At 38.8% G+C, this 60,948-nt stretch overlaps 5 protein-coding genes across 5 annotated transcripts in view; all 5 read right to left on the bottom strand.

The window, feature by feature from the left end:
• Positions 1-4,313: 4,313 nt before the first annotated feature.
• LOC149815941 (cyclin-dependent kinase B2-2-like) lies at positions 4,314-7,141 on the bottom strand. Its single transcript, XM_089988480.1, has 8 exons — positions 6,927-7,141; positions 6,367-6,508; positions 5,790-5,851; positions 5,564-5,675; positions 5,141-5,234; positions 4,946-5,015; positions 4,709-4,847; positions 4,314-4,622 (listed from the first exon to the last, which is right to left on the bottom strand). Exons 1-8 carry the CDS (start codon positions 7,121-7,123, stop codon positions 4,530-4,532), a joined length of 909 nt encoding a protein of 302 aa, XP_089844606.1. The 5' UTR covers positions 7,124-7,141; the 3' UTR covers positions 4,314-4,529.
• A 7,024-nt stretch (positions 7,142-14,165) lies between these two features.
• LOC149815940 (cytochrome b-c1 complex subunit 7-2, mitochondrial-like) lies at positions 14,166-31,191 on the bottom strand. Its single transcript, XM_089989659.1, has 4 exons — positions 30,968-31,191; positions 30,735-30,892; positions 14,670-14,717; positions 14,166-14,421 (listed from the first exon to the last, which is right to left on the bottom strand). The coding sequence occupies exons 1-4, from the start codon at positions 31,062-31,064 to the stop codon at positions 14,353-14,355; spliced, it is 372 nt and encodes a 123-aa protein (XP_089845785.1). The 5' UTR covers positions 31,065-31,191; the 3' UTR covers positions 14,166-14,352.
• A 10,444-nt stretch (positions 31,192-41,635) lies between these two features.
• LOC149815939 (protein NDL1-like) lies at positions 41,636-47,858 on the bottom strand. The gene is made up of 11 exons (XM_089989042.1): positions 47,742-47,858; positions 47,514-47,613; positions 46,702-46,799; positions 46,484-46,572; positions 45,849-45,909; positions 45,663-45,749; positions 45,300-45,377; positions 45,166-45,222; positions 44,776-44,831; positions 42,811-42,946; positions 41,636-42,294 (listed from the first exon to the last, which is right to left on the bottom strand). Exons 1-11 carry the CDS (start codon positions 47,799-47,801, stop codon positions 42,061-42,063), a joined length of 1,056 nt encoding a protein of 351 aa, XP_089845168.1. The 5' UTR covers positions 47,802-47,858; the 3' UTR covers positions 41,636-42,060.
• Positions 47,859-56,824: 8,966 nt separating this feature from the next.
• On the bottom strand, positions 56,825-60,122 carry LOC149815938 (transcription factor VIP1-like). The gene is made up of 3 exons (XM_089989397.1): positions 59,462-60,122; positions 58,648-58,780; positions 56,825-57,186 (listed from the first exon to the last, which is right to left on the bottom strand). The coding sequence occupies exons 1-3, from the start codon at positions 59,515-59,517 to the stop codon at positions 57,100-57,102; spliced, it is 276 nt and encodes a 91-aa protein (XP_089845523.1). The 5' UTR covers positions 59,518-60,122; the 3' UTR covers positions 56,825-57,099.
• The window catches only part of LOC149815937 (pyrophosphate--fructose 6-phosphate 1-phosphotransferase subunit alpha-like), a 17,439-nt gene continuing 16,266 nt past the window's right edge, over positions 59,776-60,948 (bottom strand). The window contains exon 20 of the mRNA XM_089990655.1: positions 59,776-59,913. Coding sequence (XP_089846781.1) covers positions 59,776-59,913 — 138 coding nt within the window. The remainder of the gene's footprint in view (positions 59,914-60,948) is intronic.

Raw genomic sequence — 60,948 nt, 5'->3', positions numbered from 1 at the left:
TTGATGCGGGCAGCTACACTTGATCCAGAGTGTGTTGGATTGCGGGTGGCAACCAAAGAAGATCGTAGGGTATGGGGTGGTGGCGGCAATGGGGTTATGAAGGATGTCCCGTAAAGCCTAATAATTGAGATTCATGCTCAATTTGCCCTGCCTAGTCTCTCACGTACCTCTACTGACCCTCTTATTTGCAAAGGTTTGAATTATCATTTATCTTAACCTATATTTCACATATACCTACATGGATCAATAGACCAATTTATCTAACAAGGATATCTAGAACCAATTACCCACTTTATTCAGGTCAAGCTGCTATCAATCCCACCCTTTTTAAATCAATCTTGTCCTCAAGATTGAAACTCTGAAAATCACTCCAGAAGTTGATCCTCGAACTCCCAAGCGTCTTTTGTGGGTTCGGACTCAATCCATTGAACCAAGACCTCGATAGTGATCCTCTTATTGATATGTCGATGTCCTTTCTCCAGCATTTATGTGAGAATTGGCTGAATCAAATTCTCCATATCTAGTAGGCCAATTGTCTTTTTTAGAGGATTTTCCTCATATGGTTAGAGGCAAGAAATGTGAAACACTGGATGCACTTGTGACTCGGGTGTAAGTTGGAGTTTGTAAGCAACCTTCCCTATTTATTCCAGAATCGAATAGGGCTCATAAAACCTTAGGGTGAGTTTATGATCCCTTGCTTTCTTTAGAGAGATCTGTCTATGGGGAGGTGGTTTAAGCAAAACCTAATCTCCTACTTGGAACTCCCTATCCCGTCTTCTTTTGTCATGTTGTTTCTTGCAGTGTTGAGCAACTTATAATTGTAGGGATAATATTTTTAGGAGTTGGTCTTGTTTGAGGAGGAAGCAGTTGATCGACTCTGTTTGAACAAAACCATATGCACACTGGACTATGGATGGGGGTTGACATCCATACAAGGCTTCAAAAGGAGTTATTTGAATCGAGGAATGTAGGCCCATATTGTAGGACCATTCTACTCAGGGTAGAAGTCGAACCCATTGTTTGGGTTTGTCACCCACGAAGGCCCACACATACTTTTCAAGCATCTATTAAGGGCCTCTATTTAGCCATCTATCTGGGGATGGTAGGAGGCACTCACTTCATCCATAAGGTACTTAGAAATACTAAGTCTCGATCGCTTACAATGGTTTGGGGCATCCCATGGAGCTTGAATACATGTTTCATGAAGGCTTTTACCACAGTTTGGGTCGTGTGTGGATGAGTCAAGACAATGAAGTGATCATACCTAGTGAGTCTGTCCACTACTACAAGGATCGTAGAATGCCCATTGGCTAGTGGAAATCCCTCAATAAAGCCATAATTGCATACATTATCTCTATTCACCCATTCATCTATATGCCACTATTTCACATGTACATCATGAATGCCACCATCCACTCATTCATCTGCATGCGATACATATTCTGAAATAAGCAATATTGCATTCATACCTAGAAAAACATTCATTTACATATGCATTAAACATACATCATAATCATAAACATGCATGCACATTCCATAATAGTAAAAATACACCATTCATTCATGCTTTTCACAAATTTTTTGCCTTAAAGTTCATAACAGGTTCGTTTAAGGAGTCTTGACTTGTCCCTATCCCAAGGACACTACTTTCGACAATGACTCATTTACCACTCATCCTTGATGAGTCAGATTCCAAATAGGACAAATTATGTCCCTTTGAAACTTGTTTCTCATAAAAAATTTATTTTATATTTTTGAAAGATTTAAAACAACGAATAAACTGATTTTGTAAAAAATTCTAAATTTTTTAAAGAATATGCAAACACATCACATATCATGCTTAAAATTCACTGAACCTAATTAAACACCTAGCATGCTCAAGTTGACTTTATAACTCCACTTACCTATATGAAGAACCCCTTTTTGGGTTTTAAATTTTTATCAAAATTAGGGCAGGGCTTGCCCTATCTCTGTCTATAGATATCTACTTGCATAACCTTATGTAATTAGAACCCTGGCAAGGGTATGGGGAACCGTACCTCGATTCTTGCATCCTAAGATTGGGTACATTTGAATCTTTGCCGCACGAACCGTGCTTCCACTGACTTCGGTACGCCCAAAAGTTATGCATGAGTAGCACAAACGTACATTCCTTTATTCATTCATTTGTCAATGTACTTATAAGTAATGCATTGTTTCAATAATTACGAGTTCACCTCCTGATACACAAGAGAACTTAACTTCGGCGTCAAACAAAGTCGTCTGAGTGTTTATTATGTTATGTATTTTGTGTGCCCAAAAGCCTAAGTGACCATGTTCGTAGCGGGATGATAGATATTTGTTGGGATAAACCCCGCTAGGCCTGATTTGGATGCATCCTACTACTGCAGTAGCGGGGTACCCTTAAGTCTTAAGGATAACTCAACCTCCTACCCTTTGATTGACTTGGAGACCACTCGACTCTTTGGTTCATCAGATAAAGTATATCACTCGAGGTGGTATTATCATCGTTTGCTTCAATAAGCGTAAGTTATAAAGGGGTTCAATGACATAATCTTTATTATTAGAATGCCGAATACTGCCACATAGGCAATCCAGTGCATTCTGCACAAAGAGAATATGAACCTAACCCCAATCAAATTTTTGAGGCACGGGTTGGTTCTCGTGTGGACAGTGACTATCATTATGTTTTATTTATATGCATGCAAACATCACTCTTGACATCTATGGCCTTCACAAGTGCTTCACCCGTGCAAGTGGATAACCAACTCTGGCACAACGATGCTTACTAGTATTGTTCTTGTACAATAGTTTATCGAAGCATGCATAATCATGAATCACTTTTGATCAATTGCTCGAGCGTATTTAGCTGCAACGAGCACTAACCTAACAACGAGCAAAAGCTACTATGATGCCGTGGCCCTTACAAGTAAGATGCTCTCTTAAAGGCAAAAATGGAACGAGCCTTGCAGAGTTCCAACAATGAAATTTCTCTCGATAAAATTATGGTAGCTTTGAAAGGACAAGAGTCTTGTTTTTATTGGCACATGATACGATCCCATCATGTCACATATATGGGGAAGGAGGATCCATTCTCCATCTTCCCATCTTTGTTTAGGATAAGCACTGCATCCCCTTTTAAGGTAGTGGTGAGACAATAGTTTCTAAAATCCTCACAAGCTAGTGTTCTTAAGAACATCGCTTCAGAAGCACAAAATTACATGGGTAATTCACTAAATTCACTAATAGCGAGTTCAGTGAAAACTTTCGGGCAGCACTCTGTCCTAGTTGGTACAAATGGACAGGTCATAGGCTAAACATTATGCTCAAACAACAACAACAATAACAACAACATCAACAAGGCTTAGGTCACCCCTAGAAACCTAGGTCTTGTAAAGTTTTTTTCTTCTGTTTTTTTTTTTTTAATCGTTAATTTGAAAAGTACATAATTGACTCATGTGATAATGTGAGTTTTTTTATCAGTCAAGTTAGAGATTCAAATCCAAGAACTATATTGCTCATTTATTCATAACAAAAAATAACCTTACCAGCTTAGTTTTCTGGTTTCAAACAACATAACAAGCGAGTAAAGTAGCTTGGATAAAATACTGAACGTGCATTGTAGTGATACCTTTGATTTAGAAACAAGGAAACTTTTTAGCCTCAATTGCCTATGCAAATGGGCTTGTTTGTTTCATTCTCGTGAAAGAGAGAAGGGCCTTTCATGGGAAAGGGCAGGTTCTCATGTGAATCCATTTTTCATGCAAATGGGCTTGTTTGTTTCGTTCTCTTGAAAGTGAGAAGGGCCTTTGGTGGGAAAGGGCATAGATTTTTAAAAAATCCTCACCTTCCATGAGAATGCTTTGACATGGGAGAGGTATGGAACGACAAATAAGAAAATTATTAATTTGAATACCAAAAACATAGGAAGTGAGGGAGAAGTTGAAGTGACAAGAAGTGAGGGAAACATTAAGGAAGCAAAAAGAAATCAATTAGGGAAATAAAGAGGAGGCGAGCTTTCTGTTAAAGGGAATCAAGTTTTTCATATTTCCAAAGCCGTTTTTCTCAAAGCTTTCCCTTTCTTTTGAAGAGGCCAGCTTGTAGCAAGAAGCCTCCGGTAACTATGATTTGATGTTTGTTTCACTCATTGTGGGAGGGAAGGAAAAGGATACCAAAACCCAAAAGCTCAGCAATTTCTTGTAAAATCTGCATGAAATAAACCGTTCTTTTGGAAGCTATAATATGCATGACCAGTCAAAACCCAGTTCATATGAACTACAGATTTTAAGGGTTATGCTGCTTTCAGTGTGCACTGTACTAATTTTTTGTCAAAAATTTTGAACTAGAAAAGAGAACCCACAAACATGTCAATTACAGAACTGCATCCAACATGATCCGTTTGCTGTTCACAATGTTAAACATCATCCTGACTTCCCAAAATGTTAAAAAAATTGCTTGAGAAAAGCAAATGAACAAATGATCTCACTTAAGAGGGAGAGATCGCACACTGCCAATGAGAAAACCATTTCTCAAAGGTGAATTTTGACCAAATCATCAAAGTAAGTGTGCTCCATTGCCTTCTTTGCAGAGATTCTTTTTGAGGGATCATATTGCAACATGTTCTGTAGATGTTAGAGCACATATGTAAGTCGAGGGAGTTAACATGAACTTGTTGATGTAAAACAAAAAATGGAATAGGGCATAATACCCAGAGAAGATCCAGGCCAGCAGGGTCAAGATCAGGAACTCCCGTTGATAAACTCTTTGGCTTCCATTGTGGGTACTCATGCCAGTTTTTGAGTGCACTTACACCAGGCCACACCTCTTCATTTGGAGTTCCCAGCAACCTACAGCCAAAGGCAATAATTTCTAGCTGACCATTCGAAGAAATGCAGTAGTTCATATAGAAGGGAAAAACTAAGAGTTTATGGTGAGCTAGTAGAACCTGAATATGTGCAATAGCTGTTGAAGTTCAGAGTCTCCTGGAAAGAGTGCTTGATTTGTAACAAGCTCAGCTGCAACATAATTTCAATCTTTATGTTGTTGAAATAATAATAAACTTCTAATTTGAAGAATTCATGTTAATGAAAACTCAGAATAACGATGCCGTTTGTAAGTTATAATTGTTCTTGAACATTACCAAAGATGCAACCGACAGACCATATGTCTACTGGAGTTGAGTAGTGAGTAGCACCCAGAAGGACCTCAGGAGCTCGATACCAGAGTGTCAAGATCTGTAAGTTTGGGACAAGAATTATATTCGCACACTGTAATCTAAGAACCGTACAAGCAACTCCAAACAATCAAATCGCATAAAAACATGTCCATCATGCCACAGTGAGGGTCAGCAATGTGAAATTAAAAATTTCTTCTCTTCCATCGTGCTAAGAAAAACACCTTGAAACCAAGAAAATATGCTTTAAAAGGAGGCTTCTCAAATTTCTTCTTACTTAGAACCACACTTGTTTTCCTAAAATACTTTCAAAGAAAAACGGAGTTCTCAATCACCATGACAAGAAATTAAACAAACTAAAAGCATTGTGTTGTCAATGTAATGATATACCTCATGAGTGTACTTCTTGATTGGGATGGTAAATGCCCTACTGAGCCCAAGGTCTGCTATCTTGAGAAGCCCAGATTTCTTATCCATAAGAAGGTTGTGAGGCTTGAGATCCCTGTGGTAATGATGTAGAAGGTCAGAAACATTATTGAAATAGTGATGTATTTGTCTTGAAGAGTTGAAAAGGGAAATGCTGAGGTATGAGGATGTAAGGTTTCAAATAGAGTACCTGTGCAATACTCCATGGCCATGACAGAACGCAACACCTTTACACAGCTGGTACATTAAACTCTATAATAACAATGAACCAATGTCAGCTTAAAACAGAATATGGTCATGTTGTAGAGCTTAACGTTTTTCCTAAGCACAGTTTCAATCTTATGGAGAAATAATTCACAGTTTCAATCTTTTGGTACTGTCACACCTCTTTCATATTACAACATTTTGAAGCTCATATCATTAGTTTTCATGGACTTCATGAGCAGAGGGAAATGTACTTTTGACATGACCTACAAGGAGAATTTGAACCTTGCATGATTGCCACCCCCGTTGACAGACACTCAGATAATATGATGTGGCTACAGCAACAGAACTAGTTGGAGTGATGGGGGTGAAATGCAAGTTTCTATGTAATGACCACTGATCTTATTAAAAGTAATTCACACATCCTAATGCTAATAGTGAAGACTGAGTCATTTATTTCTTTTCCCAAAAATGAAGAGTTATTTCCGGACAAAGAAAAGCATGAACTGAAATCGGAAAAACACTTCATTTGATGGGGATAAAAGGTTTTGGGAGAAGTATACCTTAACGGTTCTCGCCGGCATTTTTTCTCCAGCCGATCGAAAACTCCGAATGAATTTCTTCAGATCCGTGTCCATGTACTCAAATACCAGATAAAGAACAGTCTTCCCTTCTTTGTTTTGTCCTTGTTTAAGATCCAACAACCTAACCAGGAAAACAAACAAAAAAAGAAAACCAATCAACATCCCAAGAAATGCAGAGAGAATATATCAATACCAATAAATCACAAGATTCCGTATTTGAGTGAACCACCAATTTTCTTTTCTAAATCTAACACTAATTTCCTTTTCTGAATCTAACACACCATGAACACAGGGAAAACATACTCATGAAATTGACGCTTCCCATCGAAAATATGATTTGTTGGTATCACTCTAAACTCAATAATCCAACAAGGAACAGTCGATTATCTCTGAGAAAAGATGGATTTCTACGAAAGAAATGGAAAACCAAATGAAAAATAGAGACAAGAAAGGGGAGAAACAGGGCAGGGGGCGGAAGAGAGAGAGAGAGAGAGAGAGAGAGAGAGAGAGAGAGAGAGAGAGAGAGAGACTCCTATTACCGGACGATATGGGGATCGATGGAGAGCATCTTGAGGAGGGAGATCTCGCGTAGGGCGGTGGGTGGGACGCCCTCTTCGTCGTCGCGGAGGCGCGTCTTCTTGAGGGCAACGATGGCGCCGGTTCGACGGTCTCTGGCTCGGTAGACCTTGCCGTAACTGCCCTCCCCAACCTTCTCCAGCTTCTCGTACACCTCCATCACGCTGGGCGCCCCTTCCTTCACATTCATCGCGTTAGACATTGAGATTTGACCGTTGCAAGCAATTGAAAACTCAAGAAGAAAATTGCACAGAAAGTCTGTCTGGGGTTCCCTATTTATATTTATATATATACAGCCCCTGCTTTCTGGACGGCTCCCCTCTTCCTCTAACGGCCTGATTTTTTTTGAAATTCAAACCACTTGAGACAGGAGACAGCGTTCTATGCCCTAACAACCTCGGGGGTCGCCCGTGTGGCCAGCCGAGTGATCAAACCTCACTGGCGCGTGGGCGTACGGGCCACATAAGGCAGGGTGATCGTGGGTCCCACCCGGGATTTTTCTCCTTGTTAAAAAAACAAAAAGAACAGACCCTAGAGGAGTGAGTATCAACAGGTCGGATCTGGTTCAAACCCAGGTGGGACCGGTACGTTTCGGGTTTGTACTCGGGTCCTATCAGATCCTTCATAAGAGAAACCATACCAAGGTCCTATAAAGATTACATGAACCATACACCAAAAAATAATATATATTTTTAATCTTTTTTACATTGAAAATTTGTGGATCTTAATCAGAGCTCATATCAGGCCCGGGCCAGAATGTGTCTAATTTTTTTTAATACATGATAATCCGGCCATTTCTCAGCAATGGCCAGTGATACAGGTCTGATTCCGATACTGACAACATTGGTTTTGGCCCAAACACTTAATCTGCTCACCCACTCTGGCCTCTCGGCAGTACTCGTAGCTTCAGCCTTGCATCAACATAGACAACACCTCAGGTATCAAACTCTCAACCTCGTTCTTGGACACTTCTAAACCAACCAACCCAAGTAGGTGTGCAAAACCTTTGGAGTGGTCCAACGGTTCTTTTATAGCACTTTTAAGCCCACCGACTAGGTTTGCAAACGGGTCTGATTTAGGAAGGGGAATTTGCAAAATTTGGCTTATCATGGATCTGATCCGATTCCCCAATGCATTTTGGGATCCAGAATCTGAACCATTTGCATCCTTAATTACCACCGACCTAGCCAAATTAGCATGTGTATGGGAACTTTGAAGTGTTCCAACTAGGATTACAAATGGGTCAAATCTAGGAAGAGAAATTGCAAAAATTTAGCTGTCCTGAATCGGACCGACCTGACTCCGCAATGTATTTTGGGATCCAAAACCCAAACCGATTGCATATATCCCTAGTTTCTAACTTAGTTATTATTATATCTAAACAAATAAAAACATGTCAAATCCCTAGTTTCTCGAGGCTGGTTCAAGAAAAGGTTGCAACTCACAACAATAATCGTTTCATATGGCTCATAGTTGCAGTAAGTTTTTGAAAAATCTAGAAGCTTGTTTATCAAGAAGCTCTTCCCTAGAGCATGAAAGTATGCAAGCTTACGAAAAGCTCACATGCACATGTTGAAATGGTTGCTTTTCCTAATATAAAATGAACTTATTAGAAATACACTTTTTTAGTTTAGAAGACTTTTTATATTTACTTTTTAAAAATTATATTTTTATTATAAAACATTCATGAAATGAATATTTATAAGTAAAAGACCTAAAAGAATGCATTCAAACAAAGTGCAGGTCTTGTCTATTTTTCTTGTGTTCTCCTCATGTTTCCCAAGCACTACAAGCTTCTTACGTTAAAACATTTCTTTTTTTTTTTATAGGAATGATAGGATAGAGCCCCCTATCTTTATTGAATAGGAAAAATGTAAAATCATAAACGACTACGTACAATGAGGTCATTTTTTAGGCAGTGGAGTTGCATGACGGACATCACACCCATCTCCAAGAATGTTAACATGGGTGGCTGTCAAGTAGAGATGGCAGTGGACCGGGGAAGATGGGTCCCGCTCCGCCTCGCCCTGTTTGAACCGGGGATAGAGCTTAAAATCAAAACCCGTGCGGGGATGGACTTGCACTTTTCCCGTCCCACCCCATCCCTGTCTCCAATCCCTGCTTTGTCCCACCCCGCCCTGTCCCGGATCCTTCTTTAGGGATGGCAGTGGACTGAGGGGAAACGGTGCCCCACCCCGCCTCGCTTTGTTGGGGATGGAGGACATGAAAGGAGGATGGAGGTTAAAATCAAAACCCGTGCGGGGATGGAAGGCAGGATTTTGAGACGGGGCGAGGGCGGATCCACTGCCATCTCTACCGTCAAGCAGGTTGCTGACAAATAAATCAAAATAAAAGAACTTTACAAAACAATATTTTTATGACAAGAAACTCCGGTCACCCCCCTACTATGTAAAACCCAGGGTGGTGTCACGACACCCAAGCCCTTAGGGAGCCCCACCAGTTAAAGGCACCCGCAAAGCAATATTGCATTCAGATGCAATGTCCCACGGCATAAGTTTTTGCCCTGTGGTCTGGTGGCCAAGGAAACTTTAAAAATTTGTCTCTGTATACTGCCTCTTATTTCTCCATACAAGCCGGCCAGGTTGGGAGTTGAGATATATGTTCCCTAACTGGAACCCTGATGGCAACCTCTGTGACAGATATTTATGCAAATATAGTCAATATATCATGAGAAATTGCCTGAAAGTTTAAAACGGTAATTTCTCGCCAGATTTTCAAACCATAGCAAATATCATGATATTTATATTTTTAAAAGATATTTATCATGAAAACCCTTGAGATTTTTATTTTTAAATGTGTTTTATTTATATTTTTTATAAAAAAATATTTTTTAATTTATTTTTTATTCCTAAGATTTTGCCAAAAATGTGAGATTTATGAAAATTTTCATAATCTCTCTAGTTTTTTGCCTACCAAAATTTTGTCATTTTTAACGTTTGGATTTACAAATCTGCTTAGTACCTATGTTACACGGACTCTTCTAACAGGGCACTGCACCCGCGTCGCACCCGCACCCAGGCGGGTGCAATACTTGGACACAACTTCCTTTGTGTTAGGTGAAGTCAACCACACTGAGGTCCATTTCTATCCAAAAGTAGATTCAGTTAACCCTAATCAAGTTCATTTTTATCTATATATATATATATATAAATGCACATAAATACACGTAGTGTTAACTTAAAACTGTTAAAAATTATATATATATCTTCCCCGCACCCCGCACCCAAGTTTTTTTAAAGTGCCGCATCACCGCACCTGCACCTATGTGACATAACTTATCACATTACTTCTTACTTGTAAAATTTTGGTTTGATCCATAGATGCCATGAGGGCCTCTGATCCTGCAATTGCCTTTCAACAGTCAGTAGGTATTCTACCACACTCTTTGTAACATTCAGGAAAGTCATAGACAAGGACTCCCACCTTAGTAATAAATTGATTGACCTAAGAGTGCATCTATCCATAGGATTTATGAGAAAAATAGAGAGGCAAGAATGACAACCCGGGAAAGAAGATAAACTTCAATGGTTGTCTATGAAAGACTACTAAATGAAAAGTTTCTAAGATCTTGTAAGAGAGAAGAGTCCACAAGATAAAATATTCAAGAATGTATAGAACACCAAAGCACCTCCAAGAGCTACAATTAATTTAAGATTCTCGATGGGAGGAATTAAAGTTGCTTACTCAGAGCTGCTTACAAAAGTTGGGTTTTCAAATGCCAAGGAGGTGTCAACTTTGCAAAAGCAAGAAAGAAACAGAGAATCACTTGTTCCTAAGGTATACTTGGGCAACTCACATATGAAAATCAGTATCCAACTTGTTTAGAAGGTTTTGAAAACCAGATGTCAATGTCAAAGACGACTTGGTTAGGTGGACATTTATGAAATTCAAGAAAAAAGAAATTAAAGCAAGTTGAGATATAGCCTATCATGTAGTGATATGGATGATATAGAGAAAAAGAAATGAGATAATTTTTTAAGGAATTGCCAAGACTTTACATGTAACGATGGATATCGTTATGGAGTGTGAGAGCATGTGATGTGCATTCTCAAGCATTCAAAGCACCTAGTGGCAGCGCACGCGAGAGTGTTATATACTGGAAGCAGTGATGAAAAGTTGGACGAAAAAGGGAATTGTCTACATGGTTAAAAATATTAAAGAATACGACAGTTTAAAGGGAAAGTAATCATAGAACTAGACATCTATTATCAGGGTATTACAAGTTTCAGAAGGGAGTTGCCTATACAGCTATTAAATACCTTGTACAGACTTGATAGGATTAACATTAGCACAATTACTGTAAATATCACTTTTTGGTTAAAAACCTTGCACATCTTGCAAGAAGGGGAAGGAATGACCAATACTTGGAAAGATCACCCATTGATAGAAGGGTAAAATTTTTTGTATGCAAACTACATCAATTACTTGTTCAATGAACTGGTAGGGGTCTGACTAACCCCAACTTGCCTATCAAAAAAAAATGATGATCTAGCGTCTCTTTTAGCATCCACATTAAGCATTGAACTAGGCAAGTAGATCAATGGCTAAAAGAGAATCGAAACGAGAAGAAATTTGGATCTGCTAGCCAATTCAAATCCTGTCATATGTGGTGACCAAAATTGGACATGTGAAGATGACACCACAGTTCAATCTCAATAGCTATGAAGAACCAACACACCAAGAAATTATGGACCTGCTAGGGGTCTCTGATGCAACTTTTTTAATAAAGTATTTTTAAAAGATAATTTGCAATAAAATCATTCGTGTAACAGGGAATGGAGCAGGGATAAAAGTTAAAATCAAAACCCGTACGGGGATGGACATACTCTTGCACCTGTCCCGCCTCGCCCCACTTCATCCCCGATCCCCATTAAGAAAATTACTATTATATCTTTATATTATAAAACTCTCTCTCTCTCTCTCTCTCTCTCTCTCTCTCTCTATATATATATATATATATATATATATATATATATATATATATATATATATATATATATATATATATATATATATATATAACCCTAACATAAAACCCTTTCTCGAATCTCTCTTCTCTTCTTCCTCTAACGGTGGAAGGCGACAGTAGCAGAAAGACCGGAAAAATGGGGGCCTCGCCTCACCCCGTTTGGACCGGGGATGGATAACATGAAATAGAGAATGGAGGTTAAAATCAAAACCCGTGCATGGATGGAGGGGAGGATGAAAGGCAAAATTTTGAGACGAGAGTGAAGACCTTGTCCCCAACACCCACCTCAGTCCACTGCCATCCCTAATTGCCATCTTTCAGACCAACTAACACAACATGAACACCAAAAAACTATCAGAGTATACACTCCTTTTCCATCAAACACAATACAGTGAGTCTGTTTTTGTGTTGAACTAGGACATGACTAATTCTTCATAGCCAATTGACATCAGCGTGGTTTGAAGAAAATGCATGGGGTCCACCGTTCTAAGTAATGGGACTCATTCTTAAATCTTATTGATTATCATACGGTGGGATTTCAAGTGGGCTCCTACTATTTTTACCAATTTCATACCATAAGAAAAAATAAATGTAGAATGAAGCACTCATAATGGACCAGATTTGGTGAAACTTCTAAATTCAGATTCGACACGTTAATCTAGGACATGGCTCCCAAAATGAGTGCACATCAGGTTAGAAGTACTCTTGACGGTTTAAAAATGAACCAAGTCATGGTGGTTGGCATTAGATGAACGACATCCAAGGAACCCCTGATGGCATACCACAAGGGTAACCCTGACCTTATCCACACTCTCAAACAAGGCCAGAATACATATTTTCATGGATTCGAAATTATGTGATCAGACTTTGTGGTTTTGGATTTCAGTTAGAACTAGAGAACCTATTATAGAATCCAAATCGAGACTAATCCATTTGAGCTTTTTACATGTAAAACTCTTGTTTTCAACCTTATTTAGCAAATCCAGTATTATCATTGAATACTTGAATTAAAATTCTACATTGAATCTTATACAAATATGGAATCGGTGGCCAAACTTTCCACCCGTAGAGACCATTTTCTGATTGCACTTCAACTGTCAACGATATTTGAACAGCTAGTTGATGATAACATCATTGTTCCCATCTCTATTTCGGAACTATACATGAAATGCCAACTTCATATGTCCATTACTAATCCTTCGTGCACCTTAGAGTTAAGCTTGATTCGGACTTTCTATCGACTTTCTATCTGTTCAAATTTGGATCTGGACATATAATTGTCCAGCCCATCTCAGACCTGTTTGCAGGACGATGAGATTAAAAACTATTGGCTGATGTCTTTGAACTAGTACAGGCTACAGAGGCACCAAAATCAAAAGACCCACTCCTAGTGAAATGCTCACAGTTTGACTCCAGGTCAGACATTGGTTAGATCAAGCTAGTCTAGGCAAGATGAAGCAAGTCATGCTCCTTCATTCGCGCTTGGCTCATCTGACCTTTATGAGCTACTCATGCCTTTGCTCGCCAAATTTGCAAGCCCGAATCAGCACTTAATGGACTGAGACGAGCTGTTCACATCATTTGCCAGACCTAGTCTTGACTAGGAGACCTGAAATGGACCACATAGTAAAACCAAGAGCTCATCAGGTTAGATCCAAAGCCTACCCAGGCTGGACATAGTGCAAGTATTTTCAACCAGATGCATGTTTGACTCAAGCTTAGAGATGGGCTCACCACCTTATCTGAACCAGATATAGACCACCAGACCAGTACTACACAAGGTTCACTATATGCTGGGTCAGGATGTAGACCCTAAATGGACCAACAGTGAAAAGCACAAATTTGATTTTACTTCACTTCTTGGACTCCAGCTGGTTTGAATAGAACTTTGTTGGCCCTTGAAGACCAAGACCAACCGGCAGATGCAGGCACCACAAGGAGCTCTATTTGTTTCAGATAAACCCAGTAAAGTGAAAACAACTATTCAACCACCAAACAAAAGCATGCATCAACATACTAGAAATAGGACTTCCGGCTTGAGCTCCACTCCTCCCCCAATCAAATCGACCATTAAGCCCATGGGCTAATAAAACCAGTCGTCATCATCATCATCATCATTAATTAATTGTTCTCTAGCAGGAAGAGTGAAAACAACGCTATGATTACATGCTTTGAAGAGGAAGATCAGCATCACAGGTAATAAAATCAATACAGGTAACTATCAATGGTTTGAAATATATTATTGAAGGGAACAGCTAGAGCCAAGAAACAAGAATATCAAAAGGAATGTTTCGTGTCTAAAACTGATCCATTTAACAGTAGAAATTTCAACAGAGATTTGTTTTATGCATCTTTCCTCTACTTACAGATCAGCTTAACTCAGAAAACCTAGTTGACAATCAAGGAATAGTGCGTTGGTACAGGGGAAGTGCCCCCAATGCTTCACGCTCTGCTCTCTCCTTCTTGACCTTCAAATGGAAAACAGTGCCAATATTTGGCTGGTTACAACCTGAACTACAAAGTCATTGCTGAAAGTTCCAAGCAACTCAAAACTGGTAGTTTGGAAAACAAGATTTTTTTTTGTGTAAAGTGAACCACGAAAGCAGGTATAAACAGTCAAATTCACAATTGAGATTACAACAGATTCACAAAGAAAATACAATGTTTGTTGCAACTAGCCAACATATCAAGAACAAAAAATTGAACAAGTACTTACAAGAGCCAGCATTTCCTGTAGATAGCTTCTAAAGGGTGTTTGTAGGGCCTGCACAAAAGAAGAAAATTGAGGCTTCATTACAACAGATAAGACTTGAAACACCCTTCATGATGACAGCTTAACTGGGTTCGCCAATGTGAAAAATGGAAGATAAATTAATATGTGATTTAGCAATATTTGGGATGAACAACGTAAAACATATTATTGAAAATAGATGCAAAAGTAACAGCATAAATTATCAAAAAAAATTGTACATTAATCATGACTAATAATATCACCCCTATGCTTTTTATTTTGTGTATGTACTAGTCCTCTAGCCCTCATCTACTAATTCATAACTCTGACCCTGGATTGATATATATATATATATATACACACCATACCTTAACAACGGTATGACCTTTAGCCCTCATTCAAATCCACTCATTTATTGATTTTATTTTAAGTGCTACAAGGGTGTGATCCCATCTGGCAGGGAGCACGAAATGTGTGCCTGACTCACTAAAGCATGAATTGAAACCTGAAACACAAGTTATTAGAACAATCCAGTGGTTAAAATCAACTTCCTAATCAAGATCTTTTGCTCCATACACAACCACATTCTTCTCAATCAAATTTCTTTTCCTAAAATCAGCATTGGTTAACCCATGTCTAATAACATTATGTAGAATAAGGTCAACTTTCCTATGTTAAACATGGTTGAAATAACAGAGTTTCACCTTGAAGACACCATCCAAATTCTTGAGAAAGAAATTACTGATGAAGGACAAGAGCGTGGCTGCTACACACAATACAACACCTGACAAATGTAGACAAAAACCAGGGGCCAACAACCTGGATTAACCTTATACTAACAGATTTTACAGCACAATTATTAGCTAAACCGTAACAACTGATATCTGAAAAAGGTTTATAGAATTTGTATGAACAGTCATAAGCAAGTCTTATGCACCTTTGACAAGAAATTTTAGACAAATGTCAATAACATTTACAAGTCACGCTTTGCCTGAAGACTTAGACAGAGGTAAGGTTGTAGCATTTCTTCAAATCCCTGACATAGTGCATGTGAATTGTGTATTCTCTTGCATCAAGAATCCTGGTTTCCTAGTAAGAGTAGATATCTGGCAACAAAAACTATCCATGAAAATTTTAATCTCCAACATCCATAATAGAGCTTGCATAAGAAGAACAAAGAGGAAGAAATTGTGCATAAGGTCACTGTCTCTTCTAAGAATGCCTTTGCATACTAATGAGGATTCCTAGGCAATCAGAAAGAAAAAGGACAAACATGATTACCCTAGATAGGTGGTAATCAGTATCACCTTAAAAAGGTCATCTCACCTGTGTTTTCGAAAAAGCAAGGGAATGACTTCACTAGATTTCCTTTTCCAATTTCACCCAAACAAGGGAATTGTAAGCCCAGTGGAATGTTCATGAACAAGAATTCTAGCAAGTAATACCTGTTACCACCTATTAGGTGGCAATGAAAATTCTTATCTGTCCTTTAGAAGTATCCTCATCACAGGTATTTCCATTTTTATTTTATAGAATCCTCATCAATAAGGATTTTTATCTATCCTTTAATTTCACCAATTAGCCCTTATCCAAACATGCCCTGAAGATCCATTTCAATGAACGAGAAAAAGTTCTCAGATATTATTTCCTCTGGGTTTTTTCCTTGCATGTGGGCCTACCATTTTGAAATATCTTTATCTGGGTAAAAAAATGTTATGCTCCCTAGGGGTGTAACTATTTTACCTATAAAAAATGCCTTTTCTTTAAACAAATTTTCATGAGTAAAATCTATCCATATTGCAACAAAAATGGAAAAGATGTCAGTGCCCATGGTTTTGGGGTAACCCTTTGTAACCAAGTTAACTCTAATAAAGATTATCAAAGAAAAAGTTCATTCTAATAATATCAATTTCTATAAATAACAAAATGATTACATGTCCAAATAGGCGATAACAATATAACTTTGAAATTATTATAACACATGAAAATAATGGATGGTGCAATTTATTCAATTATGGCATGGTTGATGAGATCTGATCAACTAGATAAAAAGTGCATGTTAACTCAGTTTGCACCTCAACTAATTATATGTATCCAAATGTGGAGTGATTGTGTCCTTATCTATTGTGGATGTAGCATTTCTCAACTACATGCAGTGGCGGAAGCAGCATTTGTCAAGTACATGTGGTGGTGCACCCTAGAAGGTTGTACACCTACACGCCTGATTGCACCTGCGAAAAATAGATTTCTCGCAATTTTCACCAAGCATGAAACTCCCAATAGATTGTGACAAATTGAATTTATCTCCTGTTTCCACAATATTAGGATTTCAATGTGTTCTTTTACATGTTTACTTCTTTAGTACTGTCTTTCATACTTATATATTTTTTTATGATTTTTTATATTCTAAATATAAACTATAGGTTTCATTGTACACAGAGTAGTTGTGGCCATTCTAGCATTTGCATAGTTGTCTTGTCAAGTCGACATGGGAAACACGTGCACAATAAGGGAAACGTCTGCATGCATAGACTCTGAAAATAACTAATGATGCAATCTTCCCATAATTGGCACATGATTAGCTGCAGTTGCTTCATTTAGGCTCTGCTTGGGAGCCGGAGATGGGAGGAGAGATGGGGATTTAGTGAATCCCACCTACCCTACCTATCCCCATTGGTGTTTGGGACCCAAGATTTGGGAGATGGGAATGATGATGAGAGTGGAGAAGGGAGTGGAAATAGGTCCCTTTTCAACTACATCCTCACAAGGATGTAGTTGAAAACTCCAGTCTCATTACCCATTCTCTTCACTCCTATCACCCCTCTCATCTCCAACACCGGCTTTCAAATAGTGCATTAGGAGCAATGGAACATTCAACCTAGGTTGGAAATGCAACAAGGTAATTCTAGACCAGGAATGAGGTCATTCTATGTACAAACCATAATTGTAGATCTCAGTATCAGGATTTCTTCTTGACAAATTTAAGTTTTTTATATATCAAGAAATTATTAACCCTAACTTCATTGATGTTATGATCTTGATCATTTATTTTGTAGTTACTTGTGTTCTTTCAACTTGAATTTATGTTTATAATGCTTAGATATGTTTAAGTAGGTTTAGTTATTATGACAGTAGCTTATTTTTTATTAGGGTTTTGGCTGAAAAAAAGGACTACAACGTTCTTTTGTAAAATGGCATTAAGTTGAATTATCAAACAAAATTAGTTATGCTCTTTTTTGTCAATTCAAGGAGCATATTTACCATGCGGATTCAAGAAAACTTTTTCTCTTTATCCTTTGTAGATTCAAAGACCGCTTTCTCTTGCTTACTTTGTAGGCCCAAGACACTTCAAGAACATATCAATTTTCTTTATGAAAAGAAGTCGTCTTTCATATTTTGGGTCTGGATTTGGGATCCAAATCCAATCCGTGTTCATTATTCACAGGAATGCCGCATATTCATTAATGGCTAAATCGTAATTTAGATCTGTTATAAAAAGGGTATTTCGGTACCCTAATCCCTGTATTAAGCAAATATATAATGTGAAGTCTGGTGTGCCGATTCCTGTGTGAGGAATATTGGTTCTCTACAACAACATATTTTCTCCCTCTAGTTCTATCTCTCTTCGTGTGATTGAATATCATATTCTATGAATTCTAACATGGTATCAGAGGAGCAGATCCAGTCTTGGAGATCGTGACTTCTTTATGATCATCAAAATCGAGATTCTTGTCTCTTCCTAAGGTAATTCATTTTCATTTGTTTCCATCCCTACTTCCGCTTATAGTCTTTGTCAAATCTTTCTTTCATTCTTCTTTTGATGCCAAACCAGATCTCGGTAAGGCTATTTCTAAATCCCGGATTTGTTCACGTTATTTTCTTGAAATCGTGACTTTACTTCTTTCCTATTTTTCGTTATTTCTTTGGGTTATTTTATATCATTTAACCCTAATCTTGTTTGTCATTTTTGTTATTCTGAAATAGTTTCTCTTTCCTCTTCTTCTTTCTTGCCAAAATCTTTTCTCAACATCCTTCTTTCTTTCTTTCTTTCTTGTCTTTTCCTGATCCAGGCGTGAATTCATAACAAAAAATAAAATAAAATTACATCAGATCAGATCCTGATCCAGGCGTGATTCCAAAACAAAAAGAGGGTCATGTCAAACCTGTTTTTTCCTTAAATTTCTTTTTCTTTATCTTCCTGATCAGCTTCTTCTTTGCTGATTGCTTTGTTGGATTTTTTTCATCCCATGGTGATTCAAAAAAGTGCAACGTCTTATCTAAGTGATGTGCTCAATATTGATTGAACATTGTTCACATCAGATTTTACAGCAAGGTCTGGTTTACTGCCTCTGGTTTATAGATCGTCAACAAAAAAAAAAGGGCAGCAGATTTTATTTGAAATTAAATTTCTGTTCTGAATCCAACAGATTTATTTACGACTAAAATTTTGTTCTGAATTCATTCTTTTTTTGTTTTCATTCATTCTTGAATTTCGATTTTATCCCTCTTTAGAATATGGATTTGTTTTCTTCCCAATCTAGCCTTTTCTCAAGTTTTCTTAATCAACTCGTGTCTGAGAAGCTGAACAACTCTAATTTCTTAACTTGGAAGAGGCACATCATCCCGTTCATAAGTCAGGATCTTTCTGGACATCTGGATGACTCTATTCCAGTTCCTCCAGAGTTCATATCACAAGAAGACAAGAACGGTAAGGGAGAATCTTCTGTTATATATGTTAGAAATCCAGAGTATGCAACCTGGATGAAACGAGATCAAGCGTTGGTTGCTTATATTACTTATACACTGTCACAAGAGGTGCTTTTGGCAATTCCAGATGACTATTCAACTATGCAGTTATGGGACAGACTGGTTCAGACATATTCACAAGTTTCTCAGGCCAGGGTAATGTTTTTAAAGGAGGAATTTCAAATGTTGAAAAAGGACTCCATGACTATCATAGAATACTTGAACAAAATAAATACTATTACAGATCAACTAACCATTGTGGGTTGTGCAGTAAGTGACAAAGATATGGTGCAACAAACTTTGAGCGGGCTGGGGCTCGATTATCACATGATTATTACTTCCTTATTGTGTCTACCAGATTTACCTACATTTGAAGATCTAGGTGCCAAGCTTTTTCAATATGAGATGACCTTAAAGGGATTTTTTGAAGAGACTCATGTTCATGTTAGAACACAAGATGTGCTTGGCACAGGGGTTGCTTATATGCGAGGACGTGAAAGTTATGATTTTCGAGGAAAGGGAGGTCAAGGAAGGAATTGACAAGGAGGTTGTGGAATATTACCTATACCCAACATACCTCCTAATTCACAGAGGCAAAGGACAATACTCACCTTTTTTTTATGCAACAAAAGGGGGCATATCAAGGCTAACCGCTGGTTTAATCCTCAAAATATAGAAAAACCACTGCCGACAGAGGCAAAGAAAGGGACAAATAATTCAAAAACTAGTGGAAAAGTAAATGAGTTGTTATTGTCTGCCTTAACTGAATTAAACCTAAAACAGAATGATTAGGGTATTTGGTATGTTGATTCTGGGATAGCGACTCATGTTACTGGTGATGCTGGTAAGCTCCTAACTCTTGTTCTTTATGTTGGTAGAAATAGTATTGCCACTAGGGATGGATCTCACCACTCTATTTCTCATATTAGAAACTCTGTTATTCCTAATGTCAAAATCCTCTCTCAGTCTCTCGAATGTCATTCACGCTCCTAATATTAATAAAAACATTGTTTTTGTTTCTAATCTTATTGATGATATTAATGCTTCAATTGAGTTTACTCATTTTTCTGTTCGTGTCAAGGACCTTCGCACGAGGAAAACATTAGGAATTCAACAGGGCAAGATGTACGTCTTCCAAGAGGATCCTTCTACTCGTGTTCGGCATGTTGATCCCACCTTAAAGCTCACCTCATCGTCCTCTTCAATGCTTCCTAAGAGTGTCTTTAGTGTTTCTGAATGTATTGAGCCAAATCTTTGGCATGGTCGTCTACGTCATTGCAGTAGTCGTTTTATTGAAAAGCTTGTCTCAAACAGTCTCATTCCCAAGTCAAGTTTAGGATTAAGTGTCGATGATAAAAAATGTTCTAGTTGTCTTTTGTGTATGTCATGTTCTACCCTTTCATTCTAATAATAAAAGAGCTTCAAGACCTTTTGAAATCATCTGTTTTAATGTCTGGGGTCTTGCTCCAGTTTCCTCTATGTCTGAAATTAGATATTATCTTATATTTGTTGATAGTTATTCTCGTTACGCGTGTATCTTCTTTATAAAATGCAAATCTGAGACTTTTAAGTTGTTTCAAAATTTTCATTCCCTTGTTAAGAATCATTTTTCTGAAAATATTCTCGGTTTCCAATGTGATGGAGGGGGTGAGTTCTCTTCAAATGACTATTAATTTCCTCCAAACTAATAGAACAAGTAGGAGTGTATCTTGCCCTCATACACATCAACAGAATGGGATTGTTGAACAGAAGCATCGTCATATTGTCGAGAGTGCAATGAGTATGATGCATGACACTAATCTTCCGGTTACTTTCTGGGCAGAAGTTTTTCATTCAGTAGTTTATGTGATAAACCAATTACCCATGACTATTTTGGAAAACAAATCACCCAACTTTTCGTTGTATGGAGTTCATCCAAATTATCATGATTTATGTGTGTTTGGTTGTGTATGTTATGTTCATATTGACAGTTTAATGCGACATAAGTTTTAGGACAAGGCCTTGAAGTGCAGATTTGTGGGATATGCAAATTATTATAAAGGATACAGATGTTATGATCCTGTCACTAAGCGCATCAAAATATCTAGAAATGTTGTTTTTGATGAACTAAACTTTGATCATCATGCTAACACTTCTTCTGGAGTTGAGGTTTATCACCCATGGTTGAATTCTGAACTCTTTTCTAGTACTGATGATGTTTGTCCTTCAGAATGTATTCAAAGGAATGGAGAAACCATGTCTGATGTTGAACATACTACTCAGAAAAGTATGACATCTAAACCACTCTTGACACCCGAAAGGTATAAAGGCATTGTTTATTCTTGGTGAGAAAATGAGGTATCCCCCACTTTTAACCAGGAGATGAATTCTCTTTCTATCCCCACTTCAACCCTTGATGTCAGAAGATCTACTCTCTCTCGATATCCGATTGAAAGATGGGTCAGTTATGAGAATTTCTCGATGGACTTCCAACTTTTTTTTAACTTCTTTGGGTAAGGAAGATCAACCCACAATATTTTATCAAGACGCAAATTCCAAAAGATGAATCAAAGCCATGAATGAAGAAATGGAGCCCCTTCATAAATGTGGTACCAAACTACATGATAGAAATGTAGTTGAGTCTAAGTGGGTGTATAAAATAAAGTACAAACTGGATGGCACTATTGAACGATATAAGGTGAGACTTGTTGCAAAGGGTTTCACACAAGAGCAAGGACAAGACTATAATGAGACCTTCAGTCCGGTTGTGAAAATGGGCACCATCAAAATTATATTATCATTAGCTATGGAGCATTAGTGGATGCCTAGTCAACTTGATGTAAAAAACGCATTTCTACATGAGGATCTGAAAGAAAAAGTGAAAATAGAGCAACTCACTGGATACGAAGAAGGAGACTTTAAGGAATATGTGTGCAGGTTAAAGAGAGCTATATATGGTTTGAAGCAGGCATCTCCCTCTTGGTTTGACAGTTTCTCTCTTGAAGTGCAAAAATATGGTTTTAGTCGATCTCTTCTTGACCACTCTCTATTTATATTCCAATGCCAAGATGTAGTTACCATGTTATTGATACATGAGATAACATTATCATTACATGTAACTCTAACGATCATATTGAGCAGGTCAAAGAGCTCCTGAATCACAGATTTAAGATGAAGGATCTTGGTAAACAGCGATATTTTCTTAGAGTTGAAGTTGAGAGGACTATTGAAGGAATGACTCTCACCCAACATAAGTATACCATTGATGTTCTCAGCAAGGCAGGTATGAAAAATTGCAAGCCTTTAGGCACACCAAGTGTTTTTCATCAGAAACTCAGTTCCCAAGATGGAGAATTGTACGAGGATCCTACGAGATATCGTAGCATAGTAGGGATGCTGCAATATCTCACTTTCACTCAGCCTGATATTGTTTACTCAGTTAATCAGGTGTCTCAGTTTATGCATGAGTCGCGTATTGGGCATATGAAAGTTGTTAAACGTATTCTTCGATATTTGAAGCGAACTATCAAAGATAGTCTTCTGTATAGAAAGAGGATGAATGGATAGCATGCACATGAACTTGTTGTTTACACGAATGCAGACTGGGCAGATCTAGATGAACGCAGGTCTGTCTCCAACTATTGTGTTTTCATTAGTAACCTAGTTTCCTGGAGTATAGGAAACAAAATTCCATTGCCAGGTCGAGCATAGAAGTCGAATATAGATCAATGGCAGCTGCCACAGCCGAGGCAACATGGATTAGGCACTTGTTGACAGAAGCAGGAGAATCGGTCTCCCGATCTCTTCTCTTATGTGACAATCAAAGCCCCATCAACATGTCCTTTAATCCCATTTATCACGGTTGTGCCAAGCATATTGAAATAGATCAACATTTTGTAAGACAGAAGGTGAAGAGGAGATTGAACCTGAGTTTGTCCGGACTGCTGATCAAGTTGCGTTTATAAAGGAACTAACTAAGGACAGATTTTGGATGTTGAAAGGCAAGTTGTTCATGGTTCAAAACCATATACAACTTGAGGGAGGGTGAAAAGAAGTCATCTAAATATTTTGGGTCTGGATATAGGATCCAGATCCAATCCATGTTTATTATTCACAGGAATGCCCTATATTTATTAATGGCTAGATTGTAATTTAGATCAGTTGTAAAAAGGGTATTTTGGTACCCTAATCCTTGTATTAAACAAATATATAATGTGAAGTCTGGTGCGCCGATTCTTGTGTGAGGAATCTTGCCTCTCTGGAGCAACATATTTTCTCCCTCTCGTTCTCTCTCTCTCTTCATGTGATTGAATATCAGATTCTATGAATTCTAACACTTTCTTCTTCAACCCCCTCACTTATGTCACCCATTTTGGCCCCTGTATTGTGTCCCCCTATATACCAGTCATATTGCCCTTCACTTTCCTGCTAAATCAAGTTTTCTTCACAAAATGGCCGGTTAGTTTAGATTTCACTTTTCTAAATCACTTGTTTCCTGCCCATTGCTCAAGGTAGAGAAACGTGAGACCTTTTTTTTCTGAAAACATTGGAACCCAAGTGAATTGATCTACTAGCTATAATTTACTGGACAGTGCACATAAAAAATATATATTGATAAAACCACTCTCGATGTGGCAAAGAAAGCTTTGGCAAAAGATTAGGTTAGACCCAAAACATGGCAGTTGTAGCACAAACGGAAGTGTAGGGTTTTAGAGATTATCTGGTTGAAAGAAGCTGAAAGTTTCTGGCAGCAGCCGATAGATTAAGGTAATATGAATATGAAATTCCAAGACCCTTGGATGAACGAATCTAGGATAGGATCAGTGAGGTCAACAGCAGATTCTTCGAAGTTCAGACGATCTGTCTCCATTGTCAATAGGCAGATCAGGGTTCATCTAACAGTGATGCAGAATGAGGATCATCCCAAAACCTATGCGGAGGTGGTCAGATCAGAAAAGGAACATCCACCTATGTCGTTATCGGACATTGCTGCTCGCTCTCTTGGGGCTAGGCTGGCAGCGAACGTCAAAAACCAAGATACAGCTATGGCTGTTCCAGCATGAGGTCTCTGCAGACATTGAGAAGAGTGCGGGGGGATACACTGGAGACAAACTAGAGAGGTGAATTGACTTCACCTATGGTCTCTACAGGCTCGTCTAATCTCAATGGACTGAAACCATTTCATTGAATATTGGTTACCTGCATTTGTGAGAAGCGTCCAAGCAGGTGGCCTTACGTGGCCAGACATGCTGCCTTTCTTCACGAGATGGATCTTCTTCAAACTGGGAATAGTCATCGGAACACGTCAGGCCATGAGTGTGACGAGACCACCATTAGGCTCATGAAATTTACCAAACGTCTCTGTCCAGCTTCCAGGGGCTGGTGGTGTCCCTCATGTGCAACCCTAAATGATCTATATGTGCCAAAATGCTCATGGTGGATTCAGCCAGGAAAGATGCAACCCACATCTCTTCACAGTTGTGCGTTGTGACGATAGATCGATTGGGGGTAGCGACAATCATCAAGTATCGCAAAATGGGTGGACTGTGTTCAAATCCAAGAGGATGAAATGGAATGAGGGAATGGCCAAGAAAGGCCCGCACAAGCGCGGACACAATGGAGACTGGCTCTGTCTCTCTTGTTGTTATGTTAACTTCCATAGGAGGACCTGCGGAAGACGTTGTGACCATGGCAAGGAGGCCAGCTTCAACGCTGAGGCAGATCGGCCCGGGCAATCATCTTCCCCACCATTAGATCCTCACTCCCAACCAGCCGCACACCCTGAGTTTGAGAAAGACACTCAAGAAAGCAGAATCATCTTCTTTGGCCAGATTTGCAGCAAGCTTCGCATGTGCGATGCTTCGGGTTGGCAACCTTGCAACATCAACCTGGACTAGAGTTGCCAGTCGGGAAAGCGGGAGTAGGAAGCAATTTGGGAAGCGAGGCACTTTCAAAATTTTAGGAAGCGAGAAGCGCAGAACGACTTAAAAGCGAACCAGGAATCATCTAGGAAGCGAACTGGAAGCGAACTAAGAAGCGAGGGGGAAGCGAAAAAAGAGAAATAAGTAAGAAAATTTTTAAAAACACAAGAAAATGAAAAAATAAGGGGAAGTGTACTTCCCTGCACGTTTTGGAAGCGCCACGTTTCGCACTTTCGAAATGCACATTGGGAAAGCGCGCTTCCCCATATGGTCTGGCGCTTCTGGTAACCTTGATCTGGACCCCTCCTCTCCGGCTGCCTCTGGTGGCCTTTTCGATCAAGGTCCCTGCTCGAAGCTCGTCAGTGTCGGCCTTCCTTCCGATCATCGGAGTCCTGCCTTGGAGAGGGCTTGGCAATCATTGCCTTGGCACGTGAACCGGAGAGTCACCTTGAGATGGGGCTTCATGAGCAGACCCCAGGGTCCAACATTCTGCACTATGGGCATGTGGATAGGTTTCCTGCTGAGGTGGTTTCAAATAGACCAGCAGTTGATCAAGGGCCCTCCTCAAAAGTAAAGATGGGGGGATTTCTCAATGTATGCAATAATCATGAGAGCATCTTGGGTGGTTGGCTCTCATTGATTTCTATTTGGCAAGAATCCCTAAGATTGATAATTGGGCCCTCATCCACCTCACCTCCCTTTAATACCCCTCATCCTCTTCCACCTTTCTCGATGGCCTCTCCCTCTAGGTCTCCTGTGATTGGCCAGAGCCAACCGTCAACCCCTTTTTTCTCTCCCCCTATGGTGGTCCCCTTTCCTATTCTTGGATTTCGGTTGGTTTAGCCTACACACATGGACACACCAAACTGAAACCCTCTCACCGCCCCCACTACCCTCTCCCAACCGATCGTATCCCCCAACTCCTCTAATTCCTGGCCCTCCCCTGAACGACATGTGGATCTTGTGGGACCTAACAACCCCTCTACCTCCTCTACCCACCTTGTCCCTGAAATCTGGAGGGATCTGGGTCAATTATTATGTCTCGATCTGGATCCAACACCTAATAACTCAAATATGGACCTGCTACAACCCATCCAACCCAATTTAGAACCAAATATGGACCTGACCCAATATGGAACCAAATATCTAGGTCGACTAGGAACAACAAACTGAACCGAAACTTCAAACTGTCTCTGATCGGATATCCCAATAAGGGGTTGGTTCAGCTAGTTAGGGATGTTGAACCCTTTATGCTCCCTATCGTCGCCTCGTCGGAGTTGCCCCTGTCGGACGGATGACCTGCCCCTGGTGCCACCTCCTCCCCTCTGGATGTTGTTGCGGGTGGTGGCCTTTCCTCTTTTAATCGACTTTAATGGCCTGCTGATGTTGGTGTCGACCATCAAGTGAGGGACGACTCCATGGACCAGCTCCCCCTACCCGCGCTCACCTGGCTCCCCTCTCCCCTTGGAAATGGGCTCTCCCTCTTCCTTAACCCTGGGTGTTGAACTGAACACCACTCCAGCTCCAGCCGACATCCGCCACCATTCTCCTCATCCGACACCTATGGATTATGCACTCCACCATTCTCCCCATCAAACATCAAGCTCATATGATAGACATGTTACAACATTTCATACATAAGCATTGCATATTGCTAATTAAAACATGATCATGTCCATCCTTCAATGTTTGAATAATTAGGACATGTTTTCATCACAATTGTGTTAAGTGAGGTTTTTGTTTCTCTTGTTACAATCTCATCGGGTACACATGGGATCAGGTACCAAAAGAAAGCACTACAGGTGTTTGTTATTCTATGTATTTTAAATTCTTCGTAGGTCTAATTGGTCACTAAGCCAAGGCAGGTGGTCTGTGACCACGAAGAAACTATTGTAGAAACATAAATACTGGGATGCATCTGCTAACTACTGCAATAAGCGTAGAATCTACCACCTAGGACACATTGGCAGTCCTGACCCTCTACTCCCAAAAGACTGAGGACCAGTGATACACCTTGCTCTCACAAATAATAAAAAACAGATATACAGATAAAGTTCATATATATTATGGTCACTCGGGGTTGTACCACTTACCCTCTCCAAGGTAGACTAGGAAGATAGATGGGTATTAGGTCTCTTTAATTACATGGTTTAGTATGTTTCATAACCCATCCACCAATGCTTTGGTGTCTTTAAACCAATTGAGCATCTCGCCGATGAAGACGAATCAACAAATTATGTGTGTATCATATCATGGTGCACGTTTCGCACCCCATGGATCCATCAACCAAAGGCTCATTCAAGAGCACTCAAATGTACATGCATGTCTTGCATGCCTTATAGTATGAACATACATCACATGTCTATAAGCATTTAGGCACCATACGATTCCATGAACCATAATTTCAAATATGAGCACTATCAAGCTCATGCATGTCGTACACACCTTACAGAACAACAATATTTAATATCATAATATCATATTCATACATGCCTTGCACGCCTTATCGAACAACATGTAACATGTTTAATTCAAACATAACCGAATTGGGGTTTGAGCATGTGGTGTTCGCAGCTTGAAAGGGGATTTCATGTTCAGGTTTGGTGTTGGCAGCTGATTGATAAGCCATATGGCTGTAAGAAATGCCTCAACCCAATACTAAACTCGGGTTTAAGCATGAAAAATCATTGTAAGACCCAGTTCAGTTACGGATCGATAACGACTTTCAGCTATACCGTTCTGCTCGGGCGTTTTGGAACACACCTTGAGATGTTTGATCCCATTTTGCTAGAGATATTCACTTAGCTCATTGCTACAAAACTCTCCACCTTTGTCTGAAAATTTTTAACATTTTTCTCAAATTGATTTTGGACCATTTTATGGAACTCGACAAATTTTGAGAAGAGTTCTAACTTGTGTCCTAGTGGATAGATCTACGTGTAATGTTAAAACTCATCAAAAAACAAAGCATATAATCTGAATTTCTGATGAGAAACAATCAGGATTGGACCCCACACATCACTATGAACTTTGCCAAATAACTCATTGCATATTGCAATGTTCTTGAATTAGAAGAAATGGTAAACAACACATTTTTCCTAACTGACAGCTCACACAAATGGATATAGTGGGCTGTTTGGAACTTATTGAAATCACTTTATTTTTTTCAAGGAAACTTACCACTTGGGCATGTGGATGGCCCAAACGTTGGTGTCAAATATCCTTGTCAACTGTCTGAAACCTTGAGGAATAGAACACTTCAAGTTGACCAGCATCTTTATTTGTTCGATCTTCAGCCTATACAAATCACCAACTCTACTCCCTGTTGCTACCACATTGTGAGTTTGTACAAAGCCACTAGATGAGAACTCAAAAACATACGGCATGCCTGAAGTTAGTTGACTAACAGAGATTATATTTTTTTTAATTTCAGGCACAACTTAAACATTATCCAACCTCAATTTTTTGTCACCAATGTCAAGACTAGTAGTTCCAACATGGGTGATCGCAAGTCTATCTCAATTTCCCACCATGAATTTTTCTGGACTATAATATTTAGACAAGTTTTTGAGATTACCTGAATCAGTGGTGATATGAGATGTCGCTTCTGTGTCTGAGAACCAGGCCTGGTTGGTCCTGAGAATTAGAAAGCTTCATGGCTCTGCGGAACATCATCTGACTGATACGCATGATTGAACCAGTGCCAACAATTCATGCATTATGGTTCATTTTATTGCATATTTGGCATATCACTCCCTTCTCCTTTCCTTGCCTAGACTAATTCTGATTCTTACTGTTTTGATCTTCGCCTTGATTTTCAGGCTTTGGACCTTCCTTGTTCTGATTAGAGCGCCTAGCAGATTGGCTAGCCTGCATGAACCCACGGCCTTTGGAGCTGAGCTGTTGTCTCTTGTTGAAGTTTCCATTTCTCTGGTTGTTCACTCTTTGACCAAAGAATGCAGCATTTTGTTTCAGTCCTTCAGCATGCAGGGACCGCATGGTCTCATGACCCTACAGGAAGGCTACTACCTATTCATAAGGCAGTGTTGGCGGCTTCAGCATTGTAGTAACAACGGCATCGTACCCAACTCTCAGCCCATTGTGGAGCCAAAAGACCTTGTTACGCTCCTCCACAGGTTTGTCAATAGCTATGAGTACATCACAGATTGTCTTGAATCCACGGATATAATAGGCAAGGGACATATCTCATTTCCGATGCAATTGTAACTTCTACACCAGCATGAATTCTCGCTCTTGTGATACATGAGTGAAAGAGGTAAGGTGTTCCAAACATCTCGAGATGTCTGCAGACTGACCACCAAACATAGAACCTCTTCGGATAAGGTTTTGGTGATCCAACCATGAAGCAAGCAGTCGGATTTTCTCCATGCCAAGAAACTCCGGATTCGGTTGATTTCCATCTAGCACTTGCACAGTTTCAGATGGAATAGAGAATTCACCATCAATAAAGCCAAGCATATCTTGGCTATTGAGGGTTCATATCGCTGACCCCAATTGTTTTGGGACGAAGGCGTAGTTGTTGTTGTTGTATATCTTGGCTATTGATCAGACCCAAGGGTTGGGTGTTCCAGAGAAGAAAGTTGCTCGGATTGAGCTTCAGTGTGACAAAATTTGTCACATTAAGGGTGCACGGATAAGGATATTTTGACACACCAAAGACAGCACCATTCAACCAGAGACATTGGTGGATGTCATGGGTAAATAAAAAGCAGAGCTTTTTTACCTACCACGGTAATAATCTGATACCATAAACACACTTACGCACAAATAGAAAAGCAAAGATTTAACGTGGTTCAGTGCAACAGTGCACCCAAGTCCACGACAGGTAAGATACTCTCACTCACATACGTGTTTGAGGGTGTTTTCCAATATATATAGAACTTCAGAATTACAACTCATAGAAGATTACATTAGCACTAATTTCCTTGTAATCTCCTAATCTTAAGCTTCAATCAAAGGAGACTAACAGATTTTCAAAATTGGCTGCCTATCTATTTTGTCGCCACAATCTTCAATGCTTATCCTGCTTGATTTCTGCTGATTCAGCATAATCTTCTTGGCGCCATATTCACACGGAGCTGGATCCGGACGCTTTCAGTTATTAAATCACTTAGTATCAGCAGGAAAAATCTAGTATTATAATATTTCTACAAGCACAAAATGTAAAGGAACGCAGGCCTTTTTTTAACATCAATTCCACGACGGTATACAAGGCAGGCAGGAAAACATTACCCAAGAAACTAACTACTCATATCCGCAACACTAGTGTTCCAAATTAGTAGAAAAATGGGCACCCCAAATGTTACTTTCTGATGCAGAGTATAAATTCATGAAATAATATCGAGAAGAGCGAGCAAAAGAGATACAAGTGATCGTTTTTTGCCTGTAATTCTTCGGGAAGGTACTCATGCTTCATGGAGAGATCCATGGCGCGCTTGAGGCGTTGGTTGCGGGCATCGACAACCTCGCGAGGGAGCCGAGAGAGGGCTTCCTTGATGTCGAGGTCGTACATGGGGTCGTAGAGGTCGTCGTAACGGAGCCCTAAAAACGAAGAGAAGATCAATCGATTAATCCCAAATTCCAATGATGGGGTAAGGAAGAGAGAGAGAGTTAAACCATATTTCTTGAGGCGCTTGGAGAGGGCTTTGCAGTGCTGGGCAGCAAACCAGTTGCGGGATGGATTCAGGAAGAATGCCTTCAAGAACGCATCCATGAGCGGAACACCCAACTCTCTCTCTCTCTCTCTCTCTCTCTCTCTCTCTCTCTCTCTCTCTCTCTCGATTTTTCCACAAGGCTCTCGTTATTAGGCTTCTATATCGCTCAAGAAAAGAAATTGAAGCGATAACCACGAAAATGGCAATTTTTCTTATACTGTGTTCAAGATTGGACGGAACAGCAGACACAACAGACCAAACACATGTTTTGTCTTCTTTGGCTTATTCAGTGGTTGTTTTGATTGGACAAGAAGTGTTCTTTGTGTTACGAATTTGATTTTTACTTTGTGTACATAGCTTAACACATGGATAATGGGTTCGATAACTCTGCCAACATCAGTGTTTTATTATATTTATTATAGATTTTAACACTGGATATGAATCTCGGATTGAATCTAAATATTAAAAAAGTTTAAAATTTGAATAATTTAAGAAAAAATTATTTTTTATATAAATACTTTAATTGATGTTATTGTAAAACCTGAAAATTTTCAAGAATTTTAATGAAATTTTTTTGTAATCAATGAAAAAAAATAAATTTTCCTTGTTTAATTGACCTGTAGGTATTGTTGATAATTAATGACGTGATTGCCCTATGTAAGTGAGTAGGGATTTAATTTCTATTTTTTTGACTTGATTTATGAACAATTATCTATTATGGGTCATCTGACAAATAAATTATGAATAATTAATTTAATTATTAAATAAATCAAATTATTAATTATATGATCAAATTAAATTGGCTATGATAGCTAATCACTCTGTCAAAACATAAACAGATGTGCAATTTAATTAAATGAAAAAAATATATGCAGTGAAAATCTTATGTATCCATTATTTTAATTCTTATTGGGTTGGATTCGGGCCAATTGGATTTGGGTACAATTGAGGGTCCAATAGGGAAGAACATAGAGATTCATTATATATATATATATATATATATATATAAAGAAACAAAAAAATAAATAATGCATATTTAAAAAGAAGTGGATTTAGGTTTGGAGTTGGGATGGAGTTGGATCGGATTAAATCCAACCCCAAACCCATTGTGGGGGGGTGGTTTGGAACTAGACCAACCAACCTAGTTGGTTTCCAAGAAAACCTTGGAAAGCACTCAAGTGGGGGTCGACCTCCCATGTGGAGCCCTCCCCTATGCGATGTGCACATGGGGAGGGGTGTGCATTGGGAAACGCATGAGAGGATCCTCCACTCATGCAAATTCTAAGAGCTTAGGTATGGATCTCAATGATCCACTCAAAGTAGATAAAGTTTTTTTCTAAAACATGAAGCAATTTTTATTTTTTTGAAACTTGTAGCATTTTGAGAGGAGGGCTTGACTTTATCTCAACCTTTCATTTCATACTTTAAATCTTAGCTACACATCTACCTCAAACCCTAGGCTAACTCTATAAATATGAGCCAAAAAGGTGAAGAGGGATCATTCTCTCCTCATTTTCTCTCTCTCTCTCTCTCTCTCTCTCTCTCTCTCTCTCTCTCTCTTTCTTTCTCTCTCTCTCCTTCCATGATTTTGCCTTGGATTTTTTTTTTAAGATTAGCTTAGCTTCATTCTCTTTTCTAGTGTGTAGGGTGAGGTATCATCAACGGACTTCACTCTACATAATTTTGAGAAGGAGATTTTTTCTTGTGCTAGTGTTTTTGTGAGGTTGTGTTCTTCAAAAGAAGTGATTTTTCAATAACTCTTGTTCATGTTTTAACTTTTGTCTGCATACTTACATATATTTATATGGTAATACATGTGGTTATGAGTATGGATAAACATGGGAAAATATTTGTGCATACTTTTAGATGTTCTCTCTAGTCATTTTGTAGACTATTTGCAATTTCAAATGGTTGAATCTCATGTATTTTGATTTTTAATTAAAGATATTCATTTTTAATACATGCTCATGGATAAATCACATGCATTTTGATTTTTAATGGTAGAATTTTATTTTGAATACTTATTCATGATTGAATCTCATGTATTTCAATTTTTAATGGTAGATTTCTATTTTTAATACATATTCATCATTGAATCTCATGTATTTCAATTTTTAATGGTAGATTTTCATTTTTTATATATGTGCATGGTTGAATTCCATGTATTTCAATTTTTAATAGTAGATTTTTACTTTTTTTCATTTTTAATACATGTTCATGGTTCAATCTCATGTATTTCAAATTTTAATGGTAGAGTTCCATTTTTAATACATGTTCATAGTTAGATATCATGTATTTTAGTTTTTCAATAGTGATTTTTCATTTTTAACTTATGTTCAAAGTTAGGTCTTATGTACTTCAATTTTTAATAGTAGAATTTCATTTTTAATATATGTTCATAGTTAGATATCATGTATTTTGATTTTTCAAAGGTGGTTTTTCATTTTAAATCCATGTTCATATCTAGTTCTCAAGTAACTTGACTTTCAAAGATGGTTTTTCATTTTTAAAGTCCATGTTCATAGTTAGTTCTCAAGTAACTTGAGTTTTAAAGGTGTTTTTTCATTTTAAAGTCCATGTTTATAGTTAGTTCTAAGTAACTTGATTTTCAAAGGTGGTTTTCCATTTTAAAATTTATGTTCATAGTTAGTTCTCAAATAACTTGATTTTCAAAGGTGGTTTTCCATTTTAAATCCATGTTCATAGTTACTTTCGATCTACTATGTGTCTTTTTCTAAAAGCAAAAGAGAATATATATATATATATGTGTGTGTGTGTGTGTGTGTGTGTGATATGCCTTGCTGGTTGCTGGCCCAGATTAGACCATACCTGAATCAAATTCATTTTAGGTCAGATCTAACCCAGCCTGGTTCAGACCAGACCTGAACCCAACCTTGGTTCAAACCGATCTGAACTGATGGTTCAAACCAAACGTGGACCTAGGTGGGTTCAGATCTAGTCTAAACCAAGGAGCCCTTTGGGTGTGCTGTTAGCAAAAAAAGAACATTGAAAAAGAAAACAAAGTGTATACGTATATGTGCAAAAACCTTTAGAAAAATATATCATGTATGTGGTTTGTATATATATATATATATGATGAATGATGAATGCATGCATGATTAAATATGCAATGTGATGTAAATGCATGTAATGGCTAATGTATAATGCAAATGGATGATTAAAAATACAATGCAATAAAAAATGCATGCAATAGCTAATGTATAATGCAAATGCATAATTAAATATGCAATGAGATGTATATGCATGCAATGAGCTAATGTATGCATGATTAAATATGCAATGTGATGTAAATGCATATGATGACTAATGTATGATGTAAATGCATGAATAAGTATGTCATATGATGAAAATACATGTAATGAACTAATAAATGATGCAAATGCATGACTAAGTACTCAATACAATGAAAATGCATGTGATGATATGATGTATGATGTAAATACATACAATAAAATATTGTATAACTTAAATGCATTTTGGCAATGAGATTGAATGTGAAGCATGCTATTTTTGAGGTTCTATGTATGTTTGAACCTTGCTTGCAATATGAATTGCCTATATTTGAGCGTATGGTTCAAGGAACCTTCGCAATGTCAATGGGCACACTTTGTGTGGATGTTTCTATTATTGCATTGTAATAATGTTATGTATGTGAGTCATGTCATTCAAATGATAGCTCAAGTATGAGCTTGGGTCTGTTGAGAACCCATGAGGTATGCAAGGGCGTACTGCACTACATGCATATATCCACACCTTGAATGATTTCACTTGCCTTCATCAACTAATTGCATATATGGGCTAAAGGAGTCAGAGCAACTTGATTGGGTTGGGTACATAATAGCATCATGTTACAGTTATTGCCCTAACAGGATACTTGGGCTGTTGAGCCTTGTTGGCCCCACGGATCGAGGTACATGAAATATTATATACATTAATTAAAAAAATCATGTAACCCATTCACATTTTGATCTACCTTAAAGAAAGTAGGTGGTACAACCTCGAGTGACACATACACGTGTAGATTCACTTACATATCATTTTGAACATTTATTGTGGGAGCAATAGCGTCCCTTGGGTCTCTGGTCACTAAAAGTTAAGGAGGTTGTGGTTATCCATGTGTCCTAGATAATACACCCTTCATGCTGCAAATAGTCCTCGATTGCAATCTTTATTTAATGTCTAGCCTTTGCAAGATTCTCTCGACTATGGGTCACCGGCTTTAGGTTTTTAGTTTGTTAGATACTTCAAAAAAAGAATTCATGTGGCATAATAAACACCCGTCGTGACCTCATCACATATAATGATTTACCCGAGTACCCAGAGAGGTTAAGAAAGAAGAACAAAATATGCATTGACTCATGAAGTATTATTTATGTTTTATTGTTGAGATGCATATTTGTTGTTTATATTAATGCTAAGATTCATACTTGCTCTTTATTCTGTTATGTCATGATACGATGACATTATTAAACTGTGATATTATGTTTGTGATGAATGTTCTAGCATGTATAATATTCTATTATTGGTTTAAACTTACTTGCTTGAAAGAATCTAACCCTGTTTTATGCGGATACAAGTGATGAATGAATGATGGTGCGATGGAGCGATGTAGTGGTGAGGCCAAAGACCTATTTCTATCTCCTTGACAGTCCTAGGATTTTTGCATCTCAATTAGATTGAGATGTTTTGGTGACTCTGTGTATGGACATGGTCTAATATTTTTATATACATTTAGACAACACCATCAGGATTTGGATCGCTTAGACAATACCATCGGGACTTGGATCTCGATGAGGGATCCAATTGAGGCCCAAAATGGGTCTTACATAAGATAAATAACGGTTTGGCTTCATTTAGACCCAACCCAACCAAGAACTCAACCTTATTGCATTAAGACTAGATGTGGATCCAAATATGGGTCCAATTCAATCTTAATCCCTTGCAATCTACCTTAAAATAAGGTTTTTATTTTGAGAATTTGGACCTCTGAGATCCAAATCCAAACCAACACTCATATATATATATAGTAACATAGAGATATAAGTAATATAGATTGAGTTGGATCCAAATGGATCCAATCCAACCCAAAAACAATATAAACAGTGATAATATATGTATAAATATATTTGGATTGAGTTGGGCCCAAATGGACCCAACCCAATCCACCCACACCCTTAGCCAAATGAATTGGGTCGGATCCAGGTTGGATTCAACCCGAATCCAAACAAGGATGTTGACACCCCTTGTCAATATCCCCTCTCTCCTCCCTACTTAATCCCCCTATAGGGGGGGTTTCTTTTTTAAAACAACGCACCCCCTGCCCCACCCTGCCTCTCTCTCTCTCTCTCTCTCTCTGCTAAACCCCCACTCGGACTCTCTCTCTTTCTCTCTGCTAACCCCTGCCTTGCCTTTCTCTCTTTCAGTGATCGTCAGAAACCACCACTGGTGGTTTCCCCTCCTCCTTCCCCATCAGAGCTCCCTCTCCCCCTCATTAGAAAGCTTCCTCCCCCAATAACTCTCTCTCACACCTCCCTCTGATTATTGCCTCTCTCTCTCTCATCTCTATTTTTTTGGAGGGAGGGTGTCTCCCTCCTGCTTCTCACCCCCAAAGCGACATCATTCGAGAGTGAGCCTGGCTCGGCTAGTGCTAGCCACTACCTACGGCCGCACCACTAGGGGCATGGCAGAGCCAGGCTCCATAACGGTGCCTCCTGCTCTGTTGTGCCCCCCCCCCCCCTCCCCCCGCCCTTCTTATGGCTATTGCCCCTCTCGCATGTAGTAGTAGCAACAACGACTCCTGCTGCCTTGGACTTGGCCAAAATTGAGCTGAGCTCGGGCTCAACTGAGTTTAACTCTATCCCTAGTCGGTTAGGGATCAAGCCCGACTCAGTTGAAAACTGAGCCTGACATAGTAGTCGATCAAGCCTGGCTCGGTCTATGTGCCCCCTTTTTAACTAAGTCAAAACCTAGCTCAGTTCGGTTGACTCAAACTGGGTCCGACCCCTACGACATAATCGTCGCTTATTCTGTTAAATTAAGATTGTTACATCATTCTATTTGCAGCACGATAAAACCCTTTTAGTGCACTACATCGACACAATAGATGAGGCATGCTTATTGAGGTATAAGTTTTAAGAACCTATGTTTGGAATTGTCAGAAATTCAGACCATCACTAAGGTAGGGAAAGTTGCACTCGATGTTGACAAAGAAACATTATACATATATATATTATATTTACGTAAAATATACATATATATATGCATGTTTTTAACTCAAGGGCAATCATTTTGTGTATTCTTGTCCTATTTTAATTGCATCATTTAATTTATCATCATGTTGTAATGTGCATAGGCTCCAGCTTTATACAATTTACTTAGCCCGATGTATGGTTTCATACACCAGACCTTGCTTTATATTATTTACTTTGTCATCGCATGGTTTTATACACTAGGCCTCGCTTACGCAATTTACTTAACCCAATGCATGACTTCGTACACCGGGCTTTGCTTATACAATTTATTTAGCCCGATGTATGGTTTCACACACCAAGCCTGGCTTTATGCTATTTACTTTGTCATCATACTGTAATATGCATAGGCTTTTGCTTTAATATATATGTATCCTATATACATATATAATTGTAGAAGTATGCAGTTTTGTGTACTTTTGTATTATTCCAATTATGCACACATCTATATAGAGAACGCAGTTTGCGTACTCTTGCTTACTTTATATTAAGTCAGCATTTACTTATTTAAATACACTGATTTACGCAATACTTGTTGAAACTCAATTTTTAAAAGAATCTTCATGCAAGGTTTAAAGCTCGCATGCCATGATATCTCGAAAAGCAAAATAAGTGTTTTACGTTCGCATATTCATGATTTTCAGCATTCACATACACTACCTATCCTACGGATAGAACAAGGCTCTCATGCTAGCATGAATGATTGTGGTTGTGTGCATGCTTATCAAACAACTCCCTATCTTTGGAGTGTTCTTCGAAACACCTTTCCAACCTAGTTTGAATATTAAAATCAGTTGATATTGGTAGGACCTAGGAATTCTTAATTGAGTTTTCTCTTGGAACCAACATAACGAAAATGCTTCGACTACGTAGCCTTTGGTGGTACGTACGTCAGGTCCTTCTTTTGTATATCGGGAATGACTCGGATATTTTTCAACATAAGGTGCAGAATATCATAATTTTCAATATTATGGTTGTGTTTTTTTTTAGAAACACCTTTCTTATCATTATAATACTATCAGACATGCACGACATACTAGTATGATGATGAATAGACTCGAGGTTTACGATAACCTCGTAGTATGACAATGCTTCATGTTAAAAAGAAATCATATAAACAAAGATGATCACATTCACAGGCAAGATGCTCGATTTGGTTTAATAGACCAGAGCATATTGAATGAGTTGTCAAATAAAATAAAACCTGATATAGTAATTCATCCTTTGGTTTTGTCAAGAGGATGGATAGGAGGTACAAAGTTTGATAGACAAGTTGTTAACAAATATGTTCATCGAGTGACAATGACTCACTGTCCCCAGTCATCAGAATTAGGGGATTGAGCTACCAAATATTATCCTAGGTAGTAGATCTCATTGACTTCTACAGAAGTTTGAATGCATCTCCAAATAACAAGTGGCCGCTGACAAATTCTCTCTTGGTTATTAGACCGTCTCCTTTGGAGCAGATTCAACTAGTCATTCGTGGTATCAAAATACATGAAATAATAAATTCTTGAATGATCTCAATTATTTTTACGTATGATCCTATGAGTACCTACAAATCGTAATTATTAAAACAATATTATCAAGTTCACTTTGCTTCTCTTGAAATTGAATGTTGTGAAATATGTTAATATATGTGCTAGTCTTGTTGTGACGTCTGATATCGATGCACCTACCAGGATTTCATGAGTCTGGCCCATTTTATGGGATATAGGTAACAACTAGAATGATGTTGCAGGCGATGACGCGATGATATCAAGAATCCATCTTTTTGTTGTTCGCTCCTGAGAACATTTTGTGATTTTGTATAGGAGTTCCTTTGTATAAAATCTTGTTTTTGAATCTACATGGTTTCAAACGAATGTATGGAGATACAAACCCAAGGTGTTGAAAAGGAAGTTTGCTTGTAATCCGCCTAAGGTTCATCGACTTGTTCTTTTCAAACATTGTTTCCGCTAAACTTGATTATAAAGTTTAAAAAATTTTGTAAAATTTTCTAAAATTTTACAAGTTCAAGATTTTGGGGTGTTATAAGCGACGACCACCAAATTCAACCTCTTGAGTAGGGAAAATTTGTGCTTCCTGTTTCAAATCAAGCCAAAGTTTGGTGATTTCTCGTTGAGGGTTTGACACCGGCCTCCTCCTACCCTTCTTCTTTTGCTGCAGAGGAGGTTAGATGGGCCTTGCTTGGCACTCAGCTGAGAGGTGGTGTGCACCCGTGATGCATGCTGCACCGAGCCAACCACGACCCAGTAGCGAGTCAGCCAGTCAAGAATCAAGTCACCTACATGGAGCCACTTATCCAGGATCTCCTTTTCTAGAACAACCAGTTGCAGATCATCACCCAAGGATGAACCTTGATCAGTGTGTCTAGCAACCCCTCTTCTCTGGTTGCCCCTCTTTTTTTTTTCCACCCTTTTTTTTTCTCCTTGACTGTTGCTCCCTAGGCAAAATTCGACGAGATTGCCGAATTTTTTTCCTTGATAGGTGTGGTGTCTTTTCCTTCTTCTCCATTGTGACAACCTCTTTCTGGCAACACCGACCGAAAGAGAGCTCCTCTTTGCGGCTCCCTCTAAGGGCATCACTGCCTCCTTTCGATGTCTTTGACTTCGAGCAGAACTCCCCCGACATTGAAGAAAACTAGAGCTGGGGTCGCCTCATGGCTGAGTCAGAGTCTCCAACTCATTCTCAAGACTTTTTTTTTGCAACCATCGAGTTCTAGCAACTCCGTTGATCTCAGCCGACTCTGACTCTAGCAGTGACCATGACAAAAGAGGGGATCCACCCCTTTTTTTATTTCTTTTCTTTTCTTTTCACTGCCTCATACTAGCAGCGTGAACCACCAACACAGTTGTGTGGCAGACAAGCCCTTCGAATGCTGGGCTCCCTTCCATGGCAATCTCTCTTCGACTGTCATGTCATTACACTGCAGTTGATTACCTCAGGCAGCACCGCCGATCGAGCCCAGTGGTTTCTAGATTTTTCGGTGATGACTTTAACCACAACAATCCATCGTTTTTCTGTGCACACCAAAACGAGTTCTGATACCACTGTTAGAATTTGAGACCAGCATTGTACACAATGCGGGTGAGGGACCAAGTCCATAGAGGAAAAAAAAATGAAATTGGATTTAATCGGCATGCTTCAGGGAGCATTTCTATATTTAGTACATAGGCAGGGACTGGGTTAAGTAGCCTCCCCTAGGTAGCTAGTTCCCAGCCTTAACAATTCCCTTGGACTGAGAAACCAATGAGTTATGAGCCCACCACTAACTTAGTGGTTCATAACTCAAAGGCCCACTATGTAAGTGTGTCCTAAGATTCATGGGCCACTACTATGAGTCATTGGATTCTCTTATGAGAATCCAATGATATATTCTGAATCCAATATCCAGTTCTCTACTTTGAATCAAATACTTGAATCCAACTTACATATGAATCATGGGTTTTATGTGTAAAACACAATGGCCATACTGGATTCATACTAGGATCCAACAAAAACACCCAAATCTCCATAAGATAGACTTCCATAAGATAGACTGTATCATGACACTCTCCCCTTGAGCAGTTCCTGTTTTTTTTTCGATAACAAGGAGAAACCACCATTATTGTTTAGATGGTCCCTTGCGCCCTTCGAGCAATACTTGGTCATGTTGAACTTAAAACATTAGTATGCAACAGACCCTGCGGTCCATGAATTAGATGTCTTTGATGTCACTTCGCATGTATAAGGTCCATGGAAACTTCATCCTTCATGATTCATATTTTTCTAGTCAATTGACCCAAAAGTTGGTTTGGAACTAAAAACAATGTTGGTCTGCTAGTGAATACTATTGCCCGAGGACACATATTTTTGATAAAAACAAAGGCTTCCCACACTTGAAGTGAAAAGAACACCTAGATTTGGGCAGCCCAAGCTGACGAGGGGAACTACTCAACGACTAGCATACGAGTACTTTCAAGAATCTCTCTCTTTGCACGAGTTGAACAAGCTATGACATGCTGACATAACTCTGACATATGCAGAAATTGTTTTAATATTTTTAATAATTTTAAGACTTTTAATAATATTTCAATAAATATATGTAGTTTTTATTAATTAAAAAGGGCGTGTACTCGTGTACTATTTTAAAAAATATTTCGAACTCACGTGTCTGACCGTACAAGTATCTTTGTGCCATTTACAGTTCTGAGCTTGCAGGTTGATGAGCTGCCAAGGATAGAAAGCCACCAACTCGGCATCTCTAAGAGAGAGAGAGAGAGAGAGAGTTGTTATTCCATGTGAAAGTAGAAGGCGGGTAACAGAACATGAAAAAAAATTAAAGAAGAATCCTGCTGTTCATGAATGTTGCAATACACAAAAGAGTCCAAAATGATGCAATTGCTCATTGACCACAACTCTACAAGCTGGAATGCAATAATGTAACATCTTCCCCCTCCCCCTGCTGTTCATGAATGTTGCAATACTCAAAAGAGTCCAAAATGATGCAATTGCTCATTGACCACAACTCTACAAGCTGGAATGCAATAATGTAACATCTTCCCCCTCCCCTCTTCCCCAAAGAATCAACTACTCACATCTTTATATCTACAACCTACAGTTAACCCAACTGTGGATCATCAAAATACAAATAAAACCTGAGAGGTCCCTTCAATCTGCCCCATATAAGCTTCCCCAAGATGCCCAACCACAAATCCAAATTACAGGGGATGCATGTTTAAAAGCCACGGGCTACAATCCAAAATCAACATGCAAAGACAACATTATGCAAATGCGAGCTGTATCAATCTTCCATGGATACACGTGTTCTAATGGGCTTGAGCTTGACACCCAGGCTCTCTGGAGACAGAAGTTCAGGTGAGATGCATGGACTCGCCGAGTGCAATGAGCTAGAGACTGCCTTAGGTGAAAACACTACAGCCGGCCTATAAAATCCATATGTCATCAAGAAGTACTCTATTGGAATAAGCATTGCTTGTGGTTGCTCTTCTGTGACTAGAGACCCACATGCTTGAACCTGTTTTCACCACCACCAACTAATTAATGAATATCAGCATCCAATCACAAAACCATCTACTGCTTGTAAACTCAAAAACAATGCAGAGACAAGTGCAGAGATAGGTTTTGTTAGGTAAAAAAACCAGTTTGATGTGGTCAGAGATACAAAAGGATGAGAATGGGGTGAGAAGCAGTGATCCTATACAAATTTGCCATTCCACAAATCAGAATGAAAACAAACTCAACTCGGTCATTTCACAATACCAACACAAAGATACAAAACGAAAATCCAACATCAGAGAACGGCTATTTTGAACATCCAAAGAGATCAGCAGCTGATACCACTACTCCACAAAAGGTATAAAGCATTAATAGTCACACAAAAAAGGGGTATGTTGGTCCTGAAAATGATGTGAAAACAGAATATGAAACTCAAGACAAAAAACAAAAGCATGCCCATGTGTGGGTCCAGGCAAAGCGAATCCCATAATTGACACATGGCAGGACAAGTATGTCTAAATGAGACTGTGTGTACCTGGACCAGGGCATTGATCCTTTTGTCCATCTTGGCATTCATGTGCAGCGACTCTGAATGGAAAGGGCTGTTCTCACCCACAAAGACGATGGTCCTGCACTGCAGCTTCTGCAGGCTTTCAGTGAGGTCGCGTCTCCTGAAATCATGAAAAGCATCACATAAACAACAAGGGAACAGTAGGAGACGCCCAACAAAAATCAAGAAACATGCATTGGTGATCCCTACACCACCACATTTGCATGAATACAAAAGGGACACAGGACAAAAGGAGGACCACGATGACCATTTCATGTTCCTCCATTATATTAAGATACAAATGCTTATAGTTGGAAGTTTACTGCTTGTTAGGACAACAAAGTGGGTAATATGATGCATCAACATACAGATAATGGTCCTTTTGCACGTTAACTCCAGTAGGGAAACTGGCAGAGACATGACCTGAGACCCCAGGAATATGGTGCAGAACTATCAACCATTTCATTTTCATAATTACTGGGAAGAACTAAATTTCTATCACTGTGGCCACATACAGGGCCAGCTTATTGCTACAAAAAATATGAAAAGAAAGGGGTTTTGATGAGAACAGAAATAATCTTTGGTTAGTCAGCTCAGCCTTGACCACCAAAGACAACACAGTGGGATCTGATCAAGAGACTAATTTGAGCTTTCGACAAGTTGCAGCATAGCCTAGATTTTAGATACAGACTATGTCAACTGGGTACGGGTGCAGGTGTGGGTACGACACGGCAATTCCAAAAAAACATGGGTATGGGGACACAACTATATATATATATATATATCACATAAATACAACAAAACTGAATATAATCTAAATATATATGCTATATCTAAAATAGATACTATATACTAAAAATACAAAGTTATAAACTGAAAATATAATTATAAATTATAAATTATAAATTAAATACAAACTTGTATGAGGGTAAAATGGTGTGTCCGGGTGCCGACATGGGGATACGCGTGTCAACACGAGTACAGAGGGCAAAATGGCATGTCCAGATACCATAGAATATAGATCAGTGGGGCTTCGGCCTAGCCATTGTAGGACATATATGCAACGAGAGCAATTAAAAAGTGGTATACACCATATCTCCTGTTTTCTAACAGAAAAATAGGGGAAACAGAATAAAGTTGACTATGCATGACTTCCAGTGCACAAATACTCTAATACTGGCCAGGTTAGGTAACCATATCAATCGATTACAAAACAATGCTGGGCAATGAAGACAGGTATCTTTGGTAGCTCCTTAAAATTAGTGTCTCATAGGTCTACTCAGATCTTGCACAAAAAGGATGCTCTGAGATGAGATTCAGGTGTGCATTTGACAAACAAGTGGCCTGTACCTAGTCTCAAGAGCATTTGCTTAACATATTCACTGTGTCCAATCTTTTCTTTCAGGTTAGGCATAGGGCCGATCCCACTGCATAAGTAAACAATCTAGGATGGAGCCAAGATCATCAGATGCACCTGGTTGTAATATCAGTCAGGATTTTGCAACTCAACTAAACTCAACCCAAGATATGCAATCTCAACTCAACAAATGCACTTTAATCTTTTATCTTACACTTTCAGATTGAAAGAGGAAAGTTCAGAGCTTATATTTAGTTTTCAGATCGTCAAACAAAAGTCAAGCCCATAGGTGCAACAATCAACTTCAAGCAAGGCAAACAATGAGTTGACAACTAATTGTTTGCTTCAAATGTATTGACCCTATGGTGATGAGAAGTGAAACAGCCAATTCTATTGCATTCGTGATATTTAGAATCTTCTTGTAAGTTGTAACCATGCACTGAGGTTCAATGATGTCTAGGATCCTTCACCCTAGAAGGCAACTGTTGCAAGATTCCTTTTGCTTACAGAAATCAAGGAACACAACAAGCAAAGTCAGACCACCCTGGCTGCATGAAACAAAGAAGAAGGTAGTTACCATGCAAAGAACTTACTGATTAATAGCCTGGAGGAAGCGCATTACATTTGTGCTCTGCCGCTCATCCAGCAGCTGTAAAAAGAAAAAACATTATCAGAATGCCATATTAGTAGAAGCTAACAAGAGAGAATCAGAAATATCTGAGAGAGATTAATGTGCCTGGATGCTATACTAGATTCATTATCCCAATTTCTAGATCAGTTCTACATGGATTACGGTACACACCATTTTCTCTTTTACCAAGGAGAGAAAGGGAAAAAGACATGTATGCCCTAAGCAACTGTTAACCTGGTATTTGCAAAACAATTATAGAACTTCAGCATGCTTTCAGAACTAGCAAGGTCGCCCTACAGTTGACATCAGAGTTTTTGATTATTTTTTGAAGAATAAAACAAAAGTTGTTTACCCTTCGACATGCTTGCACAATGTCAGATTCCACACCTTGCAGACCACCGCGAACTTCCTGAAACAGGATAACCACCCAGGCTTAGACCATGTTATATGAATAAAAGGACAGCACGAATATGAACATCCAACAACCTTGCTGAAGTATCTCTGGAGCAGGCACTCCTTCAGCACACCACACATACCATAGAAGTAGAGCAAGTTTGTCATCACCTGCAGACAAGAACCAAGTGAATCACAAGTGTGTCACAGAAGAACATATTTATGCAAATTTGGAACTCAGGACTTGAGAGGGACAAGTGAAGCTGCAAGACAACAACAACAACAACAACAACAATAACAATAATCCTGACTCTGAATAGGATTAGGACTTAGATTCAAGGTGATTTTAGTAGAGTTGTGGGGTTCTGAAGTTCAGCATCTTGTATTTGAATAACATAACTGAATTATTGGTTTGCCCCGGAGACATAAGAGGGTCATTAAAGCAACAGTTAATACCTTATTGTAAAACCACTCTGTCCAAGAAGGGGCTCTGCAAAGTGGTGAAACAAGTATCAGACCAAGAACACGTTCTCTGTATTTCAGCTGCATCACAAAATGAGAGACCTAATGATTAGTTAGCTATTAGAGAAATGAACTGTGAGAAAACATGCTAGAGCCCAAGCTGGAAGATATAAAACCTACAGCAAAAAGTGTGAGAACGTAAGCCCCTGCTGTGACACCCAAGCAAAGGACCTCTTTAAGCCTGCAGGAAGAATCAATACATAAAAACTACACAAAGAAAACAAACTATTTGCCTAACAGAAAAACAACAACATTCAATTGGAAAGAAAAACAGTCCATTTGCATGATAAAAACATATCAAAGAAATTTTGCTCCTGTTGACTGAAAACCAAATGATGAGTTCAATCAGCAAGTAAATCATCTCGTATGACTATTGGATGACCAACATTTCATGTTCTGGTTATTATGAAGTGTAGACCTAACTGTCATGACCCAACAACCACCACAAGATTACAACATTTCAGAAAATTAAAGCCCTTTCCTCACCATCTTGATTTAGTACTCTCATACTTGCTGGCTAATGATCATTTTCCTTTCTGAACATTTTGGGCAACGTCTTGACACTACACATCAAATAGCGCATAGTGCCAAAACTTCAGTTATTGAACAAGTGCTTGCCCATGATATTCATTTTAGACAAACTGTTTTGGTAGAAAAAAGGAACAAAACAAATTAATTAGCTGCATATCAATACTAATCAGCACAGACTTAATAAAAAAATGTTTATGATCCAAATGCCAGAGAATTGACATTACCCGAAGAAGTCCAGCACTTCTGCCACCTGATCAGCCAACTCATCTACAGTAGGCACAGGAACATCAGAAGATATAGAAGCAGCTCCCAGCTGCAAAACTCTTAAACAAAGGTGAAGAGTGTAAGCAGTTCAGCCATAACCCAAACTTGTACTTCAATAATTCAATTCAAAAGCACATGATAGTAATATAGAAGAAATCTAAGTATCATCAATACCGACCTCGTGCCCAGGCGCATCAATGTGGTAGATGCAAAAATTGTGGAGCAACAAAACGGCTGCCTCCGGACAGAAGAACAAGCCTTGGAAACAAGACATGTCTGCCAAGATTTTGAATAGATATTCTTAAACAAGCAATTACATTTTGTAAGTATGAAAACAATGAAGAAGATCAATCACTCAGAAACACAACAAAAAGATCAAGGCCAAGTAATCCAAGTTGCTGCCAAAATCATTGTATAATGAATACAAATTCCTCCCCCTAGAAAGGACTAATCCAGTATATTATCGATAAGGAGCACAGTAGAGTGATTCAAAAACAAGATCTAAATTGAGTTCCACAGAGTGATAAAAAGAAGAAAACATATAATAAATAAAATGAGATTACATCAGCATGAATATTCATTTTCTAGCAGCAAATCATGTCCATGTTACATAACCAACCATAACATAAATGATATATATCCAACGAATGAGACCACTAATTAACAAACAAATGCTACATTTCCAAGACTCATCAGAGAAGTACCCAGTAAAGCAATCTGCAAATGTACACTCGTGTAACACGCTTTCATCCAATCCAACATACACTAAAGCCATTTTCTCTCACTAAACCTTAACCACATTAGACAAACAAAAATATCACAAACATTACCCACCAACCATAAAAAAAGAATGATTGCCATCATTAACAAACAGCTATAAAAGACTGTATCAATCATGCCCACATAGAAAAGAAAAAAGAAAAACAATAAAAACTACATTCATATTAGAATCAACACAAATCACAAATTCAAGAGAGAGGGAGGGCTCACAATTGAGAGCTACGTCAGGGTAGGTGATGAGGGCGGGCTTCTCCTGGTCTCCACACACAAACACGGAAATCGAACCAAGACTCGTCCGCACGAAGTATTCCTGCCCACCAAGAAACACCCACAAAAACCCCAACAAGATGTAGCGTCTCTACCACATTTTCACTCGACAGAAATTGAAGAAAAACCAAAAGAATCAAAATGGGCCTCTCTCTCTTTGTAGAATACTACCTTGCCACCGAGAGGTATCGTCTCGATGTCTAGCGACACCGAGCCGCTCGAATCAGTCATGACGTCTGGTTCCGATTCGCAATGGTGAGGAAAAACGCCGCCCCCTTCCTCTCTTCCTCCTTCCTACCTTCTGCTCTCTGCGTCTCGACTCTCTCTCTATATATATATGTATCACTTCACCCCCACTCTTTGTTTCTCTCTCTTGGTTGACGCTGATGGCTCTGGCGGTAACCCAAGATCCTAACCATGGTTAACCCCAACGGTGCCCTCTCTCTCTCTCTCTCTCTCTCTCTCTCTCTCTCTCTCTCTGCCAGCTGAGCACCAACTGGAATAGTAAATATTCGGAGCACAATTATAAGCCATACAGTTCTTATTTATACCAATTTGGGCTTTTTAATTTACTCGAATGCCCGGCAAGTGGAATGCAAACGCATGGGCCCCACCGGAGGGTTTCATCCAATGTAGGGATGGCAGTGGACCGGGGAAAAGCGGGCCCCGCCCCGCCTCGCCCGGTTTGGACAGGGGATGAAGGGTATGAAACGGGAATGGAGGCGGGGACGAAGGTTAAAATCCATCCCAGTCCGGGGGGTGGAGGAGGGGATGGACGTGCACTTTTCCCGCCTCAACCCTGCCCCGACCACTTTTCCCCGCAATATCCCCGCCCCGCCTCATCCCCGTTTGAACCGGGGATGGAGGACATGAAGGCGGGGATGGAGGATAAAATCCATTCCCCGCCAGGGATGGAGGCGGGGGTGGAGGATAAAATCTTGAGGCGGGGGTGGAGACCTTGTCTCCCGCCCCGCCCCAATGCCATCCCTAATCCAATGTTGTCAGTATTGGAATCGGATCTGTATCGTTTGACCAACGATTCAGGTGTATCGGCCGATACCGATACTCAAGTGTATCGTTTGGGCCAAAAAATAATTAATAAAATATTATGTGTCAATAAAAAACGTAACATGTGTTAAAACATTAAAATTAAATTAAAAAATTAATTTTAAGTTGTTTTTTATATTTGTTAAAAAATATATCATATCGATTTTGTGGTGACACGATACGTACACCGATATCGACAACATTGGTTTTCCTCCCTTCGATGAGGGTTCTTCGTTATAAAACAACAAAATTAGAGACTTGTTTGATAGAAGCTGTTAGTGCATGTCACCTTGTGTTGGGACGTTGCAAGAACACCCTATGGTAGCTTGTATAATCGGTGCTATAGTGACAAACGTTTTAAACGGTAATTTCTCGTTTCTCAAAAACTCGCGAGAAATTAATTTTTTTTATAAATCTTTCATTTTTTGGCAAAATCTTGGCAATAAAAAAATAAATTAAAAAATATAAAATTTATTTTTTATAAGAAAATATTAATAAAAATTATTTAAAAATAAAAATGCACATTTTTTCACAATAAATAGCTGTTTAAAACATAAATAACGCGTTTAAATCACAGTATTTATGTTTTTCATAAATCTTGTGAGATTTTGAAAATCTCGCGAGAAATTGCCGTTTTAAACTTTCAGGCAATTTCTCGCGAGATTTTCATAAATCTCGCAATATTTGTCACTATGATCCGTGCCCCAGCTTGCCTATAAAAAAAAAGTTTGAGCGTGGGTGTCTTTCACTAATGGGTTCCTAAAGAGCTTTGGTGCCGATGACCTTCCCGAAGATTGCCTGCTTCAAGGGCAATCTTCATCAATAAAAAAAAGAAAAACATCCTTTACGTTTTTTTATTTTTCTTTGGATGGTTATTCTTCTCTCTCTCTCTTTCCCTAAATAAAGATTAATGTTAGGTCCTTATCTTTAATATCAAAATGGCCGTATTTTCAGATACTTTAATTGAGAGGAAAAAGATGAGTTCTTTTTATATTTCTTTGGATGGTTATGCTTATCTCTTTTACCCTAAAATAAAGATTGTTAGGTCCTTATCTTGGGTATCAAAATCACCATATTTTCAGACTTTGATTGAGAGGAAAAAGATGAATGGGTCCTATTTGTTTAGGGTTCTCTTCGTCATCAAGCCTTATCTCAACTACTCTGGACCGGCTCATGTGCGAGACACATTGATTTGGATATAAAAATCATCTAAATTGTATTTGTTAGGTCCTTATCTTCAATATCAAGCGCAAAAAAGCCAAATACCATTAAACTTAATTCCAATGACTAAGTTTTTACGTGGGCCTAAATCCAATTCATTCAAAGTGCATAATAGATCCGACGATCTGACATGGCATGAGCAACTGCTGATGTTTATTTTTTGCTAGGCTATGGGAGAACTCTCCGTCACTGGCTACATATTGGCTGACCTCCGGTTGGAGGTCCCCCAGCCTATCCCAAATTTTAAAAATAACAAAAAATGGTTAATTTTTTTTTTAAAGTGGACCAAAAATCAAAATCTGAATTTTACAGTTGTGGGTTGGTTTTGCAAGTTGCACGCCTTTCTTTCTCTAAAAATATCAGAGGAACCCAAAAAATATGCGAATCCCACAAATAATTACATGCCCCACAAAAATATCTCATGGGTCTCACATAAATATCTCATAAAAGCAAACTAGTGGGTCTCACAGTGACATATAAGTTATTACGTTATTTCTCCCCTAAGTAATGAGCTCAAATTTGGATTTGGATCTAGTCGAATCTAACCCATATCCAAATCCAAGACCCACTTAATGACCTATAAATAGAGGAGAAGTGGCTCCCTTTTTAGCATTCATGATTTTTGGTTCTCTCTAGTTTTTATCTCTCTAGAAAGATCCCTCTCTCTCTAAAAAAGAGCTATCTCTCTGGAACAACTTTATTTATAAAAGAGCTCTCTTTAGATTTTTTTGTGTTTCTTTGCTTTGATGGGTTCTACACAAGACCCACTTGGTTGTGATCGTACCAAATGTAAGGACGTGACGACCACGAGCTAGGAGCACCTTTATGCTTGTGCTAAGCTATCTCTACGAGATTTTTGATAGGTTTGCACGTCGTTCCTTATTTCAAGTTATATTTGTTGAAATAACTATTGTGTACAGTGATATTTTCCTTACCATATACCTTTCTAAATGATATCGGATCCTAGTCTTTGGTTCATTCCCTCTAGGCCACCGCAAGCTTGCTTCAGTGTTCACGTGTGTATCATTGTGACTATTTCTTGATATTTATGGTGAATTACGTGTCATAGGTTCCTAATCCTTGGTTCATACCCTCTAGGCTATCACAAGCTTGCTTTGGTGTTCATGTGCATATCCTTGTGACCACTTTCTAGGATATGCAAGTTACTTAACTTGATGTGTGGTTTCATGCATCGGGCTTTGCTTTATGCACTTTACTTTGTCGTCATGCTATTATGTGCACAAGCTTTTACTTTACGCTATTTACTTTATTGTTCCGTTGTTATATGCGCAGACTCTTGCTTTTAATAAATATAATTATATTATAATAAACATACAAATGATGACTAATCTCTATCACTCAAAGCGATTCAAAAGCCTTATCGCATTCAAAACATTGTTTGACGAATAAACCCCTATTGGAAAGGTTTTATATTTACATAAAACCATATTTACATAAACATCTAAGTCACCAACGTAAGGCCTAACTAAGGTCTAGGTTTTTGATAAATCATGAGAGATGCAACGCATGCACAATGGTGCATATCTATCAAAAAACAAATGTAGCATTTTCTCTGTTAAAACAAGGAAGATACTGCCAAATTTTTTGACAAGATGCTCTCTGAGCTAAAAAGAACGTAGCATTTTTTCCATTAAATAGGGAAGATGCTGCCAAAATTTTTGGTAAATGATTACCTGAATTCTAAATGACATGTTTATGCCCTCGAACAAGTGTAGTGTTTTCCTCGTTAAATAAGAGAGATGCTGCTAAAACTTTTTGGCAAAATATTCACCTAAGCTAGTATGGATGGCACGATGATGCCCGCATTGTTAGAACCCTACCAAGATGGCTCGTTCCATTTTTACCTTCAAAGGCATCATACTCATAAGGGCTGCTACATCAAAGTAGTTATTGCGCCTTGTTAGGTCGGTGCTCATTACCACTAAATAGGCTTGAGCAGTAAATCAAAAGCAATCCTTAATTATGTATGCATCTGTAAACTACTTTTACAAGAATAATACTCGTAAGTGCCGTTGTACCGGAATTGTTTATCCACCTGCAAGGGGTGAAGCACTCATGAAGGCCGTAGGTGCCACGAGCGATGTTTGCATGCATATAAACAAACATAACGATAGTCCTTGTCCACACGGAAACTGACCCGTGTTTCGAAAAACTGATTAGGGTTAGGTTCATATTTCCCTTTATACATAATGCACTGGTTACCTATGTGGCACTCGATGTTCTAATAATAATGGTTATGCCATCGAACCCCTTCAGGACTTATGCTCATCAAAGAAGATGATGATGGTATCACCTCGAGTGACATACTTTATCTTATGAACCAAAGAGTTTATGCGGTCTCCCAATCGCTCGAAGGTTAGGAGACCGAGTTATCCCTAAGACCTAGGGGTTGACCCTACTATTACAGTAGTAGGATGCATCCAAACCGCTCTAATGAGGATTCTCTCAAGAAAAATATGTATCCTCACTACGGACATAGTCATTCAAGTATCTGGACACAAAAATACATAGCATAAGAAACACGTATATGACTTTATTTGATGCCGAAGTTAGGTTCTCTCACGTACCAGGGGGTAAGCTTGTAATTATCAAAATAATTCATTAATCATAGGTACATTAACGAATGAATAGATGATTAAATGTATGTTAGTACTACTCATACATCGCCTTATATAAGGTACTGATATTGGTACGTTGTTGGACCAATCAAGTGAAAGACGAAAATTGTATCCATATGGCTAAGCTAGGCTCGATGAGCTCCTACTTCGGTTCATGGGATACTTAAACGTTAAGTCGTGGAGACTTGAGCTACTATATTTTCAACTACGGCCTTCGAGTAACCCTTTATGTTTTCAATATATTATACTTGTTAGAATTGAAATGCTTTTGTACCAGACTAGAAATGATTTTGACCTCATTTTATGGAGGATACAAGTACTGAAACTACGGCATGAGATATGGAGCAGGGTGGCATCAAGATTTAGGGTTTTTCAAAATTTCGTTAGTCATTTCATTTACAAACTTAATTTATCTAGTATTACTTTAATAAACAATGTTGTTTGTAATAAATAACTCATTTTGGTTTGCTTAAATAAAATATTTTGATGAACAATGAGTAATTGGCCACATACTTGTAACCCGTCTGATATCTTCTAAAATTGATGAATAACTATCATTTATTTTCGCTCTTAAAGTCTTTTCTAAATTTCACTGCAAAGAAAAAAAATCATGAAATTAAGACAATTGTTGTTTTGAAAATCTGAGGCATTATAAGAACTTTGATCATCGACAATGAGTACTTATTCTTATTAGTCACTTGATTGAGCATCCTATAGTCGATACACAATCACAAAGTGCCATCTTTCTTCTTGACGAACAGAACATAAGCTCCCCATGACGAAACACTCAGCCGAATGAAACCTTGCTCTAACAACTCTAACTGTTTTTTCAATTGTACTAACTATAGTGATGCCATAAGATACACTGCTTTGGATATAGAGGCTATAAAGATACTAAATTGATGAAAAACTCCACATCTCTAGGTGGCAATAATCCTGACAAATCTTTGAAAAACACATAAATAAACTTGCAAACAATCTGTACATCATAGAGTGATGCTCTCTCTTGGTTCAAGGCAATCATGCTAGTGAGGAACATCTGACCTTTACAATGCACGAATCTCGAAACCTTCAACGAAGAGATCACACTCCCATCACTCGAAGGTCAAACAATGCAAAACTCTAATATGGGTTGATCAGGTCTCTCCATAAGAGGCAATTGGGTAATGGGTGTCATTTTTTAGTTTTGGCTTGACCCTTAGCCTCCCCTAAGCCACTTAGGGAACACTTGGATTCACCCATGTCCACATCTCAGATCCAGTTTTTGCACCCCCTCAAAGTGGCTGACGTCTTATACCAAACCCGGATGCAGATTATGATATCCCCTCTTCCGTTCTTCAGTACCTTGCTGAATCGGGAGTTCATGTGTCTCCTGCATTGCTTAGTCCTAACAAGCCTGACTCTATCACTTTGGCCAACTCTACCTTTTGTTCTTCCAAAGCAGATTGGCAGATTATACGTAACAAACACGCAGTCAACCCTCCCTTGAAAGCTATATGGTGCAATGGTCACTTTCCTAGAGCAGCAATTTCCCTGCGGTTGGCAGTAGAAGGACGTCTCTTAACGCAGGTTAGGCTTCAAACGACTGGGATTCTCGTTGGCCAGCGGATGTTGCTTCTGTGAACATGAGATAGAATCTGCAGATCACATATTCATCAATTGCCAGTCTATTCAGATTGTGTGGTGCCTTGTCTGCGGTAGATTTAACAGATGGTGTATCCCCAAAAGGACTGTTTTGCATTCCCTAAAACGGTGGAGCGGTAATCGGTTCTCATCTAAATCTTTATATCAGGCCTGGTTAGTCGACTTTCAGACTATCATTTGGAAAATTTGGTCGATTAGGAACCAAATTCTGTTTGAAAATAGAAGTTTTAACCAGTCCCAAAATCAGGTTACTTTGTTGCAGAGCAGTCAGAGAACAGGTCCTTCACATCTGCAAAGATTCAAACCACCCGATTGTCCGGCGATGGAAATATGATAATCGTTGGAGACCGCCACCGCTACAGTGGATCAAGCTCAATGTGTCAAGCGTCTTCAGATTTCGATGGCAGGTTGGGTTTACGATCCGAAACCATGATCTTTTATTACATCAGGGAGTCTAATAGATCAGGGAAAGGGGTTACGAATGCTGGATGAGGACCCTCGAGAGACCAATCTTATTATTGAATCCACTTGGAGAGACAAAAGCAGGGAAAGGAAAGAATGCATTGAAGGGCGAGGTCACCCCTGTGATCAGTTAAGATGGTTGGTAGACAGGCTGTTGAATTTTAACAGAGTGGAGTTGAGTGTGATTCCAAAAGAATCCAACAAAGTGGAAAGATCTATCTCTTGGTATTAACGAGGATGACATCCTATGGCAAGGCATGAGCCCGGACTGAGCTCCTCCTTTGTAATCTTTTTTTTTTTTTTTGAAAGGCAGACACCACCCGTTATTATTCATTCAATGTACCACTGAGGTTTGAACCTGCCACCACAAGGAGATGTGCACTGACAGATCCTACCAACAACCCTGCTGGTACCTCCTTTGTAATCTTTGTATTCAGTTTCTACATGCTTTCAATAAACAGGTAGGTGTCAGCCTAACCCCAGCTTTCTCTTTAGAAAAAAAAAAGTAAATTTATTGCAAGGCTTTTCCAGGCAAAGTTTTTTCCAGGTTCCAAGATTTGTGACATCTATTTAGCATGTCAAAAATATACAGTAGCTTTTCACGGGCTATTTGAACACCCACGCTTGGGGTTTTCAATCAGTGTTGTCGGTAGCTAAAAGATCAGGTGCAATATGACTGCACAAATATTGCGGGGCCGAGGCCTGATGGAGGGCAATCAAGTGCTTAATGCACAAATTTTGTGTCACCTGATTGCACCCCATCAAGGCTCTTATGGTTGTGAATCGGCCTACTGGTCATATCCCTTTAGAGTATGTTTGATGGTTTATCTAGGGTTACGAAATGAACAAAAAAGATAAAACAAAACATTGGTTTTGTTCGTTCTATAATAACTGTTCCAAGTCCAATATTTGTTTGGACTGTACTCGGATGCTATGTTTCAAATGTCCATTGTTTGATGACTATGTGCAAATAACTTGAACAGTCATTGATAATGGATCAAATTATTTCATTTTGGATCATATGACCCGATCTATCCATCATTTTACATGTTTTAAGAAGTTTATTATGGGTTTTTACTCGAATATAGATTCAATTATGAAATTATATCTAAATCATGAATTTTTACCCAGATTTAGAATTGGATTTTTGCCTTAAATATGGATTTCGAATTGGATTTTTGCTCCAAATATGGATCTTAAATTTGATTTTTGCCCCGAATATCATTTTTTTTCCTGAATATGAATCTCGAAGTAGATATTTGACCCGAATATAGATTTTTGCCTCGAATATGCATCTCAAATTGGATTTTGTTGATATTTTCTTTTCTTTTTTGTTTGAAAGGCAAGCTGGGGTTAGGCAGACCCCTACCAAACATCTCTTAAGCTGCATGTGGCAGAAAAATTCAAACCTGGGCCTTCAGCTTGGCACAAGACCCCACTTACCACATGGGATACCACCTCGATTTTTATTGATATTTTCTTACAAGAACAAGATTTGTACCAAAACCAACATGGCAACACTGGATAAGTTAAGCCTAACCACATCAGTTTTTGAAGACTCGGTTGGACAATGTAATCTAGATTCATCAAAGGCAAAAAATGTGTCACTATCTTCATGTAAATGAAAATGTTAATTGCGCATGCACATGCACGCGTGCACACACATAGATAGCAGCCAATCTGACCATTACAACCAGCCTCCACCACCACAAACCACATACATGAAGTTGGTGTTGCGTTAACCGTTGGTGTCCGTAGTGTGAGTGTAAAACACCCCGAGTACTTCTCCCTACACGCTGGGGATATTTTTTTATTTGGTAAAGGCCTTGCTGCAAAAGATGCACACTACAGATATCAAACTCTTTAACTTGAAAGCATTAGGCCAACCAAGATGGAGCCCTTGTGGGCAATTTCTATTTGGTTAAAGACCAATTTCGTTCTTGAGCACCTGCAGATCATACTACACATGCTACTGCAAAATTGGTATAACTAACCTACTAAAATATAGATGAAATAATCAATAGTTCTCTGACCTCTCTCTCTCTCTCTCTCTCTCTCTCTCTCTCTCTCTCTTTGTGTGTAGTAAAACCAATTTCATGAGCACCTACAGATCAATCTCCCTAATGCAAATTTGGTAGAATTAAACCACACTAGTTTCAATAAACAAAAGATGTAGATGACCCACCTAAAATGCCCAACGTTTCTCAAGCATAAATCTCTTTCTCTCTCGCTTTGAGCATAGAATCATCAGTAGAGGTTAGATCCAAAATTTGGATTGACTACTATATTATCTTTATACAATGAAAACCATAACAAGAACATAATCACAATGAACCGAGGGTATGCTGGCCAAGAAGACAGAGCGGCCTTCCTATAGTTCAAAAAGCTCCAATCCTCAGAGCTGCCTGATCTTGCTATGAGATTTTTCTCTGACCCACTCTTTCTACACCTGCATCGCCACAAACTATTCCATTACTGATCCCTCTGAAGATGGATAGCTTCAAATCATTCATCGATCAATCATTCTCAATCACGCCCATCTTCGCCTTCTTATCCAACCACAAAGGCTCCCATACAACCTCAACTTCCCCGCTATCTTCCATCTACAACAAACACCCAACTATATGAGTAAGGAAGAAAATGCATACCGTTGAAATAAGGCAAAAATAGAAATCCAATAAATTGCCCAAGATATAACAAAAAAAAAATAGTATTAGGGAAGAAAAAACCAAGATATTGAGAAAAGTGCAAGACCTTAAACAAATCTCAAAATATTAAGAATACCTTGTTATAATGAAACCCAGAACAAACACCCGGCTATATGAGTATATACATGCAAAAGCTAGAAATATCAACAAATCTATTTTTTTCACTTCAAATGGGAAGAGGAGATTTAGGGGCATGTGATTGAGCATGATAGATGAGAGGTAAATATGAGAATAAGTATTTATCAACAGTAGTGAAAGACAACTAAGGTTCTTCCACCAAGTTGGAAGTTCATGAGAAAGGTTGATCAGTAAGTGCTAACAAAGCACAAGTGGAGTCTTGATCTCTTCGAGGAAAGAGGATCAGAAAGAGGCAACCTACAACCAAAGGATTGCTATTTACAAGAAGTAGCGAAGAAAACTTAACAAGGATTTGAATAGATGCAAAAGTGTTTTGAAGAACTTGTTGCTTCCTGAAAATAACTAGAAATAACAAGTTTGTGCATATATGAAGTGCCTGAATTTGCACAAAAAAACTGGAGTGCCTCATATGGAGATGAACAGGTACCTAAGGAATAAATAATCATATTGTCTGAAATTATGGAGAAGCACAACAAAAGTAAACATAGCACAATTAAACATTGCAAACAGATAAAGAAGGTGAACCAACTATGGATCTAAGATCCTCTAAGCAAAAATTAATGTTCAGCATCTATATAAAGAGATAGCAGTCCATATATGAGATATCTACACAAGATTAAACAATAATGGAGATAAATAAAAAATTTACACTGCATAACATGTAGCATTTGCATTATAATAGAATGGCCTTCACATTTGACGGAGTAACTAACAAATACAGAAATTCCATCAATAACAAGGTGAAAGCTATGCTGAAGGAATTCTGTATATACATATTTTTTTTCTTTTTAAAGGCCTGAAGATAAAAACTTGAATAGGAATAGATAATTATAATGCAAATGGATGCAATGCGATGGGGGAACAGTTAATGAGAACAATTAATTGGGCACTCTGAATGCAAGGGTGACTCACAGTATAAACAAACCCCCAATCCAAAAGAAACAAGTGGTGCTTTCAGTAAGATTGGAGATTTCAAACTTGGCACAGATACCAAAAACCACTTCCAACTATTGTCATTTCAAGAATTTTTCCTGCATAAAGCCATCGTCAATATAATGACAGCCAAATCAACCTCCAACAAAAAAGCTTGTTTGAAACCTAACCACCCCTATTCCTTGAAAATCAATAAAGCAATTTGCCAAAAGCCGCTGATGAATACTTGTGAAGAAGCATTTACATAACAACAAAACACACATGAATCCAAGCAAATCTAAATACCTGAAGCAATGTAAACTGTGCTGACAAAGTGGTTGCCTCTTTCTGAAGTGTCTGCACCTTCCTCTCCAGCTCACTAGTATAAAGTATCTTCCGTTCCTTTGACCGTGCTGCAGATTGTAGGTTAGCAAGAATCCTACACATGGAAGATCCACAAAAACTCAACTTGAGTCAAAAGGAAGTCATAAACAATATGCAATCATCTCAGTAGAAACCCTCAAACAACACATTCATAACTAACACCCTCAAAATATCACCACACATCTGAAAAACTGCATCAGAGAGAAAACCACAAATCGTGATCCTCCCGTACACTGGATATATTATAGATGACTAAATAAATAGTTAAAAGATTAATAACTTACATACATTTAGAAAAACACTAGCTTGGCAGCAGAAGGGAGATTTTCCAATAGAATGACTAGAATCAGGAATAGTAGCTACTACTACTACTAAGACTAGTACTAATACTATAACGACAACGATAGTAGAAAAAACCATGATGATAATGGTGCACGAAAAGATAAGATTTTTCATGAAATTTTGGGTTTTTGTGATTAAACAATGAAAATGGTAACATTAGAAGCAAGAACAATGACGATGGTGGTAATTGTAGCCACAAGCAGAAATCGAGAAAAATTGGGGTAAATTTTTTCCCAGAAAGTCAAATTTTTATTAGAAAAGGAAATTTTAACACAATGAACAACAAATCAAACAATCAGCGACAAAATGAATAATCTTCCAAAAGTAAAACATGAAAGAAAAAGAAGAAAAAAGGAAATAGAAAAAATTTAAGAAGTAGATGAAGAAGACGAGCCTCTTAGCCCTCCTAGGATCGATCAGAGAGAGCTCAGCGAGCTTATCGGTGGGCATGGCCTTCTTCGTGTCGACCACCGACGACTCCGCTTCTAGAAACGAAGAGCTTGGCGATCGGTCGACCGACCCAGAGCGCCGGTGATGCGGCCTCCGGCCGGGATCCGGCGTGGCCAAGCCCCCATTCTCCGTCGGCGGTCCGGGCTAAAACCCTAGGCCATCCAGGAAAGTCGCGTCCATGGACAAGCTCCGCACGTGCCAACCCCTTCCACCAATTCCTCTTCCTCTGCCACCGCATCCGCTGTCGTCGGTGATCGGCTACGCCTCCTCCTTGACCACGCCACCCGCCTCCGGAGACTTCTCGACATCCATGAGGGCCGAGAACAGACTGTCGTCGCCAGAATTGCTGTCGTGGAAGAGCGAAGGGACGTCGAACAAGGGAAGATCTGCATCGACGTCGAACAGGAAGTCTTCCGGCAGCCGGAAGACGACGTCCGACTGCGCTCGCCGGTGGGAGCCCTGCCATGGAGTGTCCGACATGTGGTAGAGCGGGCCGCGGACAGAACCTCGGCCCACTAAGAACTTTTCGGCACCCGCGCCGGAATATTCGACCTCCATTCCGTCGGAAAATCTTGAGGACAAATCGTCGAAGATGGTTCGTACGTATCTTCTTCTTCCTTCGATTATACTCCTGTCACGACAGAGGGAGCTTACTTTCTTACATCGTACTGCGGGAAGATGAAGTGGGGACCCAACCCCCCCCCCCCCCCCGCTGAGCTTCGTGGAGGAGATCGCGAGGGGGATGCGGAGGGCGATGGGGCTCAAAGAAGCACACGCCAGCGTCCAACGTTTGTTGAAAATCGCCATTCCCAGCGAGATTTTTGTCCAAATCACGCTGGGAACGGCGCATCAAACATACCCTTAGGAATCAATACGGAACGGGATTGATTTGGCCTATTTAAAATAAAATTAAAAAAAGTTTGAAATATTTTTAATATTATTTTAATATTTTATGACACGTGTCATCTGGTTAAAACTGGCCAATTCAGCTCAATTCAGTCCAAAATTGGAATCCAACTGATTCCCTGAACCCTTTTGAAAATTGAAACAGTGCCAAGAGTGATTATGACAACATTGGTTTCAATGGCTCATACTTTCACTAGATCAAATGAGTTCAAACCCATATCCATATCTGAGATACTGGTATGACGTCCAGACTCAGGTCTGATTGAACTTACCATAGAAAAAACCATATCCAAGTCCTATAAAGATAACACAAAACGAAACACGTTCCATGCCCAGGAAAATAATAATTTTATAGTTTTTACATTGAAAATGTCGGGTCTTGATTAAAACTTCGGTTGGATCCAAGTTTGGCATGCAATTTCATAAACCATACCTGATTTTGTGCACTAATCAAATCCTATAGGTCCAACCCGATTTCTTAATTAGACCACCTTATTTATTACAAAACCTGAATCCTATCAGACC

This window comes from Nuphar pumila, chromosome 15 (assembly GCF_984573655.1).
Source record: "Nuphar pumila chromosome 15, dmNupPumi1.hap1.1, whole genome shotgun sequence".
Lineage (NCBI taxonomy): Eukaryota > Viridiplantae > Streptophyta > Magnoliopsida > Nymphaeales > Nymphaeaceae > Nuphar > Nuphar pumila.
The sequence above is the reverse complement of the archived record's forward strand: the minus strand, read 5'-3'. Positions and strand labels throughout refer to the sequence as shown.

What these genes read in the sequence shown, in the direction of transcription:
- LOC149815941 (XM_089988480.1), bottom strand. Translation starts at nt 7,123, where the DNA reads ATGGAGGTGTACGAGAAGCTGGAGAAGGTTGGGGAGGGCAGTTACGGC. An exon ending in ATCGATCCCCATATCGTCCG is followed by an intron (nt 6,509 to 6,926) that starts GTAATAGGAGTC and finishes TTTCCTGGTTAG; the next exon opens with GTTGTTGGATCTTAAACAAG. An exon ending in TCAAGAAGTACACTCATGAG is followed by an intron (nt 5,235 to 5,563) that starts GTATATCATTAC and finishes CCAAACTTACAG; the next exon opens with ATCTTGACACTCTGGTATCG.
- LOC149815940 (XM_089989659.1), bottom strand. Translation starts at nt 31,064, where the DNA reads ATGGATGCGTTCTTGAAGGCATTCTTCCTGAATCCATCCCGCAACTGG. An exon ending in ACCTTCCCGAAGAATTACAG is followed by an intron (nt 14,718 to 30,734) that starts GCAAAAAACGAT and finishes TCTTTTGTGCAG; the next exon opens with GCCCTACAAACACCCTTTAG. An exon ending in TACAGGAAATGCTGGCTCTT is followed by an intron (nt 14,422 to 14,669) that starts GTAAGTACTTGT and finishes TTCCATTTGAAG; the next exon opens with GTCAAGAAGGAGAGAGCAGA.
- LOC149815939 (XM_089989042.1), bottom strand. Translation starts at nt 47,801, where the DNA reads ATGACTGATTCGAGCGGCTCGGTGTCGCTAGACATCGAGACGATACCT. An exon ending in TTGATGCGCCTGGGCACGAG is followed by an intron (nt 46,573 to 46,701) that starts GTCGGTATTGAT and finishes AGAGTTTTGCAG; the next exon opens with CTGGGAGCTGCTTCTATATC. An exon ending in TTGTGCAAGCATGTCGAAGG is followed by an intron (nt 44,832 to 45,165) that starts GTAAACAACTTT and finishes TTCTTTTTACAG; the next exon opens with CTGCTGGATGAGCGGCAGAG.
- LOC149815938 (XM_089989397.1), bottom strand. Translation starts at nt 59,517, where the DNA reads ATGCCCACCGATAAGCTCGCTGAGCTCTCTCTGATCGATCCTAGGAGG. An exon ending in GATCCTAGGAGGGCTAAGAG is followed by an intron (nt 58,781 to 59,461) that starts GCTCGTCTTCTT and finishes TTCCATGTGTAG; the next exon opens with GATTCTTGCTAACCTACAAT. An exon ending in CACAGTTTACATTGCTTCAG is followed by an intron (nt 57,187 to 58,647) that starts GTATTTAGATTT and finishes TGTTTGTTGTAG; the next exon opens with ATGGAAGATAGCGGGGAAGT.